The 72,089-nt window shown below is 33.8% G+C and overlaps 2 protein-coding genes and 1 long non-coding RNA gene across 5 annotated transcripts; all 3 read left to right on the forward strand.

Annotated features, from left to right (window-relative positions):
* Positions 1-5,083: 5,083 nt before the first annotated feature.
* On the forward strand, positions 5,084-9,813 carry LOC107026113 (probable chlorophyll(ide) b reductase NYC1, chloroplastic). Of its 2 annotated transcripts, XM_015226971.2 has the most exons (10): positions 5,086-5,565; positions 5,641-5,719; positions 5,799-5,934; positions 5,998-6,072; positions 6,145-6,340; positions 6,724-6,792; positions 7,363-7,502; positions 7,636-7,758; positions 8,690-8,882; positions 9,236-9,813. In XM_015226971.2, the coding sequence occupies exons 1-10, from the start codon at positions 5,296-5,298 to the stop codon at positions 9,407-9,409; spliced, it is 1,455 nt and encodes a 484-aa protein (XP_015082457.1). In that variant the 5' UTR covers positions 5,086-5,295; the 3' UTR covers positions 9,410-9,813. The 2 variants fall into 2 exon arrangements, with proteins under 2 accessions (XP_015082456.1, XP_015082457.1); XM_015226970.2 differs by having other exon boundaries at positions 5,084-5,565; positions 5,799-6,072.
* A 1,291-nt stretch (positions 9,814-11,104) lies between these two features.
* LOC114077845 lies at positions 11,105-13,166 on the forward strand. The gene is made up of 2 exons (XR_003579118.1): positions 11,105-11,506; positions 12,942-13,166. It is a non-coding gene; the product is annotated as an uncharacterized LOC114077845 (long non-coding RNA).
* Positions 13,167-33,977: 20,811 nt separating this feature from the next.
* LOC107024682 (probable protein phosphatase 2C 12) lies at positions 33,978-49,662 on the forward strand. Of its 2 annotated transcripts, none has more exons than XM_027918268.1 (10): positions 33,978-34,210; positions 34,861-35,068; positions 35,639-35,750; positions 47,343-47,496; positions 47,588-47,651; positions 47,889-47,996; positions 48,493-48,618; positions 48,721-48,956; positions 49,053-49,255; positions 49,350-49,662. In XM_027918268.1, the coding sequence occupies exons 2-10, from the start codon at positions 34,871-34,873 to the stop codon at positions 49,376-49,378; spliced, it is 1,230 nt and encodes a 409-aa protein (XP_027774069.1). In that variant the 5' UTR covers positions 33,978-34,210; positions 34,861-34,870; the 3' UTR covers positions 49,379-49,662. The 2 variants fall into 2 exon arrangements, with proteins under 2 accessions (XP_027774069.1, XP_015081155.1); XM_015225669.2 differs by having other exon boundaries at positions 33,979-34,210; positions 35,579-35,750.
* Positions 49,663-72,089: the final 22,427 nt, after the last annotated feature.

A 72,089-nucleotide genomic window follows, 5' to 3' on the forward strand; every position in this document is an offset into this window, starting at 1 on the left:
GGATATTATTGTGCCTCCACATGAAAACAAATAGCGTGTTTGAGATCGTGCTTTATGCGGATCAGATAAATATTGTGCATCTGCATAAACAATCAATTTTGTCTTGGATTCCTCGGAATAGAATAAACCCACAACTATAATCCTTCAAGGATATTTAATCATGTGCTCAATACCATTTCAATGTCCTTTTATCGGGGAGAAACTTAATCTTGCCAGTAAATTTACTGCAAAACAAATATCTGGTCAAATATTGTTAGTAAAATGCACTAGTGCCTTGATTGCACCAAGATATGGAGTTTCATCACCAAGAAACTCTTCATCCTTCTTTTGAGATCAAATTGAATCATCATTTATGTCAAGTGATCTCATAATCATTGGGGTACACAATGAATGTGATTTATCCATATAAAATTGCATCAAAAATTTCAATTGTGCACTATTAGACAAATATTTTATTTGTCCAATTACCAATCTGTAGGTCAACACAAAATTCGGTCTTACCAAAACATTTTCATAAAATACAAGGACAATTAGGGTCATTCTTTTGTACCCTTTTTTTTTCTTGACTATTTCAATCCATATAAGGAATCTTGAAGCTTTATTGAAAAAGTTTCTTTCAAACTTTTATATGCTTCAGACACCTCGATTGTTTCAAGGATTTTCATATAACCTTCATTGTCTAGCTAGACATTACAATTATTCGTTACATGCATTCAAGTTTTTCGTATGTTGCCAGATCAAAACAAACCCCATTGCATCCACCATAGGAGAAAAACATTTCCAAAAATGTCAGGATTTTAGCGACAAATCTTTATGCCCCAAGGCACAAACCGTATTTGATATCTTACGGTTATACAATCGCATAATAATTTATTCATACCCCCACTAACATTATACCTTGATTTATGGACTATCTGTCCATAACATCACTTTTGTAAGTGAAACAATATACTTGAATCATGCATTTTACTTGGCCAACCTTTTATCTGTCCACACTATATGACAGATTTGAATTCAAGATCCTCGTCACAATTTATATCATTGAGATCTACCTCATATCAAAGATACCGTCGATGGTTATTTGTCATCGATTCCAATATGACTTAACTTATCGAGATCTCTTCATTTTTCATCATTTTCAAGGTACCTTAACCTTTTCTGAGGTTTTATGAAGTGTTATGTAATGTGCTATTTTATAGCATTTGCCTTGTTATCATGACCATATTGATTATTTTCTTCTTCTTTCTTCAAGGAATTTTATATTTGGAACCGATTGATCTATGACGCTTCTGGCGTATCATAGACTCTGTCCTTCAAGGACTTCACACTGGAGCATTTGCAGCTGAATTATATCATAGGGTCAGTGCATTCATCTGGCAACTGATTTGCAACATTATGCAAATAAATTATCGCTTGAACTTTACGTTCACATATATATTTAACGAGGATCTAGATAATTCATAATTAAGCTCACACATAATTTTCAGCTGTCAAAATCATCTCTCCCCATAATGTTAAAAAATCTAACATTCATCCCAACCTTATTTGGGAATTCATCTTTGCGAATGGTGGAGCAATTAAAATCATAACCACGCATTTAACATTTTAGATGAAAATTATATGGTTCCTGACCCTGAACCAATTTTAATGGGGAAACCTTGTTGGCTTGATGCATACATGTGTTGCTACATGTTAAATAAATTTATCTCATACCAAATTTTATTATTTGGGAGTTTTGTTCTCATAACCATGATTTAGCTATAATTGAAGGCATACAATTTTTGCTGAATCAACCAGCATTATCAATATAATTTCACAATTTGAAACTGTGTTCTTAATTTAACAATTCGAGCAAACAACCTTACAAACACTAATTTATAAGTTAACAATAAAGCACATGTGATCATCGCATAGATGCACCTATCATATAGTTGCAAATGATCCACATGGCAGGTGAATGGGCCCATATTTACCTTTTTATATGTTCCAAAAACTTCTGCGGATTACAATCCCAACCTTAGCTGGTACAATGAGAACAAGCAACACAAGAGAATTCTGGAAAAATCTTTTAGTTCTTCATCATGTAATCCACATGAATTTTCAATTACATTTGCATCACATTTGAATCAGAATGGTCAATCGGTCATACCAACTAATTTTTATTTCAGTACACTTATAATTTACTTTCGCATGTGATTTCATCAGCATGTTCATGTTTGTCTGCAACAAACAAGAGGAAAAGTGGGGTAATCTTTTACATAAATATTTATAACCCTCTTCGGTTGTAGTGATTTATAGTCTCAATATTTATTTTCAATTCATCCGAAACTTAAAAAGTTTCTTTTGAGACTTAATACAATCCCAATATTATTCCTCTAATAATAGCACAACTCGTTAGAGCTTGCAATTAATTTGTGTACTATCACATATTGCATGACACCATCCCTATGGTGAGAATCTCCTTCAAGGAGGAAATTATGTTATTATTGTCATGGTCAAAAATCATTACGAGCAGACGTCTTTCTTGCTTTATTTTTGTTGTACCATAGGTACACAACCAATGACAAATTTGTATTGCCACACAATAATGACTATAACCCTTATAGGCAAGAAGTATTTCTTTCTTTTTTCCTTTCGGTAGTTCATAATAAACATACCATAGTGACGTATAAACGTACAATACGATTAGTCATTTCTACCAAATAAAATTTATTTCCTCTCAAGCCTCCCGTAGAAGTGAGTTTTGACATATATCATTTTTTTTTTCAAACCTCCCATGGAGGTGAGTTGTTGCATATATTCAATCCATAATGATTTTATCACATCTTGACCCATTCTCTTATAAAATGGTCGAACATTCAGATACTCATCCAAAGTCACATTATCTTCAAGGAATGGACTAATCATTTATATGTACTTCATAAATTTGTATTATAAATACATTATCATGTTTAAAAATTCATCATATTTCCATGACACACCGCAACATCACTTTGAAAGATCAAGTGTACCATCACTTTATCTACTTGTCTCATGATAGAGGATTTATAAACTTGTTAAATTATTGGGTTGACAACATTCACAAGTCTAATGACCTTTCATACCATTTTGATGATAAAAATTGTCTTCACATTTTGAAGGACTATTTGAAGAACTCATAGTGTTCTTCCTTTTAACATTATCACAATGATGACTATTATAATTCCGTCCCTTCATGCACTTTTTCATATCGTTAATCATTTGTTATCTTTCAGACTAATTATTTACTGCTACAATATTCATACGTAGAATGGAGCAAGTCAACATCATATTTCAAAGTTATCATATGTTGCTACCACATTCTTTTCAAGGAATGGAGCAAATTCAATAGGACGAATTTCAAGGCTTTTCACCAAAGCCTTATTATTTTTCCTTAATCATCATTTTATCACCACTATGGTGCATTGGGACTCAAACTCAATGTCTTATCCATACAAGGAACATTAGGTCATAATTCTATGGGACTTGAACCCAATACATTATCATCACGGTGCATCAAAACTCAAACTGATGTCTTACCCTTTTGGTGCGATCGAACTTGAATCTATCGTCTTATCCTCAATTATTTTTTTCATTATGGTGCATCCGAACTTTAACCTGTTGTCTTACCCTTTTTGGTGAGATGAGACTTGAACCCATCGTCTTACCCTTAACCAACGGTATAATAGACCGAAGTACAACATGACTCACCCTTTGAGTCTTTCAAAACAATCAAAATAATATTCAAACTCATGCTATTAAAATTTTATGCCTTATTCTATTTAAGAAATTTTGTATAGCCTGTCCTATTCAACCAATAGTAGTATATGTCTTCGGTTCCTGATAATGGTTAGTGACTGAATACTATTTTATTCTAAATCATAAAAATATTTTAGAAAATACATACCTGATTTGATGCAAATAATACCTTGATTCTCATAACGAGATCAACCAAAACATGAGTTAAAAAAAACTAAAACTCACTCTCAATTGGCTAGAGACTCGTGCTGATAACGTTTTATAAAATCAAGCTCATAAGAATATAATCATAAAGAGAAGAAGACAAGAGAAGTAGATAGAAGAAGAGGAAGTTTCTTCTTATTCAAGTATATGTAAATCTTATTTGTATATCATACAATAGTGAATGAACAACCCTATTTATAGGTTGAGAAATCACTTCAAAAGTCACCATATTAAGTATCATAATAAATAGATACATTCTTATCCAAAAAGGTTCATGAAACCTAGTGAATATGGATAGTTGTTCATGTACTTACTTTATGGACTATCCACTCATTCAAATGGATTTATAACAATATAGGAATACAATAAAATTTCCAATTATAAACAATAAAATAAATTAATAGGGTAAATATGTAATTTGTCACTTTAATACATGTATAAATAATACCCACATAACTTATTTTACTTTCTACCTTACATAACTTTATACATAGATTCCCTCATAAGTTATGTTGATATTAATTATATAAAATTATAAAAATGCAACCAAACATGGTATAAGTTACGTTGACTTTTCTACCTAAACAAGAATTTCTACTAAATATTGCATAACTTAATACATTATTTTATACGTGAATAAGAGACAAGTTATACCATAACCAAACAGTGTTGAAACATCATTCAAAATGTGATAATGTTAAATGCCCAAACAAGTAGGTACAAAGTTACCACAATGGATCATATTATCTTAGAAATATACATACAGAATTCATGAATAAACTCAAATAGACAATTCACTTAGTCTAATGAATTTATAACAATAATAACATAATTTTGACTTTTGATAACAAATGACATAATATATATATATATATATCGTGTAATAATTTGAATTGATAGTTGTATTCCGTCACGTCTGATTTGTGTATTTGATTTTTGTTAAACACATTAGAATTGAAGTTTTGATTATTTTTGAAACACAAGTGGGAGAAGGAGATAATGTTGATGGTAATATATATGCGGACCTACAATGACACGTAGCAGATGAAACGTGTAGATAAAGAGTAGCTTTAACGTGTGGTCATCACACTTGGTTTCCCTTTGATCTTTCAAAAATCAAATTCCTTCCAACTCCTTAGATATTTTTTTTGTAGTAGACTAGATCCGAGAAAATTTCAAGTCACACAATCCAAATCCCTAAAAATTTGGATATTTATATCTCTTTCCTTACATATATATAAAATTCATATAGATCTTTGTAAAACAAAACAAAAAGTGCACCATTTTTCTTTTTTATTTTTATTAAAATAATAAATGGACATGGTGGCGAAGGTACACGTGTCAACACACCACCTACTACCGAGCAGTAATGTTTTCCGGCCTTCGATTGTGAAGGTTCATGGACGACGTAGAGTTTTTGTACAACCTTGCAGGAGCTTTAAGTCTGATGATGCTGAGTATGTGAAGGTGAACAAATTGGTTGGAGCTATTAGGTCTGCTGTATGGAGTTGTTCAAAGCCAAGTTTGAGAACTGAAAATAAGCTTAGAGAAGCTATGGAGATGTTGGAAGAGAGATTATTCTGGGTACATATGTTTCTTACATATCTTTAACATCAATTGAGAATGGGAAAAAGTTAAATTTGTATTCCAATCTTGCAGTTGGCTTTATATGTTGGAAGATATATTATAACAATGATGAGCACAGGTGTTGTCATGTTCGTTGGGTTTCAGTTGTCAGGTTAGCAAATTCATTTATCATCTTTTGAAAGTTTTTAAGGCATTGATTGATTGGTAACATCTAATTCTAATTGTTACAGGTGGAGATAGCCAGATGAATGAATTGATATGGTACAGCTGGCTTGGAGGAATTATTATCGGCACTATGATAGGATCCAATTTAGTTTTGGATGAAGTTGCTCGAGCTGGCCCCCGTAATGTCCTTATAACTGGAAGGTATAATACTTTACTCATACCTTCATTGTTTGTAATTACCTTTTTAATTATTTTTTGGTGCAGTACAAGGGGACTAGGGAAAGCTCTTGCCCGCGAATTCTTACTTTCTGGAGATCGAGTCATTGTTACCTCCCGCAGGTAATTAATTGATTATTTGCATCCACTTATTTTGTTTAGGATCTCTTGTAAATACATCATTCCTTAACACAGCCCGGCATCTGTCCGTTTGACTATCGAGGAGCTTGAGGAAAATCTGAAGGAAGCTGTCAATGCTGCCACCGGCTCTGCTAGACTAAAGTTGGCACATGCAAAAGTGGTTGGTATGGCTTGTGACGTCTCTGAACCTGTTGATGTTAAAGAACTGGGCAAGTTTGCTGCAGATGAACTTGGTTATATTGACATTTGGGTGAGTAATTTTCTTTTTCTTCATAGCAAAAGACCACCACAACAACAATATACCCCGTCAAATCCTACAAAGTGGGGTTTGGGAGGGTAGAGTGAGTGTACACAGACTTGGACTTTACCGAGGAGGTAGAGAGACTGTCTCGAGAAGACCCTCGACTCGAGAGCATTAAACCCAAGTAAAAGGAGGAGAAAATAATGGAAGTGTCGAGAGAAAAACAATAACAGTAGGATAATCAAAATACAATACACAACATATGACAACAACTACAGGGTTGTGAGTAGAAAATAGAGTCATCCACATCCAGAGGACTTGTGAGGAAAAAACAGCCTCTTTCCTGGTTTGTTGTTCTGTTTTCATGCTTCTAAAGGTTGTCTTTTAAATAGGTAAACAATGCTGGGACAAACAAAGGCTTTCGACCCTTGCTGGAGTTCACCGACAATGATATTCAAGAGGTATCCATGTTGTTGACAGTTGTCATATGTTTATGTTGATACTCTACAACTTCTTCCATTTCTAAACTCTAGCAAAATAATTTGCTTTCAAGGCTGCATATATAATAGCAGATGGATCGGGGGTGGGTCGGTATTAGGGTGGGGTATATTAAATTGTCAAGTAAGAGCTGCTTTTGTTGTTTTTCCCCCTCTCTTGTGGAAGGGTGGGTGGTCTATGCACTGTGGGTTTTCTAACTGTTCAGTTGCAGAACTTTGTTAACAAATTATTTTCCCCGTCCCCCCAACACCTATATGTAGTTTGTATACTTTATATACCAGGTCACTCATTTTAACTTTCCGTTTTCCTGGAATTATCCATCAATATGTACCAATGCCTTCTTTTAACTACTACTTGAAAATTTCCCCCGTTTCGTCATGCATAGCAAGGTGTTCATGCTTGTTGACTTTTTCAAGTTAACACTCCATGTGCATATAATAATCAACTATCTGCTGTGTGTACTTGCATGATGGGTAAGCTAATATTCTAGTAAGTATTTCTGGTCTGTTGCTTACCAAAATCTTTTTATACAGATTGTCTCAACAAACCTGATTGGTTCTATACTATGCACTAAAGAAGCCATCCAAATCATGAAAACCCAAAGCGAAGGTGGACATGTCTTTAATATGGATGGTGCAGGTTCTGGAGGATCTAGCACCCCTCTAACAGCTGTGTAAGTTGATTGTTGTGGTTGGAACTTGGAATGCTAGGTTATCTATTGTAAATAGCAGATCTTTACCATTTATTCATCTGATACTTTTCTAATGGATATTGATTTCGGTTTTATCATCTTTACTGTTCTGCAGCTATGGGTCTACAAAATGTGGTCTCAGGCAGCTTCAATCATCCCTACTGAAGGAGTGCAAGCGGTCAAAAGTTGGAGTGCATACGGCGTCTCCAGGCATGGTCCTAACCGACCTACTTCTGAGGTATGTGAAGAGGATCATCGGATCTTTGCACTTAAATGTCTTTTGCATTGCTTTCATGGACAATGTATTGCTGTAGAAGGATAACTCTGTCCGGTTTGGTATTATTTCTGGTAGTGCTACCAAGGAGGACTAGTTATCCACACCATTCAGCGGTACATAAAGACTACAGTAATGTTAGAACAGAGATTCTTACCTCTGATATAATTCTCTTTTCTGGTGTGCAAGGAAGGATGAAAATTTCAACTTCTTTTTTTGTTATAGTAATCAATTGTGACCACTTCTTCTCATCCTTCCATAATGGTAAAACTGGAGCCTAATTTAGTGATCTCCCTTTTATACTCGATCTCCAATGCCTACAATTACATATAATGGGTGGTTTTGGCTGAATTTGAGTGTGTCAAAATGGCTTGAGTTAATAAATGGAATGTTACTTGGTATGGATTGGACTGAAATGGGTCAAAATGCGGGTATCCAACCAATCCAATTCTTATTAAGTTTTAATGCTTTGTTTGTTCTTTAAAATTGTTTCTTTTTTTGGACTTTATAAAACTAGTTTTTCCTTTATTACGACTATACATAACATATCAAATTTAGAAAGAGTCTTTTTGAAAATATGTTGACAAGATTGCTCATGAGTCAATTTATGCTACATATCAATGCAATAGAAATTGGGCTGAAATTGGTTGGTTGTGCTAATAAATGGTCGGGTCAATAGCCCATTGAAACATGGGCAGGTTATGATTTCTTGGGCTAATTTTGCCGCATGTACCTAAAGGAGAAGGTTAATAATGATACTCATCTACATAATTAGGCTTTCTTTGTTTTAACTATTAAAACTGTTTAGAACTTTATACTTTTCTTTTGGATTTTCATTATTACCATATCAAATCATTTTATAGTTCAGTTTATTAATAATGAGACTCTCCTGCAGTGGATCAACTATCCAAAATAGGCAGATGTTTAACATCATTTGCGAACATCCAGAGACAGTTGCTAGAACACTAGTGCCAAGGATGCGGGTTGTAAAAGGAAGTGGAAGAGCCATCAATTATTTGACTCCACCAAGGATCTTAATTGCCTTAGTAACCGCATGGTTGAGACGGGGCCGATGGTTTGATGATCAGGTAACCTATTACATGTAATAGATGCATGTGGGGTTTTCTGTGTTGCCACAATCTAGTGCTTTATGATTTTTTCTGTCAATACGGTATAAGTTATACCGTATAACTAAGCTTGTGTACTAATTTCTCATGGAGTACATCGTGTTATGTTAGTCAGTATTTCACTATTGATAAAAGCAAGTAGTACTTTAGTAGGAAATAATTGGATAATTTATACTGAAAACTCGTCTGCTAATATGTTCCAGTCTCGAGTGTTCATCCTTGTACAAGCTTCAGTTTCAAGTGTTATTAGTTTGTTGATTTGTTAATTAGTCTTATGGTTTTTAGTAAGTTGCTAATTATTTATACATGTTCAGGGAAGAGCACTGTATGCTGCAGAGGCAGATCGACTCCGTAACTGGGCTGAAAGCCGGACACGTTTTTCATTCACAGATGCGATGGAGATGTACACTGAGAATACTTGGGTGTCTGTGTTCTCACTCTCTGTAGTTTGTGCATTCATCATATTATCTAGCACAGGTAGTACATAAAGTGGATTTTGATGGAAACCTCAATTGGTTTGGAAGATAGGAAGCACTGAATTATGACACAGCTAACTTATATCTCTCCAGCTTTAAAATTGATAATAAGGAAAGCAGATATCCAATTGGAAGTGGTGCATTGCTTTATTTATTGCATGCTTAAAAAAGAAATCATCTAGGCATGATGGTGTCGGTGAATGATATTGGATGTATAGGAATTTGGCTTTGTGAAATGTAAAATCAAAGTATCAGGTATTCTTTTAGCAAAAATCAGTGTAATAATGAACCCTGACTCTTCTTGCTTGAGCATTTTTGCATTTTTCTTCTTATTATGTGAAAATGCTACTGTTGTTTTTGTTAACAAAGAGATTTCAGGATTATCTGCATATAGCCTGAAGTTGCATTTGGAATTATCTACGTGAAGACGAAATGTTCCTAGTTTTGATGGTTAAGCTATGTTCGAATTAGCTTTTAAGCTGAATTTGACACTTTGTTCTAATATGGGTTTCTTTTTAAAAGCTCAAACTCCTCGAGAAATTTCTTGTGCTTGACATTTTTCTTTTAGACTTGAGTTCAAAATTTAGGAAATGAATTTGATACATGCTTTGCCCGCCTGAGCTTTGCGTTAGTGGTTGATGTCTCGATGTCTTGTAGGAGGCACCCCGCAACAGACAGACAAATGCCACTAATGTGCTGAAACTCCTCGAGCATGTTAACAAGTCCCGAAACATTGTCTAAAGTCTCTAATCGCTCAACAACATGAATGTTTGTGTTTCTACTGTTAGAATGTTGGATGGAGCCTGGAGGACCACAAAAATTGATTCTTGTAAGATCAATTCTGCATTAGATTAACCAAAAGGCGTTTTTCAACTCAATAGATTGTAGTCTTGAAATTCAAAAAAAATGACTATATAATTGATCTGAAATTTGATAGGTTAATAAAAAAGGGCTTAGTAAAAAATATCTTCCTTTTTTTCACATCGGGTCGATAGATGAATCTTTGATCATTTTTGGTGATAGGGGGGCTATTCCCATGATTAAATAGTAGTCAATTCTTAACTTCATGTGTTGGTTTTAGACCTTCCTCCAAAATAAATAATTAATACAAGTTATTATGTATTTAATCATCATTAATTTTAATAATTTGTATTTTTCATAAATTGAGTTAAATGTGATTGGATCAGTGCAACTACGATGATTTTCAATTGGCTTAAAGTAAAAGTAGATTATCTATCTCAGTTGGTTTTAATTGTATTATCCAAATTCGACATATTATGATCTATTTAGGTCGTTTATTTGGAAACTCACCCAGAAATTGAAATTGGTATTATGACGCACCCTAGAAATTTCATGACCTATACTAGAGCCTTATATTGTTCAGTAATGATGATTTTAGACCTAGATAAGTGTAAATAACTTGTTTGAGAAGTTTTGGGGCCATAGCGCTAGAGATATTCCTTAACGTCCGGAAATTAGCCAAATTGAACTAGTTAACGTCCCTATGTTTGGTGAAGGTTTCGGAGGGTCATATGACTCAAAACTTGTAAAAAGACTTTATATAGGTAAAATGTAGTATAGAGGGTTAAAAGTCACGACACCCCAAGGTCCACCGGAAGAGTCCTTGGGAGACCCGAACATGGGCCAGCAGGCTGCCAAAGCAACCTGCGCACAGGCAGGATTTTGGTGGCTGTTGTGCGACGCACATCCATCACGCAGGGATTTGACTAGGCCTCGCGACGCGGGGCCTACACGAGGCTCACTGCCTCAATCCCGATTTCAAAAATAAAATATGAAATTGATCCCGCGACGCACAATCACTTCCAAGATTCGTAAAAAGTCATATTTTAAGCATTTTGACTTCACAAAAAGACTCATTTGAGTGAGGGGTCTTTTGCTAATTTAATGGGTGAATATATACGGTCTTAGGGTCAGTTTTAGGTCAATTTTAACACCCAAATCAAGTCTCAAAAGTTGAAATAAAAAATCACTCTCATCTTTCCCAGATTCTCTCTTCATCCAAACCTCCATTGAAGACCGATAGAGCTCCAAGAAGAAGATCAAACCTTCAAGTTTCCAACCCAATTTCGTGGCTTTATCATCTCTAAGGTATGATTTCTTTTACTCTTGGGATTCTTTTCCCCAAGAGGTCCCCCAAAAGATGATTTCTAAATCCCCAAAACAAGGTTTTTCTTCTCACATGGTCTTCTTTGAAAAATGAAATTATGAATCAAATGTGATGAATTATGATGAATTAATGTTGTTTAGGTACATATTGATGGTCAATTGATCATTTCCTATGAAATTACCCTAGACCCATGTCTTTACCCCAATTTTATGAAAACCTTGAATTGATATAGTGAATTGTGAAGATTATGAATATGTAGATTGACTATGTTGTTTATGTAATTGCTTCTTGAATTTACCTTGTTTATGTAATTGGTTATGTATTTTTGGTAATGGAAGTATGAAGGTTCTTGGAAGGGACAAAGAGGTATGTTGATTGGTTCTTCTTAGATTTAATTGTGAATTATGAGTTACTTAGATAGTAATGCTCCTATTTCTAATGCCTATGTGATTTATAAAGTGAAAGGGTAGTTCTGACTTACGAATACCCATGAGCTATTATGATAAGATGTTCACATGGGGGTCTAGAGGAAACTAATGTGATCTTGTATAATGAGTATGTTGATTACTAAAGGGAATAAATGCTTAGCACAGAAAGGGCATGTAAGTGAGAGGAATAAACGCTTAGCACCGAAAGGGCATGTAAGTGAGATGGGGGTACCACATTTAGCAAGTTCAGCCTCCCACATGGGTTTCTTCACGTTTAGCAAGTTTGGATTCTCACGATATGTGTTGTCTCATGAGATGGAAACCTCCATGTCTAGCAAGTCAAGATTTCTAGTAACAATCTCCTTGACCCTTAACTATGTGCCCACATAGGAATCTAGCTCAGTGGATGCACCTAGATAGTTATGTACGAATGGTTACACCTTAGGCAAGTGTTGCTCACGTGGTCTCATGTCAGTTAATGCACTTCTTTCCCTAATGTAAAAGTAAATGAACAAGTTACGTATGTGAACTCTTATTAGTGTTGTTTTAAAGGTTACCACATGGTGTGAGGGAGAGTATAAGACTTCTCTTACATATTGCACATGTGAGATCCTAAGATATGGTCCTAGTGGTGTTCTTTTATGAATATGATTATGGTTATGTTGATAAGCTATGAGTAAATACTGATGTATGAAGCATGTTATGAAAATATGTTGTAAGTATGAAGTGAGTTGCTTAATGTGACACTTAGCTTTGGATAGGGTTATGGGGCTTTATTCTTAGCATTGCACGAGTATTGCTTGAGTTGCTTACATGTTGGGTTGACTTATGATGTTCCATATATATGTATATTGAGTTAGATATTTTACATGGTTTTGATTAAATTGTTTCTTTTCTCATGCATTAATGATTTTTATGCATAGGGACCATACTTAGAACATATGTTTTGTACTAACTCGTATTTCTCCCCTTTTTCCAAATATTTTAGGTTCGCTCCATTGAGGACATTCGTGGTCATTGAAGAAGAAGACTTGGCTCTTTCCTAAGTAAATTTGTGAGTCCTCATGAGTTCTGAGGATAGAACCACTCATCAAACCTTATTAGTTTTGTTTATGTTATGAGACATTTATTCCATTCTCAATTGAGACTTCATTGTAGCCTATATGGGCATATTGTAATAGACTAAGGGCTATCCCCAAACTATTGTGATTCATTCTTTAGATGGTTAATGCGAGACAAAGATTTACACTAAATCCTTATGTATTATTATGTTGTCTAAGCGAGAAGTCTAAGTAAGCTTCCTATGTGAGAGGTCTATGTATAACTCTCTCTCTCTCTCTCTCTCTATATATATATATATATAGATATATATATATATATATATATATATATACATATATATATATTAAGTTTTAAATTTATTCGCGTTTTTGACCTATGATATGTGATGACGAATGATAAGTTGTCTTAGTCCTCTTAGAGGACGACGACGCCTGTTACGCCTAAGGGATACTTTGGGTCGTAACATATTATTACTAAGGTAACAATCACCAACCTAGTTATTACACTATCCTCTTTGTTTGCAACAATATAATTATCCTGTAATTACATTTGGATGAGTCCGGAGCTTAAAGAGCAAAAAAAAATTGACAAAAATATCAAAAGGGCATATAAAATATCGCTACTGATATGGTGATTTTGTTTTTACGCCGTTAATATGTTAGCAGATCAAAAACGCTCACCTAGCAGCGTTTTTTTAACTAAAAAGATCTTCACTGCCCGTGTAGCGGTTCTGCAATTTTTTTTTTTTAAAAATTAAAATCGCTACCTTGGCAGCGATATTTGTTAAGTTTCTTTTTTAAAAAATAATATCATTACTGTTGCAACATTCTTATAGTTTGTGGGAATTTTTTTTAAAATCGTTATCTTGACAGCGATTTTAGCGAATAATTTTTTTTGAAAAAAATTCTGGTGGATAATTTATTTTTTAAAAAAAAAATTTCTATCAACTAGTTAACAGGTAATAATTCCGTAGGATTTCGTAAATTCTTTTTTTTAATCGCTGCCAAGTTAAGGAATTTTTTTTTTGTAAAAAATAGAAAATCACTGCCAAAGCAGTAAAAAATCCCTATATTTTTTTAAGTGTCATTTCTGATGCACCAATTTCATAGAATAAAATTGTCTTATATATTCATGAGCATTATTTGAATTGGAGTGTGCTGGATCACAATATGGGAGAGTCTAACCATGCTTTTATGCACTTGAGTTCTTTTTTATCTGACCAACTGATAGACAAATAATGTGATGTTTCTTATTTTTTAAATTTAATTTTTTTAATATGCAATATTTTATATTATTATATATTGATGCAGTGAATTATTGTACACAAATTGTGAATAATAATTTCAAGAGTGATAAACGAGTTGGTGAGTCGCATAGTGATAAACCTTTAGAACATGAATTAACAGACAAGGCTGAAATGTATGAGGATGATGATGATGATGTAGATAATGCACCTAGTGCATTTGTTGAAGATCAAAGTGGTTAATCATCATTCTACTGTGATTCCATACTTAGATCACACTAAAGAAAGTAAAGAAAAATTTATGTATACAAGCGATGATGGTTCTATCCGAGCGATACTCTGGAATCCAAACAATCCTAAATATATTAAGTGAGGTTCGATTGTTGCAAATTAAATATTTATTTATTTATTATATTATATTGATTAATCTAATTTGTATATGCAACTAAGTATGCTATTTATGAATAAGAAGCAAAAGAAAATTTTCGTAAGAGCATATAGTCTTGTAACAAAAAAAATTTTATCTGTGATCAATCCAAGAGTAAAAGTTGGAGAGTTATTTGCAAGCGTCATGAGTTGAGGTGTAATTGAATGATTCACTTTACAGAGATTCAAGTGGTATATGGAAGGCAACAAAAATGATTGAACCACATACTTGTTTTACAGATATTATAAGGAGGATCATTTCAATGTGAATATTAACATGATTGTCACTTTATATACCATGCAAAATTCAGACATAAACATTAAGATGATCCGTGAAATTATTAAAGGAAGGCATCACTATGCTCCTCGTTATAGAAAAATAAAAAGATCCGAGGAAAATATTTCAAATGGTCTATGGTGATTTTGAAAGTTCATTTAAGGAATTACCTTGATACATGACTGCACTAAAATTATTCAATCCAAGTGGGAGCACCATTCTACAACAATTCAAGGTGAGTAAATATTTTTCAAAAAAAATTGGGCTTTTAAACAGAGAATTGATGATTTCAAAAGTTGTAGGCCGATTATTTTCATCAATGACATCATCTTTATGGTTTGTATGATATGAAACTTTTAATTGCGGTTGAGACTGATGCAAATGGATATATTTTTTCACTTTCATATACTTTAGTTGCACGTGAGAGTTTTGAGTCTTGGTAGTGATTTCTCAAGTTATTATGGACACATGTTGTTTCTGAGTGACAAGAAATTGATCTCATTTCTGACCGTCATCAAGGAATCTTGCAATGTATTCAGTCTTATGATTGGTTGAATCCATCCAACACATATCGTAGATTTTGTGTTCGACACTTAAAAGCAAATTTTAGTAAAAAATTTGTAAATAGTAAACTTGAAAAATTAATGTGGTTGGATGCTACAGAGCATCGGAAGAAGAAGTTTGTGCAATAGATGCAACAAATCAAAATATTATCTCCTGCAGGCAACAACATAAATTGTTAAATGAATTTTCTTTGAAAAATGGACAATGTATAAGGATGGTGATCGTAGATGGGGTGCCATGACCACAAATATGTCTGAGTCATATAATGATTTATTGAAAAAAATTTGGGGGTTACCTATGATTGCCATGGTTCGAATGACGTTCAAAGCTTTTGTTGATCGTTTTGTCAAAAGAAACAACCTTGCAATCACATTACTTCAAATTAATATGTTCTGACCTCTTGCAATAGATTAAAAATTTAATGATTATTATCAAAGAATTCAAGGGCACACTGATATGATGACTTACAACCATGGTGATGGAGTACTTGAAATGCTAACTTTTGCTCATGATGGCAAAGGTGAAAATGTCCACAAGGTTACTACAAAGGATAAGAAATGTTCTTGTGGAAAATGAATAAATTATCATGTTCTTATGAAAAATGAAGAAATTATCATATGCCTTGCTCACATGCTATCAAATTTTGTGTACTTCTCGAAATCGAGGCAAAGTCATATATAAGTAAATTCTATAGTACAAAATATAACAAAGAAACGTACGGTGGGACATTTACCCAATGGATGATGAAATGTATGGGTCGTCAACTCTTTTCAATTTAATTGCAAATACTGAATATTTGTGGACATGTGATATGCAGGTAAGAAGCCGACATAAGAATGATATGAATATAGCTCCGACTCGCATGACTAGAAAATATAGCTTTTGTAAGAAAATGGCTCACACAAAGACACAATATTATACTCTATTTTAAATATATTGTCTATTTTTAAGATGAATGTAATTTTTTTGTCTTGTTATTAATATTATAATATATCATTTTCAAATATTTGTTGGCATATATTTAAATAGTCTTGTTGCATTTTAAATATTAATTAAATTGATCTTTCAAGTGAGTTAAAAAGTAAAAAAGATAATTTAATATTTTGTAAGTACATTGTATTTATATTATAATTATATAAATGATCCGACCTATCTTAAAAAATAATAATTTGACCTAACTTGAAAAATAATGATTTTACATAACTTAAAGGAAAAGAAAAATCAACCAAATGTTGAAAACAAAGAGGAGAATTTCATTGCACACAAAAAAAATTCAAACTCTTTGTTGAAATTAACACGGAGCAAAAAATTTCAACACACATAAAAATTTGATTTACTGCATAAAACTCTTTAAACCTTTCGAAAAGAGATACATAAAGAATTATTCTTCTGAGTTTTTTGAATCTTCTACGTCTTCATTTTCTTCTTCATTTTCAGAATCATTCGACTCTTTCTCATTTTGATAGTGACTGCCTGTTCAATGTCTAGTTGATTTCTGTAGCCTGATTGTTCTTCTAGGTGAATTTTTCTATCAAAACTTGAATGTTATGAAGCTTTATCATTAAATCTGGAATCACGGGACACAGTTACATATACTACAGTACAATATAATATGATTAAATAAATATGCACAAATAATTAAGAAAAAATTATAAAATTTCAATGAAAATGATCATAGTTACATTTGGAAAATTCAACCTCCCACCAAATAGAGAATTATGTATAGGAAATTCACGCATACCATTTTGAATATTATACTAAGATCCGCTGAATTATGCAAAACCTGATATCGGAACATGTGGAGTTATAAAAACTTTCTGTTAACACCAAATTTTTGTCCGATAATTTTAAAATTAATGCTTTTTGAGTATTTTATTTTAAATAGTTCAAAATACATGTTTTGTCATTTTAATGCAATTTCTTGATAGTCATCATTTTTCTCAAAGTATTAAGATTTCTATCGGTTGTTTTGTTTATATTTTTTTGTCACAGCCGAACATTCAAATATTTGTTCATTTTTTATAAAATTATTATTTTTGTTAAATAACATTTTTTACATGTCATTGTTACGTTTTTTATGTTTTTTTTACAATACTTATTTTATTTGTTACATTATTAATATTAATTTTAATATCGCGCACAACCTAAAATTTCATTCAAATTCTAATACAATTTGTATAAATATATATTTTATCAATAAATAATTTTTGAATCACGATCTCAAATACATAATTTAGACTCATTTTTTATAATTCTCTCTGTATAGAATATTTGTTCATTAGGTTAAGGTGGTGAAAAACTTTAGGAATATTTTTTCAGACTTCTTATTCTCTTATCGTTCATTATATTTTGAAGACAAGTTTACTAGAACTCCGCTGAAATCTGGCGAGTCCACTACCAAAATCCCATTTATTTTTTTCCATTTTCTCCGGAAAACAAAGACACACTTAAATCAAATCCTTCTCCATTTTTTTCCGGCTGAACAACAACCAAAACAACTCCAAGTTCCATGGTTCTTCCACACAAAACCCACTGCCTCTCTCTCACTCACTCTTCTGACGAGGAACCCACCACGACGAGCTCACACGCAGCTCTCCCACCTTCAAATGACCTCCTCGAAGCCACCAGCTCCAGTGGGCAGTGAGCACTGAGCTCCGAGCTCCAAGCTCACACACCATGCCGGAGCACCACCATTCGTTCCCCTCACAGACCCAAAAATACCAACAGAATTCTCATCACAAACGACCCCAAAAACACCCAATTACACCAACATCCACCGAACTCCGGTGAAACCCCACCCCAACAACCCTTTTGTTTCTTTCCCCTTTTTCCAGCGAGCAATAACCAGCACTCCGGCGAACAACAACAGCAGCTCCGACGATGAGCTTTAGCTCCAACGAACCAAAGCAAAGAACAAGGACCTTGCTGCCATTCCCCTTCCCCTTCCCCTTTCACGTTTTCTTCGTCCTTTACACAGGTATTTTGTCTCAAAATCGGTGAGCTCCGATGGAAATACTAGTTTCCACCACCACACCGTTGCCGCTCCAAGCTCCGGTGAAACCCACAAACTCAGGAAAAACAACCCCAAACAGATCCTAAGAGCTTCCACTCTCACTGCAAAAAACATTAATGGTAATTTAGATTTTTCACTTTTTGGTTCTTTATTTATTTATTATTATTATTATTGTTATTATTATTATTATTATTGTAATTTTCATTTTTATTTATGTTTGCTACACTATTTGGAATTTGTTTACTATTCCTTTTCGTTGTAGTTGCTGATGATTATTTAATCTGCTTTGTCTAGAGTTGAACTCCATTTTTCTATTTTGGGATATTCGAATTTTGTTACAAGTTCGATTCAATTTTGTTAGATAATGTTATAGTGTTTATTTATTTCTATTTAATTGTTGTGAAACTCCACCTTTTAATTGTTGCTATGTTTAATTAATATGTTTTATTATAAAATTGTTTTGGACATTATTGAATTTTCTATGCTTTGACGTGTTGTACTGTTACTCTCTCTATTCACTGTTCTTGTTGATATTTTTTGCTTTGATATTTGTTGATTATTCTATATGTTATATTGATGTTATAAGTGGATTAATTTGAATATATTGATTTATTTTTATAAATTGTCTAGTTAGTTTTGTTTGAAAGAGTTTGGAGGTTTTCTTATTTTAAAAGATTGAAATTTTGTTCATGGTGTTTATATTTTGTTTGTTAAAATGACTTGTGAAGAAATTATCGTGGATTTTCAAGGTCTTCAATGTTACAAAGATGAATTTTTTATTTTAAAATTATTATTTGATTCATCTATTTTTATTCATTTTTATTTATAACTAACACTTTTAATAAGTGTCTTTACAGGTACATCGAGTTGCTTTCCATTGAAGCTATTCGAATCAAATTCGAATTATGTCTTTATTCATTATTTTGTATATATTGACTTCAGACAAACTTTAGGCAATTTCTTATATCATCTTATTTTATTATTTGTGTATATTACATGTTTATTATACTTGTTCATTATTTTATTTCCTCTTCAATTTGAAAAAATGAATTCATACCACATTTGTGGATTTCGAAGGATGCCTAACATCTTTCCTTCGGAATAACTTGAACTCTTTACCTAGATCAATTGGTTACATAGACTTTCTTTTAAGTTTATTAATTAATCAGTTTTCTAGTTTTTCTAAAAATTAGCCGGCGACTCTCTTTACTCTTTTACCCTTTAACCCTTGTAAAATTCTTTTGACTATTTTTTAATTGAATCATCGCGATGTTGCTCCCATTCAAATGATGTCAACACCGTCTGTTTCCTGACTAAGGAGATTGACATTAGTGTTAGAGGCCCCTGCATAAAAATCAAACGTGGGATAATAAGGCTCGGGAGTAGCCACCAAATGTATGTTATCATCAACCAAATAATCTTCATCAATCAAATGTTGCTTCGCACGATTTCGACTACGATTTTCAACATCGCTCTTTTAACCTCGAAGTGCACCTTCTCTAGGTGGTGTTGTCACGATTGGTGAGATACATATATTGGTGGCGGTTCATCATATTGATTGGGAGGATTGTAATCGTTAGCAAGCTTAATCACATTCCCTAGATGGTCGCATTTAGTGACTCCATTGAAATATGAATGACTTCCTCTACATATTATCTCATTTTATTAGATTGATTTTCATAAGTTTTAATCACCCCAACTCAATGATACTAAATTTCATGACCCCTAACCTATAATAAATAAAAAAATATTAATAACAAAAAAATTGTTAACGATCAATATAATAATTTAAAATTTCATAATATACATACTAATGCCTCATGTCTTCCTGTCATGTGTTGATACCCTCTTCGTACAACATGTTGTGAATTTCCAATGAACATGCGGGAATGCCTCATGTACGAATGAAAATAATCTGCTTGATCACTTATGAATGGAGGTCGAAATATAATATACAATTTTGACGTTGTTCCCGTACATAGTGTGTGTAGTTAAACACATTTATATCCTCTTGTTTTATTTTGAATCTTCATCACACTTAAAATGATGTTCGAAAAATTGAGTACATGATCAAGAAATATGTTGTAAATAATCAAACTGTCTTACAACACGATTAATCATGTGTCCTTGCGATAAATTTCATAAATGAGTGACACATGTGTCATCCAAATAGATTGTCTTGACAGACACCACAAGACAATCTATTAATAACATCTTCTGAATAAGGTTGTCAAATAAATAATAAAAAATATAAGTAAGATAATTATTAATTTTTTTAAACAAAAAGAATAAAAATAAATATGTAAATTAATTAAAACGGTCTTGAACTTATATCAAAGTTAGCTAGCCATCACCGAAAACCTAGGGAAAAATTCTATTATGTATGAGGCAGGCCATGTCATACTTGTATGAGGCATTGTTTGATTGACAAATGGACATAGATGGGACCCATTTGTCAAGCTAATAAAGGAACATTTTTAAGTCTTCTTTGTAATTTTTTTTATTTTATGTCCCTTGCTCAATATTTTGTGTTTTAATTTTTTTAAAAATATGTTTTTCTTTTTTAAGATTATTTTAATCATATCTTTTAAGAATTTATTTGTTGATCTAATTAGTGTATACTATCCTTTTTTACGTACTGAGTTTTTATTTAAATTTTACAATCATTATATAAGTTTTTAGTTTATTATTTTAATCTTATTTTTTTATTTTATGCTATTTATTCTATTATAATAAATATTTATTTGAAATTTATTTTTTAGTTTATCAAATCAAGATATAATAGGTTTTCTAATCCTGAATATTATTTTTAAAAATCATAAATAAATTTTATAAAATTGCGAAAATTCTTTTAAGGAATAAACTATTAAAATTATTATTTATATTCATAATTTCTTAAGAAATGTGTAAGAAAAGTTAATAAACAAAATATTAATTAAATTACACTTACCTTGAATTTTAAGAATAAAATGTTGTATAAATTGACGAAAATAATATGTATTTATGTTGGTGTTTATGGATGTATTTCGATTTTGAATTCCATGATAATAGTATCAAAACTTATATAATTGTTTGTCAAGATCATTAATGTTCTTTCCGTTATATTTACTTTTGAAGAGTATTTGTGGATTGAATTGCTTTTCGATTATGAGATTGTTGAGAGAAAAATAAAAAGAACATATTCAATTTCTGGAAAAATTACCTGAACAAACAACATTAGTTTATATATTCACAATATTTCCCTTCTATTTTTTAAATATACAAAAATCCTTATTTTTTCCTAAATCTAAACTACCGGATACATTATTATATTAGAATCGTAAACAATTAAGTTTAACCCCTAAATTTACTCCTATATTTTTCCTCAATAACAAAACCCATTATATTCACTCCTAAAGTTTCTTCATCAATTTCTCAACCAGTTTATATTCCAAATTTTGAAATTTAAAATTGGCTTTGTCCGCCATATCCGTTCAACAAATTTTGAATAGATACTATCTTCTTCTTCAATTCTTTATTTTCATTCTTCTATTTGTTCTAATGTTTCATGGATCATCCGTCATTTAGTATTGGGATTACCCAAATAGTCACATCAAACACTAATCAAATCTCTGTTTATGAAGATCCAAAATTGATTGAATACGGGTCTAAGAGCTTGCATAATCTTCTAACAATGGCTAAGCAAAGTTTCAAGAAGTCTAATATAAAAAAAGCGGCACATGCAAAGACAACCAAGAAAAGGGGTAGAAAGCTTGCCATCGCCATATCCAGACCTCCATAGCCAGCGGTATGTATTTTTATTTTATTTATTTTTTTGCAATTTTTTTGGTCACATGCAATGAGTTTTGTGTGTTATTGGAAAAATCATTTTTAATTAAAAATATTTGTATATTGATAAGATTCTTCATTTGATACACAAAATCCTAAAATTTTTTACATTTTGTTTATTTCTTATGACTAATGTACCAATAAGTTAAAATGAAGAAAAATAAGTTATAAATGTTGATATTTATCATTAATTTATAAAATGTTGGCTTTGTGTATCACTTATCGGATATAGCATATAATGTTGGTTTTCATTTTATCAGATATAACATATTTGATAATGTTGTTGTTATCAAAAGTCTATGTAAGTTTAACGTTCAAATTATAGGATTTTATGTATGTTTCTAAACAACATAAATATCATTTTGATTGGTTTATATTCTGTAGTTACAATTATGTATCAAGTGCAATTTCATATTTTACGTATCATGTTAAAGCTTGTTGTTAATATTAAGTATCAATTTGACTGATATATAATGTGTAGTTAGAATATGTATCAAGTACAATTTTGCATTTTACGTATCCTTATAAGCTTTAAATTTTCTATTAAGTATCATTTTGACTGACTTATGATATGTAGTTAGAATTATGTATCAAGTACTTTTTTGCATTTTATGTATCATGTGAAAGCTTGTTGATTTGATTACTATCTTATGGTTCAATTATTTTAAATTAAGATGAATTATAGGCCTATAATGCTAGTTCATGAGATGTGATTTAGGTTATGAATTATAATGTGAAATTAGCCTATGTACCTTGTATCAAGTTGTGATCTAAAGATGAATTGTGTTATCGAGATGCAATTGGTCCGATTATCTTATTGGTTATTATTGTGTAATGATGTTACTCCCCAAGTTGGGTTGAGTTATGGGTTGATGGTTAGACCTTGGTGATAGACTATGGGGAAGACTTGGTAAGTCTTAGAATCTCTATCTTCACTTCCAATTCTGATTAATTGTTGTTAAGTCATGATATTACATTGGAGTATGCCTTATACTAGGATTATAGGGTGGTATGATGTTGAATTGAAATTCTTGACTATGTTATGAGGTTGATTAAGGTGTACGTATTATAAGGATGGTGAAAACTATCAATGTGCCTTAATATGTTATGAAATGCATGTTGCTTGACTGATATGACTTACTTGACTTTGCATTAAGTCCCTAAAGGGGTAAACTGACATGTTTTGATGAAAAGTCCCTTTTAGCATGTTTTGCTTGTGTATGTGCATAAGATCTCATACTTAGTACATGTGGAGTACCAACCCCATTTTCTTCCCTTTTCCCAAACATTTTAGGTTCCTGTCGTTGAAGATTTTTTGGAGGCGTCATTGTTGAAGGCTTGGAATCTTCCTTTCATCAAAGTAGGGTAGGTCCTCAACTCTCGAGGGCAATGTCATCCTCTAGCTTTGGATTTTGTTATGAGCTTATTGACTCTATCATTCCTTTCCTTGTTATTTGAATATTGTACTTTTGTACGACCTATACATGGTCTTGTTGAATTGATATAAGGGTTATGCCCATATTGTGATATTCGTTTAGATGGTATGAGATGATACAAACATTGAGACTATTTATCTACTATTATATATGTATGTTTAATAAAAGTAGAAGGCTATGTAACCTTCTTATATGAATGGTCTATGTATACTCGATATGAATATATTTTATGTGTATGTAGAGGCCTATGTAATCCTCCAAGTAGTGATAATTTAAGTTTTAAATTTTTCCTCATTTTCAACCTATGAATGTAATGACATGAAACTAAGAGGCTAGTCTTAGTCTTTCAAAAGGAAGACTATGCCGGTTACGTCTAAGCGGTAAACCCGGATGTGACAAAATCCATATTAAAAATAGTAGATAATCATAAATTCATATTATGCTTTTTAAATCATTTTTACAATTAATCCATGGCTAGATTGAAAGATAGAAATTTCCATAATGAAATCTCATGAAAACCTTTAAAGGAACTCCTTATATGAAAGATAAATAAGGATGGCGTATTAACATACCTAATTACATTATAATACCACGAAAACTTGAAGAAAAATCCATGAAAATCCATCCCCTAAGTTGTTCTGGAGCTTCATCTCTAATAGAGCTTTCTAGAGAGAGTTTGTTTTGAGATGGGAAGGTGAAATTTGAAGAATGAATTGGGATTGAGTTTTCATGTTATTAACTAACTTGAACTACCTAAAATAACCCATAATAAGCACCTATACTCTTTTTATAATGTGGGGTGAATTTCCCATTCACCCCATAAGTGACCAGCGTTCACCAAAAGAATTATACGCTTCCATCGACGGAGGAAAGTCGACGGACCGTTGGTTGGACGATGGCCCGTCCTGCACCTCTGTGGTTTTGGTCAAAGAGGTACATTTGGGGGCTTAATATCCCACACCTAGGTGTGGAGCGGCGACCCCCATCGACGGGGCATCGTTTGGTTCGTCGATTGGACATTGCCAAGGCAGTGTGCTGCTTGATTTTGGGTACTCCTCAATGACCCATAGGGTGGTCCTTGGGGAGTCTCTCCCGGACGTTTCGACTTTAACAGTGATACTATACATGTTAAGGGCCTTTCTTATAAATTTGAGCATCAAAAAACACGTACACATACCAAGGCACACTAGAACACACTAGCACGTCTCCAGGCTAAGTTTCGAAAGTATTGGACGTTCTTGGATATTTGACCTCCAAACCACTTCAAATCAATCATACATAATTTAAAACACTTCATTAACATGTTATTAGAATTTTAAGGCACATGTGAGGCTCTAGACACCTTAGTTCATTTTGTGGGTCCTTACAATATCCCCCATATGGGAACATTTATCCTCAAATGACACTTAGAACATTTAAAACACTTTCAAGGACTCAATGACCCATAGAGCAGCTCGCAACATTCAACATATCATCACATAGAAGTCAATACACCATACTTACAAGGAACACCAACTTTATACTATTATGCACTTAATCCAACACAAGCAAGTAAAAACTTCAATCACTCACTCCTTAATCAATCAAACATATAGGCTCTTCTCATGTTCATAGAAGGAACATATTTTTCCTAATCACAACATTGTTTTTAAATCTTATTTCATTAAGAGCTCATCATGAAACACCCTTTAAGTCACATATCGTCAGATTCAACATCACTCAAGAAGCAAACAAGTAACTCATACTCAATGCACATGGATCATGAGTAATATGGATCAACAAAGATTACTTATACTTTGAACATAATACCATTAAGGTCATACATAACATTACCATGTTTAGTTAGGTTTAAGGAGGAATGTCTTTCTTCTTAACATACACACAAGTTACCGTAAGGTTCATTTTAAAGAGAATTTCTCCACTTTTAACAAAGACATGCTCATACTTCTTTCCTACTGAAGTCAAAATGGTAAATCACACCACACACATCATAAAAGTAGAAAGTCATTTCACATAATTTTCAATTCCTAGCATGACACTAGTTTTCATAAGCATGCATCAATTAGGGAAATCGTACAATTCATGGGAACACACAAAGACATTGGCCAGACATACCATTACTTCTCAAGAGTGAGCCTATATTAACACTTTCCAAGTCATAAAAGTCACACATTTTAAAGACTCAATTTTCTCAATTAAATAATTCTCAAATTCTCATTTTGGGGTCTTAACACCACACATTATAGGTGACATCAAACATGCTCCTTATATTTTCTCATGAAGTCAAATGCATATTTTCCATATCAAGATACACGACAACATAAGGAAACATGAATTGATCAAAAATCCTTTTTGCATGCAACTAAGAGCCTTCAAAACATGCATAAAATAGTGTCATTTAAGACATGCATAACATATCGAGAACATGCAACTTATGATTATATGCAAGACTCCCATTATTAACAAGCTACTAGGAACTCTTTGGTTTCAAGCTTGAGTAAGAATAGAAGGAAAAGATAAGAATATCTACAACCTTACTACAACAACTTATCTCAATCTTAAGTGGACCTTAGCTCACCAAGCTTAACAACTAAGCACATCATCCCCCTCATGGAACCTAAGATTATGCACGCCTTTCATTAACATCACCTAAAAGTGATTCTCAACATAGAGAAGTTTAAGGGAACCTAACATAGAAACATCAAGGCACTCCATATCTTACCATCTAGGCAAATTATTCCCCACTTTGGGTTAGCCTAACAACATCATGCCCCTAAACACCAAGGTCAAGGCAAGTCAAAACCAAACCCTCATACTCCACACATAAGAAGGTTTGACATCATTGAGGGTTTTAGATCCTAATCTCATGTAATGGAGCCTACTAACTCTTTCATCAATAGGTACTACCTCAGGCATCATCATTTCTCTTAGCTTAACACCTAAAGGAAACTCATAGCAATTAACTAGGTCATACTACCTAACCACATGAGGCCCTAACTACACCATGAGTACCCAAGGTCATGGAACCTTTGGGCAAACACATAATTCCTACCTATTGATCAAAACCCTTTCTTATCTTTTTCCCGCTCTTAGAATAGGTTCATAAGGGAATTAATCAACTAGTAATAAGTGTTCTCCCATTAACTAGAATACTCCACAATCACCTTACAAGGTTCAACACCCATCTTCCCTCTGTTGGAGCAAGCCTATACAAAAGACTCAAATGCACATAAGAGCAACTATGAAGAATCACACACATTAAAGGGAAACATTTCAACCATTACACATATATAAAGTAAACATCCATCTTCATTACTATTTGCCACATTTCTCCAAAGCATTTCAAGCCTAAACCATAACATTACACTATCATCATACCAAATCATATAACAACTTATCATCCCAAAGGGGACTCCATTCAACTATACCAACTCTTAATAAGCTATAAGCATATCATATCATAGCTTCTCAACATAACATCTTATTTCTCATAAATCACGTATATAGAAATAAATGGCATCAAGTCAACACACTAAATTCACCCTCACATATACTCATCAATCCACAAAACCAAAAGTAAGCATTAAAACTCACCTTTTCTCCCTCAAGCATTGAGTTATCATCCCATCCAAGCAATCACATCTAAAAGACCACTAGACAAGAAAACATAAGAGAGAGATCATATAGAGTTAAGTTCTATGACTTAACACAAGAGTACTGAAGAAGCGAAACTCTATCGTCCTATAGAATCTCTGTCATAGATCTGTCACAACTCACCACCGATAAACGAGACTCTACTAGACGTGGCAATATGACTTTGGAACCTAAAACTACTTTTATAACGTCATGCTTTGTTACCACGTTTGTCATGACAGGGGAGCACCCTCTAGAAGTAGCATAGCATACTTGACCTCTCGAAGGTCTTATACTAGCCCATAGTCATCATTTATTGCATAGTCAAGGAAATTTAGTAGAAAATTCAAAACTTTTCATAACACATCATATCTAGAAATATTAGTTCATATAAATATAAATTAGGTCATAATACATAGTTATACTCTATGTCTCTTTTGTCATCTTAGCCTCAACATCAATAGAGTAGAACAGGGACACGACCCTTAACAACATAAAATAATAATCTAGCTATTACATAAACTTTAAGAATAACTTGACATAGGAAATCCTTGAATCATAAGGATCCCTTTCTTCAGCTTGGGAAACATATATCAATCCCTTCACCTTAAGAGACATCCTCTAGTCATCCATCACTTTTTGTAAAAAGATAAAGAAGAATTGTATTCGTACAAGAATGCGCTAAGTATGGAAACCATGAAAAACATGTATTTCAAGAGGATATTTTTCTTAGAAATCATGTTTTATGCCTTTTTAAAGAATCATCATAAACATTGGAACAATTACACAAAATAACTCACAGAATTCATATAAGTATAGACACAATTCATGGAAACACACCAAGTCACTTACACTACACGTAAAGCACATCAATCATGTTCATAACATTATCGTCTTTTACGTTAATTCATTAACCCCTAAGTAACCCTCAAGTAGTACTTGGTGCAATGCATGAATAGTGTCCTATCCACCACCCACACTCAAGCATCACCTTAAGGTCACCAACGTGAACATTCATATAACCTTCATTTACTTAAACACATACTTCATAGGCACATAACGTATCATAATACCTATACTTCACATATGACCCAACATAGTACATGAACCATATCTAAGACCCATACCAACATAACATACTAGTCAAGACTATAAATACCATCACAATGAGGCACTAGTAGACAAATGCATACTTGGACATCATTTCATTAACACACCATGAGACCTTACTCATAATCCCAATCTAAGCTTACCAGTGCAATGTACATATGAAGCCCCATAACCTCACACATACTAAGTATACTCACAAAGAGACCACAAGAACATCACATACTTCATACATCAACATGAAAACTTTGGTCAACTACATCCATATCAAGTAACACCTTCATCATATGGAAATTAAGACCAACATAATGCATTAAGGTAAGACCTTCATCATATAGACTCAAAAGGATCCATACTATGCATATTATCATAACAAGTAAGCCAATATCATAATGTCATGCATAGGTAAGTGTTATACTCTCACCTACACTAAGTAATTTCCCTTAGGTTATCCTAGATAGGGTTCATTGCGTTACTTCCATTGCCCATTTTACATTAGGGAAACCCTAGACTTAACCGAATTAGGACCATGTGAGCTAAATATGGAATCTGGTGTCATGGAATCCACATCGAAAAGAGGTGCTCTACTTGCCAAGGTAGAATATTAACATCATTATCACATATTAGGTTGATCCACATGCTAGGCTTTATAGGGGCAACATAGTTAAGAAACTAGGAGATGTAGATTAAAATCCTCTTTATGCCCTTAAACATTGTAGTTTCCACCTCATGAGGACATTCGGTGAACATGCCTTCCCTCATCAGGAAAGGGCACCCCTCATTTGTCAAGTTCACTCTGTGCTAAGCTAAGTTACCTTTTTGAAAATCCTTTATTAACATATTTTATAAAAATAGGCTTTAGGAGATTTACTCCTCATATGCAAAGCTCATAGGTTATATATGAGAATTGTCCTTTCATCAATCTAACTCACGTGAGAATATCCTTTCACATACACATAGCATATCCAGTTTATAGTACAATAGAGCTAACCTTTCATAATACCTACTTTACTAGATTATCATAACATGCTTCATTCATGCATTCATGTGTGTGTATGTGTACTTACATGAGGAAACTTTCGCATAAACACATTTAGACACTACACATATTCATACTTCATTATATCAAAATCTTGACATCATAACATATACTTCATATTCATAACTTAATCATGCATTTATATTCATGTACATAAAGAACTTACCTTAGGAACTATCCTCTCAAGGTACACATGTGCAATGTATAGGTAAATTCTCATACCCTTACCCATGCTAGTCCACCTATCAAGTCTTTATAGTCAAGATACCTTTTCATACTTTCATGAACATATAATTTACATGCATAGTAGTAGACATTAGTGCATATGATAACTATCCTTTCATTAGTCACTATGAATCATAGTAGTAGACATTAGTGCATATGAGAACTATCCTTTCATTAGTCACTATGAATCTATCCTACTCATAGACATGCATGAGGTGTGAGTGTGTGTACATTGGTCAACATGATCACATAATGACAATTAACACATTATTGAGGCAGTCACACTCCAAGGATCATAATACACATTCATCGATAGACCACACACCACATTATAAAAAAAACTGAAAGTAAAATATGAAAAAATGAAACCTAGTTAATCAACCACAAACAAATTTATTGATAACACTTCTCTCTTCACCCCTTTTGATTTTTAAAAGAAGGAGAGAAATCTTAAATCTATCCAAAACCCACTTATTCTCTCGAATTCCCAAATCACATCCAAGTTCATCCTCTCCAAATTGTCACAAACTTCGAGGAGGAAAACTAGGGTTTAAGCTTAAAATTTCCTTTTTCCTCCATTACTCTTTAGGCGTAGATCATCAAGGTATGTGGTCCTTCACCATTTGATTTCATTAATCCAATAGGTCCCAAAGTATTTCTAAGTTTCCCATTCAATTTCATGTATTTCATGTGATCTTCATGGTCTAAATTGATGTTAATTAATTATTCAATTCCAATATTCCTATGCATGTTTTGATTAAATTATATGATTTCCAATTGATTTCTATAAGTTCCTTGCACACTCATGATTTTCACTATTAATTTAGGATGATACACATTTATGAAGATGTGAATTTATGAATGCATGAACATGGTTCATGAAAGTTTATGCATAGTCTATGAAAATAATATTTTGTTATCTAAGGTTTAAATAGCATAAGAATATGACACAATTATGCATTTTGGACAATAATTGTTGAGTTAAAAAAGGTGTCCAAATAGTTTATATATTTCACTCATTACCTATCATGAGGGGAAAATGATAATAAAAATTATAAGAATGGCCGACCAAGTCATTACATGGATATAGTATTCAATTTAGATCTAATTAAAAAGGGAAATCAATTGACTTCCTATTTATATAGGGAAAAGGATCAATATGCCCCTAAACTATTCGAAAAGGTTTAGATATATCTCATTTAAAGTTTGACTCACTCATGCCCCCGCCGTCCAACTTCTGTCAAAATATGCCCTTATGGGTGTTACTTGGTATGTTGGACATATCCAACTCATTTTTCATTTCTTTAAATATCATATGGAACGGTCATGTCATTTTGACCTTACAACATGATATTTATATGAAATTGGAAAGGGGTCAATTATGCCTTTAATAAATTAGGACCTATAAACACCTAATCCCACTCATAGATCAACCCCATTTTAAATAAACTATTTGTACCATTTTCAACAATTTTGTTTGATTTTTATTTTTTGGGGGTAAATCTCGAAAATAAGTAATTGGTTGATAAAAAAAGGAAAACATGAAAAACAAATTAACACTAAAATTTCACAAATGAATATAGTAACCTTAAAATCAATAATTTCAATAATTTTTTAAATTTTTTTTATTTTTTTTGGGTAAATTCCGAAAATGAGTAATTCATTATAAAAAATATGAAAAGTTTAAAAAAATATAAAATTAATGCCAAAAATTCACAAATAAATATATTGACCTTAAATTCAACAATTTCAACTATTTTTTTATTTTGATATTTTGGACGAATCACGAAAATGTTTAAGTTATTAATAAACAAAGGAAATATATGAAAAAATATATAAAATTTATGTCAAATATTCAAAAATAAATATAGTAACCCTTAATTCAATAATTTCAACACTTTCGTTTAATTTTATTTGTCTTAGTAAATCTCGAAAATGAGTATTAAAAAAAGTATATGAAAAAACTATAAAATTAACGCCAAAAAATTCACAAATAAATTATTAACCTTAAACTCAAATTTTTCGATAAATTTTTTAATTTTATATTTTGTATTTTTTTATTTTTTAGTTTTTATTCATCAATTACTGAGTTTTGGGATTTATCAAAAAAATAAAAAAAATATTTATTGAAATTGTTCAATTTAAGGTTACTATTTTTATTTTTCAGTTTTTGGCGTAAATTTTAATTTTTTTCATATTTTTCCTAATTTTTATTAATAAATTACTCATTTTCGAGATTTGCCAAAAAATAAAAATTTAAAATAAATGTTGATATTGTTGAATTTAAGGTTACTATATTTATTTGTGAACTTTGGAGTTAATTTTGAATTTATTTTCATATTTTTTATATTTTTTATTAATCAATTGTTCATATTAGGAATTTATCGAAAAGAAATAAAATTAAACAAAAGTTGAACACGATTCAGATAGTTTATTTAAAAGGGGGTTGATTTATGGGTCGGATTAGGTGTTTTTTTGTTCGAATTTTTCAGGATCATTATTGATCCCTATCCATTTTCATATAAATGTTTTGTAGTAAGGTCAAAATGACATGACAATTTCATGTGACATTTACTGAAATGAAAAATGAGTTGGATATGTCCAGTATACCAACTAACAACCATAAGGGCATATCTGGGTCAAAAGTTGAATGACAAGTATATGAGTGATCCAAACTTTAAATGAGGATATATTCAAACCTTTTCGAATAATTTATTGGCATATATGACCCTTTCCCATTTATGTAAGAACAAAAGCATCTACATATGTTACTTACAACTACCTATTTGATTGGAAGCTTGTCTATTTGAAAGCTTGTCTAATTGTAAATTAAACTTATTCAATAAATTGTGTTATGAAAATCTACAACACGGTATTTTTATAACAATCTTCATCATGGTGTTGTGCTGGTTGAATTTCTAGAAATTAACTTCATAATTTTCATACATTTTAGCAGATCATCAAAATCAAGGACGGTAAAAGAAAATTGATTATTATTTTTCTAACAAAATCATACCATTATATTCCACAAAGTGGGTCCATAGAGAGTAGAGTGTACCTTTACCTCAAGGGTAGGGAGGAATTTATTATAGATCCTCAACTTAAAAAGAACAATCTAGAATAAAAATAGAAGTACAATAGAAACATATAATATATAGTACGCAGTAGAGTAGAAAATATAACAAATAATATGCTAATCATGTACACGGAATCAAACGATAATAACATAAGTCGAAAGACAAGAAACTACAAGAAAAATAACATGATTACTAATATGAACATACAACAAGAAACATATTGCTTCCTGCATAACCTACTATGCCCTAATCTAAGATCTCCACACCCTTGTATATAAAGACATGTCCTCAATAAGCTACAATTTTTTCATGCATCATTTTATCTCCACACTCAATACTTCTCTGATCTACCCATGGCTCCCCTGAAACCATCCAACCTCATTTGTAGCTTCTCTTTTTCACGTGCCCCAATTGTCCACGTCGTATTTTTTACTAAATCAACTCCCACCTTTTTTTTAGATATTTTCATTTCTAATCTTATCTTACCTACTATGCTCACAAATTCATAAGAACATCATCATTTCTACAACTTTCAACATCTGAATGTGAGCCATAAAACATAATTGGTGTACCCGTCAAACTATAGCACTTGCCTTTATGTTTTGGTGAAACCTTATTATGCTTTTAATAAAAATTATCTGCATAATAGTTGTAAATTTGTAAAAAGAAAGTCCTAAATTTATGTAATTACGATATGTAGACTTTTATGCTTTTTCCTATGACATCGTAAAGCAAAAGGGAGGAAAGAGAAAAATAATAATTTCTCCATTTCACAAAGAATAAACTGGTTTGATGTGATACGAAAGTTATTAATATAAAGAGAACTTTTGAATCTTGTGTTCCTAAAATAAAATTAGGTCAAATATACAAAATTATTCTTTGATCTTGTGGCCTTAAACATGCCATGTAAAAATATAAAATTATAATATTATCAAAAAAAAGAACGAATCAATATTTTTTACACAGACTAAAAAAAAAAAGTCATTCTTTTTTAAATGGAGAAAGTGAAAAAAAGAGAAAAGGCGCCAAGAAGCGCAAGTTAAGTGGGTATGGTGCAGGATAATAAAGAAGTCAACATATTTCCACAATTTTCAGAATTCATTAACGCCAAACCAAAATGAACGGTTCGCTGTGGACATTTCACAAAACAAAATATTTATGGTAAAAAAACTAACAAAAAATCCTACATTGTTCCAGCTCCATCCTTTTCCTCTTTATTTTCAATTTCCTCCTCCATTGTGAGAACAAATTCATACCAGAAATAAGTCCAAAAGCTGATTCTAAGCAACCCTAAATGGGGTTTTTGATGGTGATTTTAAAATAAGAGGTAAATTGATTGATAAAATGACGGCATCCTTATTTTGCAATTTCCAGATAACTCAATGATCTTTTCATTTGTTTCATTCCTCTCTTCTTTAATTTCCTTTCCAAAATAATTTCTTTTTATTTCATTTATTTAACCATCTTCTTGCAACTTTATAGGTTCTTTAAACATTGTTATTCTCTTCAATTAATTTAGTAATAAATACATTTCTCATTTGGCTAGATTCTTTTTGATGAAATAGGTTAGAACAATGAGGAATATGATTACAAATATCTGACCCAAATGAAACTGAGTGATTCTTTTTTTGTTACTATGGAGGAAATTTCTTTCCATAGTATTTGGGGGTGTGGATGTATTGATTTTTAGTCACCAATTATGAATAAAACTAACTTATATAATGCTGCTCAATTTGGGCATTAGTGGAATTATCTTTTTCCATGTGACCCTTTATTTGTTCATGTATAAATTGTGGTTGATTCTGTTTCCAAGAGGTATTAATTTGGGTTGTTATTGTTTGTTTGTTTGTTTTTTTATATAAGATAACCTTTGATGATTTCTTTTGAAGTGAAATGGATTAGCTGACATTGGAGGATTGATTTAGGAAGCTACGTTATCATTGAAATTAATAAAACACAATTTTATGAAATTTGAAGGGATCGAACAATGTTGTCTAAAGGTGAACATCAATCGGTTCCACTGTCTGTATTGCTGAAGCGGGAACATGCCCAAGAAAAGATTGAAAGACCCGATATTTCTCATGGTCAAGCTAATCAGATCAAGAAAGGAGAAGACTTCACCTTCCTCAAGCCTGAATGCCAACGGGTTTTGGGAGATGAAGTCACTAACTTTTCGGTTTTTGGGGTACGTTCTTATGTTTTAAGAGATGTGTTTATTTTCTATAGATTTATCGTATTGGATGTTATCTTTAATATTCTCAGAGCATTTTTTTATCAGCTAATGTTGTCATCCTTTTCTTAGGTTAACAATTTGTTATATTGAGCCATAAATTTCATGTTGACTTTGATAGATATGTTATGTAGTATCCTATATGTTTGAGAAAACTAGTCATGGTGCAAACATTTGATGTTTTCTCCTTTTCCTTTTTTTTTTTGAATTATTTTCTATCAAGAATCAACAATTATATCAAGAGATCGGAGAAACATTTTAGTTTTCCTTTTAAAATTTATGCACGGAAGATGTAATTATAGCAACAGTACACTGTTTTGTTACATTTTCACCTAGAAATTTTGCATGTTTGACCATTAAAATCTCGTCTTGAAAAAATGTTACACATATGTAGTCATACGTCCTCTTTTTGGTATTAATATAATTGTTGTCATTGATACATATTTTTTTTCATTCCTTTTATAGTTATTTGATGGACACAATGGGTCGGCAGCCGCTATATATACTAAAGAGAATCTATTGCAGAATGTATTGAGTGCTATTCCCGCAGACCTCAATAGATATGAGTGGATTGCAGCATTGCCTAGGGCTTTGGTTGCAGGATTCGTCAAGACAGACAAAGAATTCCAAGAAAAAGGTAATAGTTTTTTCTATATATAAGGGAGATATTATAAAATCGTAACATGAAGTTTCTGTGATGTTACGACACAAAAAAAGGAGATCACAATAACACCTAAATCTTACCAAAAGGTATGTCAACCATTATTCCAAAACAAACGACAATGGGCCTACGTAGAATATATCATTGAATTTCAAACTTGATCAATTTTAACAAATAACACTTGAGATTTTTCAGAAGAAGAAGAGTAAGAACTTAATAATATTGTAGTTTTAAAAGTGTGAAGAAACCCCTCTACTTATAGCTACCACATTGTAGAATCAATAGGTGTTAATTGTGTCTTATCTGAAAAGTTACAACCTTTCGAAAAAATCATTGTTATCAGAAAAGTCACAACCCTTTGAAAAAGACACAACTCATCAGAAAAGGCATAACCCTTTCGAAAAGTCACAACCTTAAAAAAATCACAATCCTTCGGAAAAGTCACAACTCATTGAGAAAAGTCAAAGCCCATCAAAAGAGTCACAACCCTTTGGAAATGTTTCAACTCATTGAAAAAGTCGCAATCCGTTGATTTGAAAAGTTATCTACTTTCAATATAATAAATTAATAAATAAAATAAATTGACTATTTCTAAATAGGGATATATAGTAATTCAACGTTTAATTTTGGGAATTCACGCTTTCAAGGTAGTGTAAATAAATATAGATAGATATGACCCTTGAACAAGGACAAAATACAAAATCAAACAAAAAATATGGTGGGTGCTGCTAAAAAACTACTACAAAAGATTGTGTACTGACTTGGTATATACCAGAAATACACATTGGCTCGAAATATAAAATACTAGTCATAAGTATACATAAAAAGAATAGTAAACTATGAATGCAACTAAGCTAACCCCCAATCTCTAAAATGTCAGCTACATTAGCACAAGGATCAATGAAACTGACTAGCGCTCACATATACATCAACAAAAAAAGTGTATAGTACATTATGAGTATCAAAACAACATGTACTGAGTTGGCTTCATAAATTGACTACGCTTGCGATTGCAGTAACATAATAAAAAGTAAGTAAACAATAGGGTAATAAGGCAAAAATAAAGGAATAGCTAGTCCTTTGTCATAATAATTCTACTAAACATAAATGGAAAAAGCAATAAAGTCATATAAACTTAATTAAACCTCCATAAGTCAAGAAGATACAAACAAAGACATGCAATAACAACTAAACAATTAATAACATGGACAAACCCCCGTAAACCCATCAAGTACTCACAAAGCTAGTTCAAGTCTCAACTCAAAAATGACCACAAAAACCGTCCCAAAATTTGGAATTGAGAGAAAAATTAGAATCTGACATTGTGATAACATTGGGTGGTTGCATTTACCAGAATCTTACATTAGAAAATCATGTCCTTCCCAAAATATTACATTGGAATCCTTAAAATAACCTAGTACACAAAAATCTTATATTGAAAAAGTTAGTCCTTTGCGAAATCAAAGCCTTATTAGAACCTAGCACATCACAAAATCTTATATTAGAACTGCTAATCCTTTGCAAACTTTTACATTGGAAAACCATGGAAACCTAAGTAAATCTTAGAATCTTACATCAGAATGAATAAACAATAACCTAGCAGCTCACGAAATATTACTTGGATCAGTTGTATAGAACTCTAGCATATCCTGGAATCTTACATCGTAACAGAGACAATACTAATTAGCCTCTCTCGAAATCACACCTTGGGCCAGGTGTCTTATAGAATGGACTAGGGTCTTTAATGAGTCTTGGTAGTTATCTTACCATAACTAGGCACTCGGACATACTAGTAGGTCTATCCAAAATTCATAACCCGTTAAAAAAGTTATATCCAGGCCAATCCATTTTAGAAGGCATCCCTACATGCTAGAGAAGCTAACATCTAAGGAAATACTAGAAAACCTACGTTAAGGATCCATAACATCCATAGTAAGGTTATTTGAGATTATTCACAATTCACGAGAAAAAATATAAGATCAACTACTCATGATTAACCTAATAATTCCTGATAAAATTACAACAATGCAAAATCAATCAAATCATAATAAAAACAAGAACTGATGCTAAATACCAACCTAACATTTAGAAAATTCTATTTGAGGATAATCAACAACAAGGTTTAAGGATAGTAATTTGTTGCCTACCTCATGACAAACATGTGCACTCCAAACCTCCAAATCAATATTTTCCCTTTTGAGGTACCTCCTAACGATGTTTAACTATAAAAATAGTGTTTTTGATGTCTATAGAATCATTTTGACAACCATACTTCAACAAATAATTTTTGGTCTAAAATTGAGACAAAATGGCAATGGTGGAACCGCACAAGGAATCAACAATTGACTCCATTAATAGGTCCCAACAAGCAAGGGAATTGTGTGTAAAAATGGGCATAATTCGAAAAACACTTTAGAATGGTCCAACAAGCAACAAGCTTCACAATAACCATTAATAACTAAATTTGACAATTTAAATCATAACTTACGAGTTTAAGAGTGTGAATAGTGACCGTAATGACCTCCCCACACTGATCCTAGCTCTAATTAGAAATACAACAAAAATTACCACCAATAGATCTCTCGAATCTTCTAGTGATAATCACAAAAGCGGGCAAGTGGCTGTTGAAGCAGCCAAATCATAGTTAGTCGGCTACTGCGTAGGAGGTCATGGTTCTCTAAAGAATCTACGATTAAATCAATCATGGGCTGGTAAAATGATTATCGCTAAACCGGTCGCATCAGCAAAAGTTAAAATGAAATCCTTTTCTAATGCATCCTCAGGATTTCTTTGGAACCTCGTACAGATAAGTAAATTATGATAACACACAAAATTCAATGTTTTGAATTGAACGAATATATCAAAACTACCATTTTAGGTTGCATTGACGAAGAGTGGGTCCTACACCCAAGGCTCCATTTTTGTATAAAAGCCACAAGGTAGCTCATAAGGAGTATGGAAGTCTTGAGACTCAAATCAGAAGTCTATTTTTAGTAAAATCAATGTGACAGGCTAACTAAACAATCATTGATTGCACTCTAAAGTTCTTTACCTAAAGTTTTGACCAAAATGAATTGTTTCAAGTTCAAAAGTTCCAAAATAGAAAAATTGTCATCAAAGACAAAAGAATGATTCAGTGACCAAACAATCAATCCCAGCAAGTCATATATGACTTGGGCCTCTATAGTAAAGCTCTAAATGATAAATATATTTTAAAACATAGAACGTGACCTTAATGGTCATTACAATATCCACTACAAAGGACTTTCTACTTCAAAATTAAATAGTTAAGAAGTACTTGAAGACTCGAATAGATGGAGATGTTGCACTTTAAAGTAATTATTAATCTCCTAGGTAGCCTTTCGACTGGATGGTGTCTCCAGTGAACCTTAACCAGAAGAATATCTCTCGATCACAACAACCTAACGTCCTTATCCATGATAACAACTAGCTCCTCCACAAAGTTCAAACAATCATCTAGCTCGACTTAGTCATACTAAAGCACGTGGGACTTGTCAAAAACATATCTATAAAGTATCGACACATGGAAAACTAGATTAAGAAATGAAAAGGCAAGTGGCAAGACCAACTCATAAACAACACCTGTTGAAGGATCTCAAAAGGCTCAATATACATGGGGCTAATCTTTCCCCTCCTCTCACATCACACTATGCACTTCAAAAGTGAGACTTAAAAGAATATAAGATTACCAACATCAAAACTGAAGGGATAAAGCCTACAGTCAGCATAGTTCTTCTACTTTCTCTCAAATTCTCGTAGTCTGTCTTGAATAACTTGAATTCAAGCTAAAGCATCCTCAAACAAGTCTGTACCATGAGGCCTAGAATCAAAAGTGTCAAACCAACCAACCGGAGATAGACAATTCCTACCATACAAGACCTCGAGCGGGCCATCTTAATACTTGAATGGTAGTTGTTACTATAAACAACTTTGTCAAAGCTAAAAATGAACACACAATTTCAAAGCATATTCTCCAAAATATGAATAGTCCACTTTTATTGCCCATATGTCTATGGGTTAAATTTTGTGCTAAGATCAACTTAAGTACCCAAATCATCCTAAAGTGCCCTCTAGGAGCTGGGATTTGACTAAGAACATCTATCATAGATAAAAGACATTTTACCCTATTAAAACAAACAATGTCTTTCCATGGTTATGAGCCAACCACTTGACTTTGAAGGAAGACTGGATGTGAAAGAAATTACTCAATTTTGTCAATCGATCCACCATGACATAAATTCAATCAACAACGCAAGAAGTTTATGGCAATCCCACAAATAATTTCATAGTGATAAGTTCCAAATTCCAGTCAGTAATGGGTAATCTCTAAACTCACCGCCATGCCTCAAGTGCTTAGCCTTTACCTACATACAACATAGACATTAAGCTAAAAAGATTGTTGTATTCCTCTTCTTACCACTTCATCAATAATTTTTCCTTACTTGTTTATACATCTTGGTCGTGCCAGGATGAATAGAATATTTGGAGTTGTGAGCCTCCTAAACTATCATCCGAATCACATCTCCAACTCGAGGAACACAAATACAATAGATAAATGTCAAACACCGTGTGAGTCTAAGGTTACCTCACTAGCAACATTGCTCAAAACTTGATCACCAATTTCCCTTAAACCCTCATCCTCAGATTTCCAACCATGAATAAGCTCAAATAGGGTGGAGTGAGCACCGCTACAAGCTAGAACTCGATTGGGGTTAGAGATATAAGCCTAACCAATCTATTGGCTAAGTGTTGGATGTCCAACGCCAAGGGTCTCTTTAAAATATAAAAGAAGGATAGACTCCCTGTACTCACTACCTTCTGTCTCAAGGCATCTGCCACCATATACCTTGCCCCGATGGTATAGAATTGAAAGATTTTAGTCCTTTAGAAGTTCAATCCACCTTTGCTGGCTCAAATTAAGGTTCTTCTGTCTCAAAATAAACTAAAGACTGCAATGATTTGTGAAGATCTGATAATTAGCTTTATCTGAGTAAAGCTTAAAAATCTTTATAGTGAAAAAAATAGTTGCCAACTCCAAATCATGAGTATGGGAGTTGTGCTCATGCACCATAAGTTGCCTTGATGCATATTATATAACATGTCCATGATACATCAGAGCGAAACTGAACGACATTAGATGCATCACAATATACCATAAAACCCTCATCCTCAAATGGAAGAGTCAAAATAGGAGCTATGCTACTCATTTTCTTAAGCTCTAGAAATCTTGCCTCTCTTGTTTGACCACTCAAAAAAAATTCAAGTGTAGTTAGATTAGTCAATGGTGCATCTATAGATGAGCCTAGCGCAACCACGGATTGACCCAATCTTCTTTGGGTTTACCATAATTCAATGTTTCGATACCACGTGCACCAAGTTGACTCCAGTCTCAAGAAATAACTCACACTGTGAGAAATTGTCATAAACTCGTTGATCTCTCAATGTCTATAACATAATCCTCAAATACTGCTCATACTCCTTTTGCTCCTTGAGTAGAAAATAATATTATTGATGAACACAATACGAGAGGATTTTATATAAGGCCTATAAACATGTTTCATCAAGTCGATAAATATCATTGGGCTATTTCTCAACTAAAAAAGATATCATTAGGAACTCATAATAGTCGTAACGTGCATTAAAAGTTGTCATGGGTATGTCCTCTTCCTTTATATAAAACTATGATAACTAGATCCCAAGTCGATCTAATAAAACAATGTGGCAACATAAAGCTAATCAAATAAGTCATCGATACGAGGCATATGATACTTATTCTTCATTGTCACCCCATTTAGTTGCATGTAATCACTAACTAAATGCATAAAACTATCTTTCTTATTCAAAAACAAAATGGGATCACCCCTAAGTGAGACACTAGGTTTAGTAAAATCCTTACACAATATATTTCAAAGCTAAATATTTAGTTCCTTATGCTCAATAGGTGTCGTACGACAGGGTGGAATGGAAATGGGATGAGTGCTCGACTCTACATCAATAGTAAAATAAATATCACATTCAATAAGAAGGCCAAGTAATTGCGTAGGAAAGATGTTCAAACTCACACACAATATGGATAGAATCAACTATATGGACCTCCCTACTAACATCATGTACATAACCCAAATAGGTTAGGCGCTCATTGTATACAAATCTATGAGACCGAATATATGATATAATCCCAATTGATGTGCGCTACATAGATCCTACCACACAAATTGAGGCATACAAGGCATGACTAAGTTAATAGTCGTGGCAAAACAATCTAGGACTGCATAATAGGGGAATAATCAGTCCATTCCAAGAATAACATCAAAATCTAACATATTAAGTTCATATCATATGTATCACTCTTGGATCGTCACCATAATAGCACATCAAACCTGATAACCTATTAAAGAATCACCCATAAAAGTCGATACATTCGATGAAACTGAGAAAAGGTTTAGAATGAAACTACAATCAATGAGTAAAAGAAATCGACACATAAAAACATGTAGATACTTGATCAAATAAGGCAAAGGCCCATTTATGTCATACTAAGATCGTACCTACACTAACTAAATCTTAGGTTTCAGCCTACAACCAAGCAAGAAATTCATAGACATGACCATGCCCACCCCTGGACTCGGCTTCAGCTTTACCATATTTTATGCTTATTTACACACATATTCGAGTAATCTAGACCACCCCTACAAACCTAACATCCTTCTCCACTTGGGGCGGTACAAGTCTATGCTTGGGGTGATCTCTAGCAAAGTGCCTGACATCACCACAATCAAAGCAAACTTTATTACTCTAAGGTCAAGGTGGAAGATTGTTTGATCCACCCTGGCCTGAATTTAACGGAAGGACTGTAACTGTTCATCAAATAATGCCCTATTGTATAACCTTCAGATTGATAAGGATGCCGACTTCTGTCAGAGAAACTTCTACCACATGATTGCGAACTACTATAGTTGCGCTAGAAGTGAGTTCTCTTATTACTTTCCATACGAAACTCACAATGGAGTTCCTCTAAGTATGAGTATTTGTAACTACATCTAAAAGTAATTTAGCCAACGATAAAAAGGAGTTTGTATAAATCCAAAGCAGAATCCTCCAACAAAACGCCAAACCCTTTCCTTCTTTGTAGGCAAAATCATAGTAGATGCCTAGAGAGCTCATGAAGATGGGTCACATACTCTAGTTCTAACATGGAGCCCTGCTCTAGTGTAGTAAGTAGGTCTCTCAATCTATCGAAGATGCTACATGGTATAAAATTGGTCTAGAAGACCATATAAAATTTCCTCCAAGTTAAAGGAAGAGATCCTACTAGGATACACTCAATGAATGTATGCCACCATAGTTGGAGTGGCTTTCTAACTGATATGCTCTACAATGGACCATTTGGACTCAACAAAACCTACAAATACAACCTCTCACGACAGATAATCAAGAACTTGAAAGCATCTTCTCTTGTAGCCTCTAAAAACCTTGGACGAGAAAATCTCAAGAACCTTCCCAACACCTTCTATTCCTCTACTATCACGGCGGCCTCAAGTATCATAGGCTGAGCAACAACATGTGTTGGTAATACCTCTACATTGGGAGATAGAATGGAAGGCTTCACTGCTGGACCCATTTGATCATGCCCCATACCATATCATTGCTAATAGCTAAGTGATGGCAATTTGAAGTCCCAACGCCATTGTAGGACTATGTGACAATTAGTTTGGTCTCTGCCCCATCGAGTGATAAGGAATAGGCACATGTTGTGGATCAATAACCAGATCAAGAGTGACCTCTCTAGATCTATCCAGAGCTTGTGCAATAGCTCGTGCACAAACTCAAGGTCAACCTTAGCCCTACCCCATCAAGGGCTCAACCTACTGGCTGAGAAGCATTGTACCTAGCGCTGACACCTTTCATAAGCACCATCTATGAAAGGTTGAAACAAATGAGAATTTCAGATACCGACAGGAGTAAGAACACACTATGGAATCAAAAGAAAGATTCTCCCTAAAGATGTACTAGATCCTCTCAAAGATAGGTTATAGGCATGTCCATACCAATCTACGGGACACTAATAGATATTATCCTTGGACCAACTACGTCACTGAACCTGAAACTCTGATACCAACATTTCACGATCCAAAACAAGGGTTATGAGGACACATACTAAATTCCACTAGTAAGTCAACCATTATATTGGGACAAATGATAATGGGCCTAAGAAGAGGATAAGTAGATAAAAGCATAATAAGATCATTTAAACAACAAAAATAAAAAGTAAAATTATATATATATATATATATATATATATATGTATGTATGTATGTATATATATATGTATATGTATATGTATATATAACTCGAACTAAGAAAAAAGTAAAAGATCCATCCCAAAACTTAATGGATGCTAATGCGAATCTAATACAATAAATCAAGTGCAAAATAAATCAAGTGCAAAATAGACATATACAAGAGATATACACGCTATCTAAAGATACAAAAGACTAGTCATAAATATACAGAAAGATATGGGACAATCACGAAAAATATTAAGCTCACTCTTAACCTGTAGAACATAAGTTGAAACACCACAAGGATCAACAGGCCGTCTAGCGCTTGGATCTGCGTCAAGGAAAAAAGATGTCAAGTATAGTATGGGTACCAATAAAACGGATACGTAATAAGCATCATAGGACCATCAAGCTTGTGATTGAAAACATAATAGCAAGTGTGTAAATAATGTGGTAATAATGCAAAAGTAAAGACATGGCTATCCTGAATCGTAACAAGGCTATGACTGTAAATGGAGAAAGAAATAAAGTTCTATAAGCCTAACAGGACCCCTACAAGACCTAAAGTTACAAACATAGGGATAATAGTAAAATTAAACAATTAATAATCTGGTAAATACCTCACAAACCTGATGGGTACAGACAAGAGCTACACTACAAGCCTCAACTCAAAAATAATCATGAACACCAGCCCAGAATCTGAAATTGTTATAACAGTAGGAAACATAGCATCTCTCGGAATATTACATCGACATAGCGATTCCTTCCCAGAATCTTACATCTGAACATATTGCGAGAACCTAGGACACCACATAATCTTATATCGAAATAGCTATTTCTTCTCAGAATCTTACATTAGAAAGCCTTATTAAAAACCTAGCACATCCTGGAAACATACACCATAATAGCTTGCCTTCCTAGAATCTTACTTTGGAAAGCCTTAAAAACCAATTCGCTCCTAGTATCTTACGGGAATGACTACATATAAACCTAGTAGCTACAAAAATCTTATGTGAGATCGGATGTACATAAAACTAGCATATCTCATAATCTTACATCAGAATAGCGAGAACACTAACTAGCCACTCCCAAAATCTTGTGACCCAAACCAAAGGTCCATCTAGACTAAAAGTTGATATTAATGAGCAAACGGAACCATCAAAATTGCATTTTAAGGTCGTTTACCTAAAATATTTGACCAAACTCAACCATTCAAAATTTAGAATATCTAAATCATAAAAACTTGCATAAATATCAAATGAACTATCTAGTGATCAAATTATCAGTTATGGTAAGTCGTAAATGACTCGGGCCGCTATAGGATTTCCGTCAACACCAAATATACTGAAAAAGAGAGAAAACGACCTAAAGGGTCATTACACATGAAAATATAAATGATAGAAGAAACCTTTTCATTTAGATCATAAAGTATTATTGTGTGTACTTGATTATTATAACATTGTTTGTATTGCTTCTAAACAATTTGATTTGAACCTATCACTCAAGTAATGAATCTATGGGTTTTGATTTAACTTGAAATGACCTATTGGAAGTTCTATTAAAGTACCTTTTCTGTTGGATATCATGATTCTAAGAGGCAAGTCATTGAATAAGACTTTAAACTTGTTTGTTAGGACCGGAAATAAACAGGTGTAAATCAGAAACTAGCAAAGCAAACCTCAAAAGACCACGAGTAAGAAGAAAACGAGAAATATACCAAAAGACACATATATTTAATGTGGTTCGGTCAGTCGACCTATGTCCACAAAGGAGATAAGCAATCCACTATAAATATGAGAGTACAAAATACAGAGAGAAACAACCTCAACCAATTCACTTGGAATACATGGGAGGTTCACACAAGTGATAACGTATCAAGCTTGTGACCCATAAATTCTCCCCCTAACCAAAACTCTCAAAGCCTTTAAGACTACATTGTGAATGCTGATTAAGTTAGAAGGAACATGCTTCTATTTATAGAGTCCTAAACCTTTTCCTACCAGAAAAAGGATTAGTCAATCCAAAATCTTTTCCTAAAAGGAAAACCTATTTATGGTAGGAAATTTAGGGCAAATAAAATCCAACAAATCTTCCCCTTGGCCTGAATTTCTGACAAAATAAATTTGTTCACCTTCTTTACTTAATCTTCAACAACTTGCTTCTTCTCTCCATAATTTCCTTTGCAAAATTTATGTCTCAACACAGAGAACCTCTCTGAAATAATTTCTCCAACAAAATCTTCATTACTGTTAAAAAGATTGCGGCTACAACTACACCCTTCAAGATGAACACCTCTTTCTAACCTGGTTCAATTATCGATTATCGAACCACTGAACCTGACTCCATAATTGAATCTGACTCTGATACCACTTGTTAGGACCGAAAATAAGTAGGTGTAAATGCGGAAGCTAGCAAACCAAACCCTGAAAGATCACGAGTAAGAAGACAACGAGAAATATACCAAAAGACACAAAGATTTAACGTGGTTCGGTAAATTGACCTACGTCCACAAAGGAGATGAGCAATCCACTATTAATATTAGAGTACAAAATACAGAGGGAAACAACCTCAACCAAATTCATTCAGAATACATGGGAGGTTCACACAAGTGATAACGTATCAAGCTTGTGACCCACAATTTCTCCCCTAACCAGAAACTCTCAAAGCCTTTAAGACTACATTGTGAAAGCTAATTAAGTTAGAAGGAACATGTCTTTATTTATAGATCCCTAAATCTTTTCCTACTAGAAAAAGGATTAGTCAATCCAAAACCTTTTCCTAAAAGGAAAACCTATTATTGCTAAGAAATTTAGGGCAAATAAAACCCAACATTGTTAACTATTTGGATTCAACTACATATAAACTTGTATCCACCTTTTATCAAGGGATCCAGCATAACCTCTTTGTCTTTTGGATGGTGAAACGTAGTAACATCACATAAAATGGAGACAATCTACTTGGATTGCATCAAGTTGGAGTATTTTCTTCTTTTATTTGCATAATTTTCCTACGTTACATACAAGGCTTGTTATTTGTGTTTTGTTTCAATGCATTCATTTTCTCCAACTTATGTTACATGCATTATTTCAGATGGTGAATACAAGGTTACATTTACTCCTTTAATCTAGTAGTTCTTGTAATTGTCATATTCCCAGTTACCTTTTTACTTCATGATAGAATCTTTTACATAAATATCAGTTTAGTTTTTTCAAGTACTAGTATGAATAAATACTATAATATGAAGTTTTTTTATGTGATGTTGCAGCACAAAAATCAGGGACAACGGTAACATTTGTTATTATTGAAGGATGGGTTGTAACAGTTGCATCAGTTGGTGATTCACTTTGTGTATTAGAATCTGCAGAAGGGGGAATTTATCATCTATCAGCTGATCATAGACTAGAGTGCAATGAAGAAGAGTGAGATTTGTTCCTTCTATGAGTTCAATAATTTACAAATATGAAATTACTTCTAGATTAACATTTTAATTATATATTTTGAATTGAATAGGAGGGAACGAATAACAACAAGTGGTGGAGAGGTTGGTCGACTTAATACTGGTGGTGGTACACAGGTAACTTCTTTGTTTACTCAAAACATGTACAGAGTGTGGTAATGAATTGAAATGTACTATGAAATAATCATGTTTGGACCACTATATACCTCTTCGTAGTTACTTCCTGTAGGAACTTCGACTGACTCGTAATTTCCTTTATTAGCATGTCATAATTTAATTTATATTCTTTCACTTGTCTATATATTTATTTTCTTGAAGATGTTTGTCTTATCAATTGATACATATTGATTTCAGATTGGTCCTTTAAGATGTTGGCCTGGTGGATTATGCCTCTCACGATCCATTGGTGATATGGATGTTGGCGAGTTCATTGTTCCGGTACCCTATGTAAAACAAGTGAAGGTTTGTCTATTATGTGCTTTCCCTGTGCATTTTCTGTTTGAGTCCTTTGATCATGTGTATATTTCCTTTTTGTGTATCTGCAATTATACGTTTCATCTTTAAAATCATTTAAGCATTCACTTGATAAGGATATTACAATTCTCACCATTTATAATTTCCCCATCAAATTAGGGAAGATGAAAGTGCAATTTGAAATATTCTCTAATATTGAAGTTGTATTGTAAATCAGCTAGTACATTTTATCCAAAGTTTGCTTCTAATGATGATGATATCCCTTTTCAAGTAATTAACTTGAGGGTAGATGGAGTAATTCTTGTTACCTTTTCACAAAGAATTATGTAAATTATGATTTCCATATCCTAAATTGTGTAATATTTATGTTGTTTGTCCCTTTTCTCTAGGACAGTATGATGTCAGCGTTTAGATGTTAATTATGCTCTTTATCTCTTTGGCATATTTGACATGTCCTGAACACTGTAAAACATTATGCAAACAGCTATCTTCAGCAGGTGGAAGACTAGTAATTGCAAGTGATGGTGTCTGGGATGCTTTGTCTGCAGAAATATCGATAGAATGTTGTCGTGGAATGTCTCCAGATGCTGCCGCTAGTCAAATTGTTAAGGTCAGAATAAGATCATAGTTACTTCATGTATGTTATTATTAGATTATTTAGGTGATTTATTTTCCTTCCTACCGATTCTCACCTCTTTCCTCAAACATACAGGAAGCCGTGCAGCCAAAAGGAATTCGAGATGACACAACGTGTATTGTGGTTGACATACAGCCATTAGAAAAGCCAAATCCTCCACAGGCACCACCCAAAAAGTCAGGGAAAAAAGTGTTCAAGTCTATATTTCGTAAAAAAACTTCTGAGTCGTGTTCTAATACTGAGAGAGATTATGATGAACCAGATGTGGTTGAAGAACTATTTGAGGAAGGATCTGCATTACTTTCTGACAGGTCTTGTCATGCATTATATTCTAATATGCCAATTTGGTTTCTATATACATATTGTGTGTACTAGTCCTTATATTTGGTATCTTCTTATAAGTGCAGATTAGATGCCAAATATCCAATTTGCAACATGTTTAAGTTATTCATCTGTGCCATCTGTCAAGTAGAAATAAAGCCTGGAGAAGGTATTTCAATACATGTTGGGTCCTCCAATACAAGAAACTTTCGTCAGTGGGATGGCCCTTTCCTTTGCTCAAGCTGTCAAGAGAAGAAAGAAGCCATGGAAGGAAAAAGACCTTCGGGAAGTAAGGCGACTCATTTCCTACATAATTATAATTACCTTTCTGTTATAAAGATTAATGTTGATTGATCACCCTTTTGTTTTTTTTTCTTTTGCAGATGGAAGATATAGTAGTGACAGCGACTAGTTAACCCCCACATTCAACTATTTTAACAATTATTTCACTGATGATTATAGTTGGTAGTTTGAATGTAGATTTATTCTATTTCAATAGAAAAAAAGGAGAAGGTATAGTTGGGTTGCCTCTATTAGGTAAAAGATAGAGAGTAACAACTGTCCTAGTGAATTGATGTGCCACTTTCTAAAAAAAGAGGTTAACATATTTAAAGTAAATCCCTCCCCAGCTACATGTGATATGATTATAAAGACATATAAGAGTAAACTAATATCTGATTGACATCACTGCCATAATTGTTCCTTTTTCTTGTGATAGAACTAATAGTGAGTGGAAAGCATTGTATTGTGTTAATTTAATAGCTAGTAAGATTTATTAGGCCTTTTAAAGAGATATATATATCGATAATTCTATTTGAGCATTTCATTTTTCTTATGAAGAAGCAGGTTTAACATTACAAGATTAAAAACATTTTGATACATTTCATATTTTTTAATTTAAGATTATAAGATATAAAAAATGTTTTTACGTTTTAAATTCTTTTACACGGCAAAGTTTTGGATAAAAAATATCCTTACCTAAAACATGAACGAACTCCATTATATTGTGCCAGAATTGGAATATTTTATAAATGAAGACTCAACTGTCAGGATCTGAATTCACAGGTCAGTATGTCACCTACTTCACCCATCATTAGGTAAGTCTAACCTTTAGCTCGGAGCCATAAGGAACGGACTACAAAGTGAGAGACAACAAGAAGAAGTATAAAGCTTATAACAAATCAATGAAAAGATAATCAATTGAGAAACAACGCATGAACCATCCCAATACTTGACATTAGTCGGTCGTTGAGCATCTAATCCAAAATAAAAATGTAAGGCTTTTACAAATACAATATGAGGGCAAGTTGTCACTGAATACAATAAGACAAGCCAAAACAGACAAAAACTTGTAACTCTAAATGCCATGAACTCATCCTAGTCTCTAAAACTCCAAGTTCTCCTCATGACTCCAACTCAACGGTGATAACTCAAATGGTGATCTGTAGAGGGCATAAGTTGCCATGCCCCGAGCCTGCACCCTAGGAGGAATTGGCACCCAAAAACCATTGTTGACCTCGAGCGGACCCTTGACCTGACTTACTAATTGAACGGGAGACTCTAAGCGTTATTACAATGATCAAATTAACTTACTCAAATGGATTAATATATTACTTGGAATGCTTAAAAGTCAATCATTCAACTTGGCTGAAATCACAACCCAAGTCTTTAAAATGAGAATGATAATATAAAACTACTGAACTACTTACTGTTTATGAAGCCTCTAAAATAAAGAGGGTTGTCGGGGCAGGACCCCTGATTATCCTAACATATGAAATACTAGAAGCGAATTAACAAGTCCTCCGGAAAGCAAGTAGGCTCACCAACAGGCTATCAGTGCTGAATAAGGATCAACGAGGTGCGGCATGCTGATCCTGGTTACCTGTATCTGCATTATAAGACGATGCAGGACAATTGACATGAGTACATTGATTGTAAGAGTATGTGAGTTGTAATACTAACAATAAATAGGCTTGAAAAGAATCTGAAAGAAATACTTACCTTGGTTCTTCTCAACTCATGAATAACATACTAAATATAGAGCAATAAAACACAACAACATATGTAAACTGGTAAAACAATGGAAAACAACTTAGTTCGTTAAAGAAGTGCAATAAAAAACTCAACTTTACTTATATAACAAAGTAATATAGTTTCTTTGGGAGATTCTCTAAACGACAACCACCACTACAAGCCTAAGTGATGGTACAACGTTTTACCTCATGCTGCCAGGGACCGTCCTATACCTTACCAGGAGTATATAACCTAATTCATTAAGTGAACCTACTAGTCTATGCTAAAAGCATCTTAAGGATTCATCTAAAAATTATGATCCTTTACTACCCATGATGACTATTGATTGGTTCTTTGGTTTGTAATTCGTGATCAACGACACTATCCTATGGTTTGAGTGTCTATGAATCAAAGCTAGTATAGTAATCCAACCAAGGTTTGGGGTCGCGCCCAAGAGAGTGGTAGTGAAAATAGTAGTCAACTAGAATTTTGTTCTAGTTAGTATTAGTTTAAGATATTTTTAAGTAAAACAACGTAAATTAAATTTGTGACACTGAACTGTCAAATATCGAAAAGTGGATTTTGTCACAAGTATGGAAAATCAAGTATGAGGAAAATTCGTGGGTGTGACCGCAATATATGTTGACGTTAATCAATGGGTAAATGCTTTCGATAGGAAAATTTGATGAATAACGGTAACTTGGCTAAGCTTTAGGTGAAATTAAATTCCCTCTTGGGAAACTTACCCCATATCAAATGGGTTCCTCTCAGACACCCACTCGTCAAATGAAGACCAACCTACGACTTATCCACACCTGCTCTTTCGGTGAAGAGTGCTTGGATATAAGACTAGGGCTCACCCTCTCAGACTGGGCTTGATGTCGCCACTCCTTAGGAATTCAATCTAGGGGTCTTGGTTTCACGACCTCTCTCTCGAGAAATCCGAAAACACATGGGTGGTTTTGTATTTGCAGCTACAAGCCCATTAAATTAAACCACATCAATTAGGTGAAATCGCCATTAAAATGCATCTAATCCTATCAACAAGCAAGACCCACCAATAATATCAACATATATTTGTTAAATCACACCCCAAGAATGGGGGATTTTAGTCACACATCAAGTAATAATCAAATACACCTAAAATGATAAAGGAATGAAATGGGTATAAGCAATTAAACCTTAATCTAGTAAAAGAAGAAGAATGGAGAAGACACACTTCCAATTTGAGGAAGAAAAACTTCTTTCTTCAAGTCTCCCACAAAATCCTCTCCAAACTTGAGAGAAAATACAAAACTAATGTTCTAAAAGTTAAATTGATAATAATCCAACTTCTAAAAATAATAACTAAGCCTAGTATTTTTAGTTTTTAGATTTAGTCTGGTGATCCGTCCAGCGACTTGAGTCGTAAATCGTCGTGTGATTCATCGATTCACCCTTATTCTAATTCATCGCCGTTGGTGCTTTGCCTTCATCTTTTACTTGTACTGTGACATTGGGGAGAATACTTCAACTTCGCGGAATAATTAGGCGAAGCACCGACCTCTCCTTTTCTATGCCTTTTGATTCCACTTCCTTCATGGATTTGCTTGCTGGAACAAAGGGAGAAGTGTCTCTATTAAGTGGATTGACAAGCGTGCTTGGCGATGCTCAACCTTCAACTTCAGATCTTTTTCATCCTTTTTGTTCCCGTTTTGCACCTAAGTGTCCATGCTTACAGTAAAACTCTAAATACTTGAAACTTAAGAGTTTTCATCAGATTTTGAGATAAAATGAACAATTTAAAACACTATTTATATTAAAATAAAGTCCTAAATGAGTCCAATTTGAGGACTCATCAACACCCCCAACTTAAACTTTTGCATGTCCTCAAGTAAAACGTAAGTTCAACAATTCAAATAGGGTGTCTCAAATAGTGCTACACAAGACTCAATCATGAACATACACAACAAGACTCAAATTACTCATGCATAACTTAATTGTATACTCAAAGTAAAAAGTTGTGACACACCATTACAAAAGATTCTTGTGCTCGCAATACTTGCTACTCATGCAAGTTTAAGCTCAACAAAACTATCTGAATGCCCTCACACAAAGAATGATTCCATATTCACACACAGAAATTAATCAATTTAAGATTTGAAATAAGATGCAACGCTCACACTCAGAAGGAGGAACACAATGCATGTTTTCACCAATAGGTTTGCCCTTATCTTCCAATTGATCTTCCATCCGGCTTACTCAAGATCAAAAAGGTCTTTCTAAGTCTTCTAATCGGGTTGAGTGCAAGGGTATGGTCATTAGTCTCACTGACACTTTTCTCAATGAGATGTGATTTCCTCAAGCTATCCCCTATCTTCTTTCCTAAATCCTTAGTCAAGTGCTTCTAACTCATCTCTTTATTATTCTTTATGGATTGCTTGGAAACCCGATTTCTTTTTGTACTTTCATTCCACAAATTTTATTTTTCATTCTTTTATTTCCTTTTTCTTTTCCTTTCTTTTTTTATTTATATGGAGGGTTTCCATTTTTCTACAAAATCACGGGTTTGCGAAACTTTTCTTTCACTTCTTTACTTCTCTTTTCCCTTCTTACCACACCCCTTACTTAGGATTTTCGCCTAAGTTGGTTATTCACTTAAATCACATAACAAGAGGATTATAGGTGATGAATAACATAAGGACTAGGTTTCATCAAGGTTCTTCCAAATAAAAGGTAAGGCTCAAGGGTGTGCAAAAGTAGTTTCACACAATAACAGGTAGGCAACAAAAGAGGTATATGTCAAAGTTGGCTCACATTCTTAAAAATTTCCAAAGATCATATCAAGAGGACACCTTTCTAAATCAATCATACTAATCGGGAAAATTCTAGGTTCACACAAGGAATTGACTACACATTTTCTCTAGTGTTCAATGGTCATTACAAAAGAATCGATTCGATAAATGGCTAATCACAACGAGATGGAAATAGTTCACATATTGCCTATCCAACTTCATATGTTTTCTTCGGAGCCGCACATTTATGTTTGTTCGATTGAAAGAACTATTCAAGTCATCAGTATTGATCGAAACCGACACTCGAATTTCGTACAAGAACAACCACTTTCAATACAAAAGTGTCAAAATTTCAAAAATAAAAATTTTACGGAAGGGTGAAAAATATTTTGGAATTATGACCCAAAAGAGAGCCATAAACTCAAACAATCGAGAAAGCATTTTTAAAATGCAATTTCAAACAGACAACCCAAATATATACACAAATCTTGATTCAAGATAGGACGAAAAGTGTGGGTATAACCTTACCTAAATGAAATGTATTTTCCCTCAAATATATAACAATAATCAGAGGTAAAATTAAGTAAAGACATAGATAAGGCTGGAGAGTAATCCTGGTTATGTAGTTGCTTCTAGTTGAAGTTCTTCAACAGTCGTAGTAGTTAAGCAGAAGGTATGGGGGGGACGTTGGGTACACTACCGAGTGATTCATCAAGTTTTATACTACTTTCCTTAGCAATCTAATGCGCCCACCTTCAACCCACGTTCTCGAATGATTCATCATCCATCTTTTTTGCGTTGGCTTGCAGCTTATCTAGTTGTTCTGATTTGGTGACATCATTTTGACTTTTGAGTGATTTAGCGCATCGCCAAATGAATTTTTATAGAACTTCCCAACAAATTTGGATAGTTCAAACGGCGATGAACCATCGGGGTCGCCGATTTTGTAGGCGAGTCACTTAAACTTTCCTGAGCTTCGCCAAGTTTTACAGACTCCAGGTTTTGAAGATACCTTGAGTCAAATGGAGGAATAACATTGATCGTCGATGTCTTTCGCGAGTCTCCAACTGGGGCTGTTTGCTCACCATTTTGCACCTTTTTAGCACCTACTCACTTCAATATGCAAACTAGCACACTATTATTTTACCAAAGTGCAAACATAAGATAATACGGGTTTTGGGTTGTCTCACAACAACACCTAAGTTAACATTGCGGCACGACACAAGTCCTCGGTCATGTTCTAATCCTTGGGGTTATCCCTCTAGAGTTTCCCATTTGTTTTGCTGGGTTGGAGTGAGGCAACATGTGGCTGACCAATGTTTCAATCATATAAATGGATCTTGAGTGGGAGCCAACCATCTTGCGTAACAATCTATGTTCTCCATTATCCTTTTGATGATTCTATTTTTCTCATGGAGCTTTTGGAGAACGATCATTAGCGTGTACTCAACATGTTTACCTTCATGTCACCAAAACGTGCTTTCTCATGGGAAGGTGTTTGTCTTCCATTCATGTTTCACTGGCTTTCTACCGCAGGTATCCTGGTGGTCAAGTTACTCAGTTGAGTTTCCAGTGCAGTCTGCATGAAGCCATCCTCGACTTCTTTATTCACTTTGGCTAACTTGCCATTTCTATGTTCCGACATAAGTACCTACAATGACGATTCGCAGAAAGACAAAAATAAAAGTAAAATTAGTAAGAACTACACTAAAAAGAACTAAAAAATCTAAAATACTTAGATTTTCACGTGACACCACTCCCCGGCAGCGATACCATTTTGATTAGTTCTTTGTTTTGTAATTCGTGATCAGTCACACTATCGTACGATTTGAGTGTCTATGAATCAAACCTAGTATAGTAACCCAACCAAGGATTGGGTTCGTGTCACAAGGGAGAGGTAGTGAAAATAGTAGTCAACTAGAATATTGTTCTAGTTAGTAGTACTTTAAGATGTTATTGAATAAAACAAAGTAAATTTAATTTGTGACACCGAAGTGTCAAATATTGAAAAGGAGGTTTTGTCATAAGTAGTAAAAACAATTAAAAATAAAGGGAAAATGAAGTATGGGGGAAATATCTTGGGGTATGACCACAACATATGTTGACATAAATAAATGGGTACATGCTTTCGATAGGAAAATTTACAAAATAACGGTAACTAGGCTAGGATTTTGGTGAAAGTATATTTCCTCTCGGTCAACTTACCCCATATCAAATTGGTCCTCCCAGACACCCACTCATCCAATGAAGATCAGCCTACGCCTTATCCACACCCTCTCATTCAATGATGAGTTCTTGGACATGGAACTAGGGCTCACCCTCTTGCACTGAGCCTCATGTCACCCCACTCTTTAGAAAATCAATCTAGCGATCTTGGTTTCCTGACCACTCTCCTGAGCAAGCCAAAAACACATGGGTTGTTTCGTATTTACAACTACAAATCCATTAACTTAAACTACATCACCATTAAAATGCATCTAATCCTATGAGCAATCATGACACACAATAATATCAACACATATGTGCTAAATCATATCCCAAGTATGGGGGTTTTTGAGCCACACATCAAGCAATAATGAAATACAGCTAAAATTATAAATAAATCAAATGGACATAAGAAATTAAACCTTAATATAAGAAAAGAAGAAGAATGGAGAAGACCTATTTCCGATTTGAGGAAGAAGAACTTCTTTCATCAAGTCTCCCAAAAAACCCTATCCAAACTTGAGAGAAAATACAAAATTGAATTTCTAAAAGTAAAAATGAATAATAATGTTTGGACATTTAAAAATAATAACTAAGTCTAGTATTTATAGTTTTTAGATTTAGCATTGGTGAATCCGTTCGGCGACATAAATCATGGATCGCCGAGTGATTCGACGATTCAGTCTTCTTTTAATTCATCGTTGCAGGTGCTTTTCCTTCATCGTCTATGTTTGCTGTGACATTAGGCGGAATACTTATGCTTCATGGAACGATTCGGTGAAGCGCCGACTAGTCCTTTTCATCGCCTTTTGAATCTACTTTCTTCAGGGCTTCGCTAGGTGGAACAAAGGCAAAATGTCTCTATTCGTAGGATCGCCAAACATGCTTGGCGATGCTCAAACTTCAACTTCAGCTATTTTTCATCCTTTTTATTCCCGTTTTGCGCCTAAGTGTCCATGCTAACAATAAAACTCCAAATACCTGAAACCTAAGATTTTTCATCATATATTTAGATAAAATGAGCAATTGAGAATACTATTTACACTAAAATAATGTCCTAAATGCGTCCAATTTGAGGACTCATCAGCTATATGGTTTATGGAGACTTGAGTTAATATGAAATCGCATCCTCATATCGGTGCTCAATACTACTTCTAAAATTTACATCGCTCATATGTTTTTAAAATGACTTTTTTCTTAGGTTTGAGATAATTGCTCAACAGCTTAAAAGCTCTTGGAATCGATGTTCCCTTTCTTTCTCAAATGTAAAAACATCTTAAAACTTCTTGGGAACACTTAGTTCCATATACTTCTTTGAAGAAAAGAACTTCAAATCTTTATTCTTTGGTTATCTTGAACTTAAGTCTTAAAACAAAGTTAAAAGGTTTGTCAAGAACTTTTGAAAACTGTAAGAACATAACTTTTGACTTACTTCTTAACTCTTAGACTTGTCTCTTAGCTTCTTGACTTGACTCTTACATTTCTTGAATTGAATTATGGATTAAAGGATGAATTTTGTGATAGGAAAGATTTCATGATGTTTAGGAATGATTTTAGATAGCTAAACATGAGAAATGACCAATTTTTTAAAATGTGAGGGTGGGTCTGCGACCGGAGATGCATTTAAAGTTTGTATTGAAAATAAATTTTTTGGAAGATCACTCCATGTCAGCTTTGCCACGCGAAACAAGAAATCCCCTATTTGGGAACTTTTGCGCAAGACACCATACGAAATTTATTCTTCGCTTTTCAAGACCCAAATCACCCAAACTTAGTTCTATTTCTCAAATTTCCTTCGGATATAGATACCTAACAAATATACCTAAGAGCCTAATTCGAAACAACTCGATAATACGATGTAACAATCTAATACAATCAACATCAAAATCAAGAATATGTGTCAAGATCATCAACTGTCAAACTCTTTTGGGATGAATCCATACTGAAATAAACATGTTTAGAACATAGGAGAATTATCCCAACATTATGAAAGCCTCACATACCTAGTAGGAATAAATCCTTAGCGAAAATTACAACTCGATTGAATGATCTTGACTAATCTTGCCCTTTCTTCTTGTTCTCCCCTTTTTTCCTTTCTCCAAGCCCTAGCGTAAATTCAAAATTGTTAAAACTGACTAACTTCTGATTTGAACCATATTATAATCCTGAACACAGGACATTTCCTTATTCCAACAACCTAACTTTCAAAGGGCATATCTCACTCACACGAACTCAAAATTGTGCAAACTGGGCGGGGTGGAAAGAGAATTTCAAGAACTTTCCAAATCATATCTGGAAATTTACCTAACTCATCCAAATATAGGAGTTATGGCTGTTTGAAGTTGACTAGAAACTCACTTTTCCTAACTTAAACAATTTTCTAGTTGTCATTATTTCCAAAAAAAGGATTATTTCAAGTTCTTAACTTCTTCCTAGATATTTCAAATTGCAAAATGTTACAATATCTCTCCCTTGAGAACATTCTTCCTCAAATGAGATTACTATTACTAGGTTAAGGGTGGTAACATCAAGTTCAAACACCCAACAAGCAAAAGCAACCAAACAACATGCTCACTCATAATTTAAAGAGTACTAAGAAGAGAATTAGTACCTTGACATGCAATTTCTCTAGGTTCAAAGAGATGGGGATATCTATTCTTCATATCCTCTTTAGCTTCCCAAGTATCCTCATCAACAAATTATTTCCTCTAAAAAACTTTGACTTATGCAACCTCTTTTGTCCTCAACTTGCAAACTTGACGATCTAAAATATGAACCGAAATTTCTTTATAAGATAAGCTATCCTTGATCCTAATATTTTCAGTTGTTATAATCAATTAAGGATCGCTCATGCACTTCTTCAACATGGATACATGAAATACTAGATGAACCGCTGCTAACACTTGTGGTAGCTCCAACTCGTAACCTATTTTCTGATCCTTTTAGATATTTTACAAGGGCCAACATACACGGGACTAAGCTTTCCCTTCTTACCACTACAAAAAATATGATATATAGCTACGAAATTATTAGCTACGACATCAAATTCATCACTAATTATTCGCTTTTAGTGACAAAATTTATTTTTCGTGCTTAAATATATGAGACACATACTTTTAGTGACGGAACATAAGATTTCGTAGCAAATTTTTCCCACAAATATTTCCCACCAAAAAATTATTTGGCGCCATTTTTTTAAGTGGTGTTAGTCACGAATTTAAAGTTATCGGTGATGTATTGTTTCGTCACTAGTATTGTATGTAATTCATGACAAACTACGACATCAAATCCCTCACTAATTATTCCATTTTAGTGATAAAATTTACTTTTCGTGCATAAATATATGAGACACATAATTAAAATGACGAAACATAAGAATCCGCAGCAATGTTTTATCCACTAAAGTTTCCCACAAAAAAAATCAATTGGCGTCATTTGTTAAGTAGTGTTAGTCACAAATTTAAAGTTATCAGTTGACACATTATTTTTTCACTAATAATGTATCTAATTCATGACAAAATATTTTTTGTCTTATAATTTATTAAATTTTGGACACAAAAAAGTTCATCTAAAAAAATATATTGTACAATAACCACAAATTAGAGTTCGTAGTTAAATATTATAAATTTTAGCTATGAAAATTTAGATTTTATTATGATATTTATTTCGTCACTAATAATATAAATAATTTGTGATAAATATTTTATTGTCTCTAATCAATATATGATTTAGTGACAACAAAAAAATTGTCACAAAATATGTAAGGTGTTAAATAGGAACGACTTAAAATTTTTAGTAAATAATAAAACTATTTGCTACAAAAAAATGCATAACTAAATACAAATATTTTTTTGCTACAATTGTTCATAATTATAAATGACAACTTACAAAAAGAATAATACAAGTGTTTCATAAGAAGTAGACATAGTCGATTCGATAACTGACAAGTGAAAATATTAAAACCAATGAATTTGGTCGATTTTGTAAAAACGAAAAAGTTCAAATACATCTGTTTTCTTAAATTAAATAATTATAAAATGCATCATTTGAAAATACAATCCGGGTTATAAATATTGTGAGTGGGCACGATTCTACCAATAGATCACTAATATTTGTTAGTTTAACACTTTTGTTTTTTATTTGACACACTTTTATTGGTAAGCACGATAAAAAAATAATTTGTCAAGTCTTTGTGCGAATTTTTGAACATGTCTATTGATTTATTATTGGTAAACTACATAGATTAAGTCGATTTATATGCTTTTGTCTATAATAAGTACATATTTAATAGTAATTCAACACACGTATGTAGAGTAACTATACCGAGATATCATCGACTTACAAACTTTGACTTTGCAAAGGTGCAATATATTTCATGAATTTCTATTCCATCAGTGTGAAAATTGAAATAAAATAAAAAAAGAAAGCACATATAAAAGAAATGAAATAACGAGGATTTCAGATATATTATGATGAAGTACTATAGTTATTGGTATTGATGTTCAACTTGAATTGATTATTCATTTTTTTTAACAAAAGTAGATTTTTAAATAAATTTATTATTGTACTAAATAATTTTTAAAATTTATAAAAATAAATAAATAAAATGAGAAAATTGGACAGAATATATTTAAAGATATTTAAAAATTACACAGTTTAATTAAAATATAATCTACATTTGAATGAATAGTGAATGGTAAATTTCATGCATTTGTGTATGAGCATAAATAATCCTATAATATATTGNGTGACAAAGCATACTATTAAATACAAAAAATATACTTTTTACAACAAGTAAATTTCTCACCAATGATTAAGCATTTGGTGACGATTTTTCTTTTTGTAGCTAATATAATATTTTTAGCGATGAAACACTAAATCGTCTTTGTATACTTTTAGAGACACACATTGAGAGACGACTGAGTGACAAATTATTTTTCGTCACACAAGATTTTTAATACTAAATATGATTTTATCTCATATATACATTTAAAAACAAAATATTTTTTTGTATACAAAATATATATCATTAGTGACGAAATTAAATCATTTTCAGCTACAAAATATATATAACTTTAGATACAATTGATTTGGTCACTGATTGAAGTAAAATAATTAGCGAAGATAATTTATCGGTAGTAATAACCTTTTTAGTGACAAAGCATACTATTAAATACAAAAAATATACTTTTTACAACAAGTAAATTTCTCACCAATGATTAAGCATTTGGTGACGATTTTTCTTTTTGTAGCTAATATAATATTTTTAGCGATGAAACACTAAATCGTCTTTGTATACTTTTAGAGACACACATTGAGAGACGACTGAGTGACAAATTATTTTTCGTCACACAAGATTTTTAATACTAAATATGATTTATTAATGACGAAATTATTTGTCCGTGATAATCGAATTTGTTGTAGTGTCCCAAACCTCATAACTCCTTTAATTGGTGAAAATTTCAAGTATACCCAGTCATCTACTTCGAACTCTAACTCCCTTATCCTAACATCAGTGTGGGATTTATGACAACTCTGTGTCGTTTTCAACCTCTCTTCAATCACCTTCACCTTCTCCATATATTGATGAACTACATTTTTTCCTATCAACCTTGCTTCACCAACTTCAAACCATCTAATAGGAGATATTCATCTTCTCCCATAAAGAGCTTCATAAGGAGCCATTTTAATGCCTGAGTAGTAACTATTATTGTAAGAAAATTCAATAAGAGGTAGGTGATCATCCCAATTATCTTTGAAATGAAATCATGCATGCCCTCAACATATCCTCTAAGGTCATAACAGTGCACTCAAGTTGTCCATCTGTCTGAGGATGAAAGGTAGTACTAAAGTTACCTTTTGAACCCAAGACTTTCGGAAAATATTTCCAGAATTGTGCAATTGTGCACCTCTATATGTAGTAATGGAGATTGATACTCTATGAAGTCTTAGCACCTCTTCAATATATAACCTGGCATGATCTTCTGCGGAATGGGTAGTCTTTACTGGCAAAAAAAGGGTTGATTTTGCCTTTCAATTGACATTACCCAAATAGAATTATGCTGCCTGCGATACCTTGGAAAGCCTGTGATGAAATCCATATTAATCATCTCCCACTTCCATTTCAGAAGTTCTATGTTCGGATCCAAACCACGGGGCCTTTGGTGTTCTACTTTAACTTGTTGGCATTTTAGGCACTTGGCAACAAAATCTGCAATGCCCTTCTTTATGCTACTCCACCAGTAAACTTTCTCTCAAATCACGGTACATTTTTATGGAACCTAGATGAATGGAATATCTGGAGTTATGAGCTTCCTCCATGACCTCTCTTGGAGTCCAACATTGGTACACAAAATTTTCCTTGATACCTCAACACACCATCTCCCCCTTATTCAAAAACCATTACTTTTTGGTTATGAACATGTAACAACCAAGAAGTACCCCCTAGGCATCACACGGCGTCCTTGACCTCTCGGTGGTCTTGTACAAGTCTATTTGCTTTCATTCATCACATAGGTAATAAAAGTAGAGTGGAATTAAAACTTTTTACAATAATAAGAAAAATTATTTTATAAAACGTAAGAAGAACTAAATCTTATCATTACAAGCCATCTTAGACAGATCATATTTATCATAGTGTCACGAGCCTTACATAGAAATTAAACTCAAGTTTAATGAAAAGTCTTTAATAAAAAGGAAACTAGAAAAAACATCCATGTCCTCGAACATATGAGGACATACTAAGCCTTGAGAGAACAATCCACTTCTCAAGCTTTAACTCTAAGAACCCTTCACTTACTTCAACCTAAACTTGTAGAAATAGAAAAGAATACGAAGTTAGTACAATTAATGCACTATGTATGAGAATATGCAAAAACATGCTTTAAAAAGGACATTTTAGTTGAAATATACTTTTCATGTTATTTTGATAAAACATCATGAACCAAGTGTAAAAGACATCATACAAGTCATCATCAATATACAAGGTAATACTTCCATAATTCTCAGCATATAACCATATTCAATAATTAACCCATTAATGATTTAGACCCTCTATCCGAGGTTATCCTAAGAACCACCTAGGTAAGACATGAAGAGACCGCCCATACTACCTCTTCAATAGACTCTGAAGTGTTCCTTAAGACTACCAAAGATAACGATATTTCATCTTAACTCAACATGTCAAAATTCATTACTAGAGATACTAGAAAAAACATCAATGTATTTAAGAACTTCACATAAAGACCATCCCCTAGGATAACTCTATGTTACACTAGTTCAATGTGAAAGTGGCATCCTATTATACTACTCCCACTAAGTGCTCTTTAGGAACCACCCTATATTAGACACATCACATTCAACAATTTTCATAGCCTTCATTTACATTGGACACAAAGTTAACTTACCTCATTAACATCATATAGTAGCCCATTAATTAATTAATTTTATAAAGATATACCAAGACTCCTTCCAAATGCCTACTTGTGCGATGCATAGACGACATCCCATTGCACCACCTAACCTAAGTAGTACACCCTTAGTAAGACTTAGTTCATCACATTCATTTGTGGGGGATATATTTAACCGACATAGACCATAAGAGATTAACACGGAATCCTGGTATTAACCCATACCGAATGAGGGATCCCCACTTGCCTAAGGTAAGGTTATTCTTTTAGCCTTTACAAGGAACACCGCTATCTAGTACTATGTGGGCACATAGTTAAGGGATAACGAAATTGCTTCTAAGTACTACATCTCAACTAACAAAGAGTGCCCATCTCAAGAGGTACATTTAGATACTACATCTCTACTCACGAAGAGTATCTACCCCTTTGTCAAATCCTTTCGGTGCTAAGCATAAATCCACATGGAGTTTTAGACATTCATTACATTTATTAGCTATAGGTTAAAAGATTGCTACAAAGTACTACATCTAATCTCACGAAGAGTACTCATCTCAAGAGGTTACTTTTGGATACTACATATATACTCACGAAGAATATCCACCACTTACCTATCATTCATTCATTGGAAAGCTCTTAGGAATAGTGAGGTTTCTACTAGACACTACATTTCAACACACGAAGAGTGTCCACTCCAAAATCCCCCATTTCGTTCATTCCAATTCTATTGAGAAAACCTTTCAACAGACTCTCATTCATTACATTTTCATTAGCTTCATTTATTCATTGTGTGTGAGAAAACCTTTCACATAAACACCATCATTAATGACATTGCCTAAAAAATATGATCATACTACATTCATCATAATCCACACATAATCATACTTCACATTCACATCATACTTCAAGTAGTCATAGCATCTTCATGACACACATCCATAACTTCATAAGACATCTCTATACATATACATCATAACATCACTTTACTTCACATTCAATGTGGTCAAAGCCATAATCACAATTCTCTCTGACACACACACACAAACACACATTACTAAACACCGCCACCATAAGTGGACCATACCACACAAGATCAATTCAAGAAGAGTAAAACAATTTAGGTCAATTTATCGTTCATCCAAGCCATGACAAACTTTTCTCAATTCTCATAATTAGACATAAGTGGCAGAAGATAACCATAATACAACATAGTATAAACACAATCCTAAAAATATCCAATCACATTCATCAAACTTACTTCATATGCGAAAATTAGAGAATCGGGATGTTCATGGATCCATAGAGTTTTTTAATCATAAAAAAATCAATTAACACTGAAAACCTCATAATTTATTCATTTAAACCTTTTAATCCAAGAAACCATGCGTAGAATTCGAAATAGGATTTTTAGGATTTTTGAGATCTTTGAATTAGTTCCTTGAATGATAAAAGTATCAAGGATGAAATGACCATACCTTATTGGTAGAAATCCTACGAAATTATGGTTAAAACTTGGAGAATTTTACCTTCTTCCTTGGAGCTTCAAAGCTTCATATGGAGTTTTTTAGAGAAAGACAGTGCATAGCTTTTGATTTTCAACTTGAGGGTTTTTTTTTATTGGTGAATTTGGTGTAAAAGTGACTCAAAAACCATTTATAATAAATCCCCAAAATACCCAAAACACCACTACACTAATTGGATCTTTTAACCAAGTATAATTTGATTTTAAAATGACGTGATTAAATCTGTAATATCACTGCGCGTCGTGGGGACACCTTCAAATCTAGGTTCTTAATTTAATTTGAAGTAGAATGGTTTTGTCATGACCGGGGTCTAGACCCTAGTCGAAACTGGCGTCGTTGACCTCTCAGAGGTCGCAGACAAGCCTACATACGTCATCATTACATCCTACATGTTAATTTTAAAGGAAAATTTGAACTTTTGTTTGCTTTGAAATATACATAGACTTCATAGTAAGAATTGCAATATATCACATCAGTTCACCACAACCATCTAATAATGAGAAATTCAAATGAAGGAAATAGTTGATAACTGCATAAATATAAAGTTGCTTAAATGGAACCAATAAAACGTCTGAAATAAGTAAGAAAGAAACGCTAGTGGAACACTCTCCACTAGCTCATGCCTACGTCTAAGATTGAATATAAAAGATAAGCATCCTCGAAAACATGAGGGCCTACCAAGTCTGGATGAATGCTCCACGTCCGAATAGCTTCAACATAGTCTCGTAAGCTCTAGCGTCCACCTGCACCTGCACCTAAAAGTAAAGTATTGTATGGGATTAGTACACACTTGTACTAAGTATGGGTGTATGCAAGTACACACCAATTACATGCATGATTAAGGAAAGCTCTTTCATAACGATATGAGTTATGGAAAGCCCAGTCAGTTGGACTTGCCAAATCGGTTTAGGAAAGTCATGCTATGAGAGTAACATGCATCATCATTCTTTTCATATTGCACATAACACATAAGATATTTCATATAGCATATACATATATCATATATCATTCGTTCATATGCCATGAGACCTTGTAATCATTAACTTAACATTAGGACTTCCCAAAATGAGGGCTCAACATATGGGACCTCAACTAGGGAGCCTTCTTTAGAAAACACAGAGTCTACTTCATTCATTCATGCATACTTCATTTTCATTGGTTTCATTCATTCATAGGCTGGTCCAAGAACCAGTTATACCTAAGATGTAGTTTAAGACTCTCATCGGGTTCATTGTGCAATGACCAAGAACGACCTAGTGTCATTACTTAAGTCTAGTTCACCTCTTGATTATCCTAACCAAACACCTTTGGTATAATTCATTTCATTGTGTGCATTAGTGAGGCTGACCTCATTCTTTCTTTTGGAACTTTAACTTTAACCTACATAAATCATGTGAGCTCCATGAAATCCAGTGTCTACCCCATATCGAAAACAGGTGGAATCATCGGCCAAGGTGAAACCAAAACATGCAAGCGTATATAGGGGATTGAACCCTGCTAGATCCCTATGTTCGCTGCATAGGTTCAAAGACTAGGAGATATACGGAGACCCATGCCCGCCTAAACGGACAATCTCATCTCGTGTGATTTACACAAACCTCTACCTTCCCGAAAGAAGGAATAGTGACTCATAACTAGCCTATTGGTACTCCGTATAAAGTTCCATTACATTCATCTCACACATCATAGAAGCTAGCTTCTAGCATAAGGGCATCATTGCTCATTAGATGATTTCTCATCTCATCCTTAGTAATAAGTGTGTATTAATCTCAATACTTTCATTAGAGTGTTTCCTAGAGACTGATGTCCTCATTAACTTTACACTCTCATAGGTGAGTACGTTATTGGTAATAAGTGTGGATAATTCTTCTCATGCACCTTGAGCTGTCTGGACGCATAGGCTATCACCTTACCACCCTGCATAAGAACACAACCCAAACCAACCCTAGATGCGTCACAATAAATAGTGTAATTCTTACCACATTTAGGCAACGTAAGCACTGGGGCTGAGTTAGTCTGTCCTTGAGCTCCTCAAAACTCTTCTCACAAGTCTCTGCCTATTCGAACTTTGCTTTATTCTTAGTCAAAGCTTTCAGTGGGGCAGCAATGGAAGAAAAACCCTCCACGAACTTGTGGTAGTAACCAGCCAATCAAGAAAGCTACGAATATCGGTGGAGTAAGAGGTCTTGGCCAGTTCTTAACAACCTCTGTCTTCCTGGGGTCCACCTCCACACCCTGATCTGACACAACATGACCCAGGAAGGTCACTGATCTAAGCCAGAATTCACACTTAATGAATTTGGAATACAACTGATGTTGTCTAAGTACCTGCAAGGTTAGTCGCAAATGTTGTTCATGCTCTTCCTTGGTCTTAGAGTAGATGAGGATGTCATCAATGAATACTATGACGAAAGAATCAAGGTATTCACAGAAGACTCGGTTCATAAGGTCCATAAATGCAGCTGGTGCATTAGTGAGACCAAATGACATGACTAGGAACTCATAATGATCATAACGGGTACGAAAGGCTGTCTTTGGGATATCTTCATCCCTAACCCTAAGATGATGATACCCGGAACAAATATCAATCTTCGAGAAGAAACTAGACCTCTGGAGCTAATCGAATAAGTCATCTATTCTGGGAAGTGGATACCTGTTATTTATAGTGACTTTGTTGAGCTGTCGATAATCCATACACATCCTAAGGGTTCCATCTATCTTTTTCATAAACAACAATGGAGCGCCCTAAGGGAATATGCTTGGCTGAATGAAGACCTTATATGTGAGATCTTTTAACTGCAACTTCAACTCTTTGAGTTCAGCTGGAGCCATTATGAAGGGAGGAATTGAAATCGGTTTGGTATCGGGATCTAGGTTGATACAAAAAACAATCTCTCGAGGGGGAGGGACTCTAGGCAAATCATCGAGGAAAACATCTTAGAACTCATTCACTACAGGAACAGAGTCTATGGAAGGAACGTCATGATCTAGATCATTGACACTCACAAGATGGCATAACGATCCCTTGTAAATCATTTTATTAGCTTTTAGATTTGAAATCAAGGGACCTGAACGACTTGAATTGTACCCCTCCCAAACCAACTCTACTTCATTAGGGAAACTGAATCTCACAACCCTACTACGACAATCCATGATGGCATCACATTTATGGATCAAGTCCATACCAAGTATAATATCGAAGTCATTCATGGATAACTCAACAAGGTCTACACACATACCACATACTACTATTGGGAAGTCTTTATGAACCCTATTAGCTCTCATATTTTCTCCTAAGGGAGTACTAATTACGATAGGATTATGCAAAACCTCAGGTAGTGTTTCAAAAGTAAGAGCAAGCAAGGGAGTCACAAAAGAAGGCATATACCCTGGATCAAGTAAAGCATAAACAGAGGTTGAGAAAACTTGTAACATACCTGTGACCACATCAATAAACTTCTCCTGCTCCTCCTTACGCTCCAAGGTATAGAATTTGTTCCTCTTAAGAGGCTCGGCTGCAGTAGCATTTGGGGATTAGGCCTAGGCTGAGAATTACCTCCAGCCTGACCCCTATTTTATGGACAGTCCCTGACCATGTGTTCGCTCTTTCCGCAACTGAAGCAGGCATTTGTGCCTAGTCTGCACTGTCCACTGTGAATACGGACACACTTGCCACATTTCTTTTTGGGATGTTGCACATCACCTCCATTGCTCTTCTTAGGCTCGGGTCTGCCTCTTCTGGGTGCTACACTTCTTTGAGAGTTATAGTTCCTATACTTTGATGCCCCCTCTTAAATCTGGGTTGATCACGAACTCAAAAAGTTCTCCTGCGACCTCCTCTACTGGAACCTGTCTGGTAAGAAGGGTTAGGCCTCCTGACCTCACGGACTCTCCTCTTCTTCCTGCTGTCCTCAACCTGTTGGACATGCACCATCATCCTGGAAAAGTCCATGCTATCATGGAGCATCGCAGCCCGACACTCCTCCTCCAATTCCTCTGAGATTCCTATAAGGAACCTTCTCATCTTGTCCCTGCTGTTCGACAGAAGAGAAGTGGCATACCTGGACAATTTAACGAATTTCAGGGAATACTCCTTGAAAGTCATCGAGCCCTGCTTAAAGTTAATGAACCCTCTACCTTAACCTCTCTCATTTCTATGGGGAAGAACCTCTCCAGAAAAGCCGTCTTAAACAACTCCCATGTGATCGGACCTCCGCCCAATGCCCTGCTATCCTGCAAAATCTTGCACCAAGCCTGTGCAATCCTTTAGCTGGTATGAGGCCAACACAACTTCTTAATCTCTGTGTCCCCCATCGCCACCAGAATCTTCTGGACCTCCTCTACGAATTCCTGAGGATCCTCTGCAGTCCTAGATCCTATAAAGATTGGAGGATTCATCCTCGTAAAATCTCGCAACATGTTCGCCATGTTGTGGGCTGGTGGATTCTCCCGCTGGGCCTCCTGTCTGTTGGCCTGGCCGTCATAGACTGAGCTTGTATAGTGATTGCTTGAGCCATTTGTGCCAAAGCTGTCCACACCTCAGCATCAGTCAACCCATCTAGGTTAACTGGCATGGCCACTCCTGCAGCTATATCCTAGGGTGGAACTTGGTTTTCCCCAGCAACTGCTCCTACTCTTCCCTGGCCAGCGTTTCCCCTTGTGTTCATTTTCTGAAAAAACATAAGAATTGATGTTAGATACGCTCATAACACCAAGAAATCATACATTAAGGAATGCACGATAAGATCAGAAGAAGCGAAATTTTCCTACACATCATGCAGCCTCTAATCCATGATAGTGGTGCACTTCACTAGCATAAGTTGAAAACTACTCGATGTGGTTGATGTGAACTTATTATCCTTGAAACTTAACCTAATACTCTGATACCACGTTTGTCACGATGGGGGTCTAGAACCTAGTTGAAACCAGCGTCTTTGACCTCTCAAAAGTCGCAGACAAGCCTACATACGTCATTATTACATCGTATAGGTTAATTTTAGGGGAAAATTTAAAACTTTTGTTTGATTTGAAGTATACATAGAATTCATAGTAAGAATTGCAATATATCACATCAGTTCACCATAACCATCTAATAATGAGGCATTCAAATTAAGGAAATAGTTCATAACTTCATAAATATAAAGTTGCCAAAATAACACCAATACAACATCTGAAATATGTAAGAAAGTAACGCTAGTGGAACACTCTCCACTTGCTCATGCCTACATCTAAGCTAGAATACAAAAGATAAGCATCCTCGAAAACATGAGGGCCTACAAAGTCTGGATGAATGCTCCATTTCCGAATAGCTTCAACGTAGTCTCGTAAGCTCTAGCGTCCACCTGCACCTGCACCTAAAAGTAAAGTATTGTATGGGATTAGTATACACTTGTACTAAGTATGGGTGTATGCAATTACACACCAAGGAAATTCATGATTAAGTAACTTTCTCTCCCAGCGATATGATTTGTGGAAATCCTAGCCTGTTGGACTTGCCAAATCAGTTTAGGAAAGTCATGCTATGAGAGTAACATGCATCATCATTCTTTTCATATTGCACACAACACATAAAATATTTCATATAGCACATACATTTATCACATATTATTCGTTTATATTCCATGAGACCTTGGAATTAGGGACTTAACATTAGGACTTTCCAAAATGAGGGCTCAACATATGGGACCTCAACTAGGGAGCCTTCTTTAGTAAACAAAGAGTCTACTTCATTCATTCATGCATACTTCATTTTCATTCGTTTCGTTCATTCATAGGCTAGTGCAATCCCAGCTATACCTAGGATATAGTTTAAGACTCTCATCGGGTTCATTGTGCAATGACCAACAACGACCTAGTGTCATTACTTGAGTCTAGTTCACCTCTTGAATATCCTAACCAAACACCTTTGGTGTCATTCATTTCATTTTATGCATTACTGAGGTTGCCCTCATTCTTTCTTTGGGAACTTTAACTTTAAGCAACATGTATCATGTGAGCTCCATGAAATCCAGTGTCTACCCCATACCGAAAAGAGGTGGAATCACAGGCCAAGGTGAAACCAAAACATGCTAGCGTATATAAGGGATAGAACCCTGATAGATCCCTATGTGACTGCATAGGTTCAAAGAATAGGAGATATAAGGAGACCCATACCTGCCTAAACAGACAGTCTCATCTCATGATATTTACACAAGCCTCTACCTTTTCGAAAGAAGGAATCGCGACTCATAGCTAGACTATCGGTGCTCCATATTAAAGTTTCATTAGATTCATCTCACACATCATAGAAGCTGGCTTCTAGCATGAGGGCATCATTGCTCATTAGATGATTTCTCATCTCATCATTAGGATTAAGTGTGTATTAATATCAATACTTTCATAAGAGTGTTTCTTAGAGACTGGTCTCCTCATTAACTTTACGCTCTCATAGGTGTGTACGTTATTGGTAACACTTACTTAGGCTCATTTGAGATTGATCTCGTCACTGACATGAGCTTCTTATCATGTTGTCACTAAATTCATTAACTTTAGCATATTAGCTCATCATAATTACTCACCCCTTTTACGTGAATGTTCATTTCATTATATGCCAATGCACCTGTCCTTTTAGTCTGTTTCACACCCTTACTTAACCCTCTGGGGGTCACATCAATTAATCACATACATCTTAGGTTCACTTTCTTTTAACGTACGCTGGACTTATGAACCCATACGTATAAGCCATGAGGCTTCATTCATAATTCGTTTAAGTGACTTATACTTACCCAAGATTATATAGTACAAGACTTATGCATCTTGTAAGTATGCTAAGGTATCAATTTCGATTCCTATAGGTAGCATCCATTAAATATTTATTACGTAAGACTTATGAGTTAATACGAAATTTGGGCAAAGGAACCCGATTTCTAATCCCTTGTATAATACTTAGTTTTTCATATAAATTCTTGATTTAGAATTCTCGGCATAAGGGCCCGAGATCAAATACCCACACCTACACTTCCTTTCTTTCTTTTCTTTACTTTGTCTTAAACATCTCGGCTTTGAGACCCAAGATCGAATCCCCACGCCCACATCCCTTTTATTTTCTTTCTTTCCTTAATTCTTCCGTATAGACCGACAGGATGTGTGATCGATCCCCCACAACCTCATTTTTCTTTTATTTAATTTTTCTCCTAACTTCCTTATCTATCCGAGAGGTTGTG

Source organism: Solanum pennellii, chromosome 7, assembly GCF_001406875.1.
Source record: "Solanum pennellii chromosome 7, SPENNV200".
In the NCBI taxonomy this organism is placed as follows: domain Eukaryota; kingdom Viridiplantae; phylum Streptophyta; class Magnoliopsida; order Solanales; family Solanaceae; genus Solanum; species Solanum pennellii.

What these genes read in the sequence shown, in the direction of transcription:
- LOC107026113 (XM_015226970.2), top strand. Translation starts at nt 5,296, where the DNA reads ATGGACATGGTGGCGAAGGTACACGTGTCAACACACCACCTACTACCG. An exon ending in TGGAAGAGAGATTATTCTGG is followed by an intron (nt 5,566 to 5,640) that starts GTACATATGTTT and finishes CCAATCTTGCAG; the next exon opens with TTGGCTTTATATGTTGGAAG. An exon ending in CGTTGGGTTTCAGTTGTCAG is followed by an intron (nt 5,720 to 5,798) that starts GTTAGCAAATTC and finishes TAATTGTTACAG; the next exon opens with GTGGAGATAGCCAGATGAAT.
- LOC107024682 (XM_015225669.2), top strand. Translation starts at nt 34,871, where the DNA reads ATGTTGTCTAAAGGTGAACATCAATCGGTTCCACTGTCTGTATTGCTG. An exon ending in ATACTGGTGGTGGTACACAG is followed by an intron (nt 47,652 to 47,888) that starts GTAACTTCTTTG and finishes TATTGATTTCAG; the next exon opens with ATTGGTCCTTTAAGATGTTG. An exon ending in CCTATGTAAAACAAGTGAAG is followed by an intron (nt 47,997 to 48,492) that starts GTTTGTCTATTA and finishes TTATGCAAACAG; the next exon opens with CTATCTTCAGCAGGTGGAAG.